This window comes from Oncorhynchus mykiss, chromosome 25 (assembly GCF_013265735.2).
Source record: "Oncorhynchus mykiss isolate Arlee chromosome 25, USDA_OmykA_1.1, whole genome shotgun sequence".
NCBI lineage: Eukaryota > Metazoa > Chordata > Actinopteri > Salmoniformes > Salmonidae > Oncorhynchus > Oncorhynchus mykiss.
This window is the reverse complement of record NC_048589.1, coordinates 644,175-714,029: the sequence shown is the minus strand read 5'-3', so window position 1 is coordinate 714,029 and position 69,855 is coordinate 644,175. Positions and strand designations below refer to the sequence as shown.

The 69,855-nt window shown below is 42.0% G+C and overlaps 2 protein-coding genes and 1 long non-coding RNA gene across 4 annotated transcripts; 1 reads left to right on the top strand and 2 right to left on the bottom strand.

Annotated features, from left to right (window-relative positions):
- Window positions 1-9,158: 9,158 nt before the first annotated feature.
- Window positions 9,159-32,596, top strand: LOC110505209 (transcriptional repressor protein YY1). 2 transcript variants are annotated; one of them, XM_021584285.2, is made up of 6 exons: window positions 9,159-9,767; window positions 10,781-10,943; window positions 11,373-11,433; window positions 15,266-15,424; window positions 31,850-32,021; window positions 32,263-32,596. In XM_021584285.2, exons 1-6 carry the CDS (start codon window positions 9,266-9,268, stop codon window positions 32,301-32,303), a joined length of 1,098 nt encoding a protein of 365 aa, XP_021439960.2. In that variant the 5' UTR covers window positions 9,159-9,265; the 3' UTR covers window positions 32,304-32,596. The 2 variants fall into 2 exon arrangements, with proteins under 2 accessions (XP_021439960.2, XP_021439961.1); XM_021584286.2 differs by lacking the exons at window positions 31,850-32,021; window positions 32,263-32,596 and adding an exon at window positions 16,284-18,394 and having other exon boundaries at window positions 9,162-9,767.
- Window positions 32,597-33,126: 530 nt separating this feature from the next.
- LOC110505208 lies at window positions 33,127-37,207 on the bottom strand. Its single transcript, XR_002470713.2, has 3 exons — window positions 36,168-37,207; window positions 33,932-34,104; window positions 33,127-33,783 (listed from the first exon to the last, which is right to left on the bottom strand). It is a non-coding gene; the product is annotated as an uncharacterized LOC110505208 (long non-coding RNA).
- Window positions 37,208-42,686: 5,479 nt separating this feature from the next.
- Window positions 42,687-52,312, bottom strand: tpp1 (tripeptidyl peptidase I). The gene is made up of 13 exons (XM_021584284.2): window positions 52,160-52,312; window positions 51,678-51,749; window positions 51,437-51,576; window positions 51,149-51,299; window positions 49,521-49,642; window positions 49,198-49,376; window positions 48,665-48,863; window positions 46,630-46,818; window positions 46,072-46,144; window positions 45,584-45,704; window positions 45,127-45,285; window positions 44,531-44,656; window positions 42,687-43,674 (listed from the first exon to the last, which is right to left on the bottom strand). The coding sequence occupies exons 1-13, from the start codon at window positions 52,168-52,170 to the stop codon at window positions 43,531-43,533; spliced, it is 1,686 nt and encodes a 561-aa protein (XP_021439959.1). The 5' UTR covers window positions 52,171-52,312; the 3' UTR covers window positions 42,687-43,530.
- Between the last annotated feature and the right edge of the window lie 17,543 nt (window positions 52,313-69,855).

Below are 69,855 nucleotides of genomic sequence, written 5' to 3'. Positions count from 1 at the left end.
CATATAACACACCATGGCTGAGGAAAGGCACTACTCCCAATGTAAGTGAACCCCAAATCAATATAGTTCTCATCGCATTTGCCTCTCTTAAATGGTCCAACATCTATGTCCGTTGTTCGGTGCTTTCCCGGGCAAAGGGGCAGTTGCTCTTCGGCTGCATCAGATTCACAACTGCCAATGTCCATGCTAGCTGGGCTAACAACTAATGTAGAATTACTGATGCCAGCATTGAACGTGCTCGTGGAAGCAGAACAACTTGTATTGTCGACAGATGCAGGTGTAGAACTGCTGGTAGTATCAGTACTACCAGTTGAGCTGGTAAGTGTCTCTATGGACGCTGGCCTTACTTTTTTAACCATTTATCCATTTTCGAGCAAACGGAATGAGCAGCAGCAGCTATGTTTGGCTACATATGGACCGTTAGTGGAATTCCCGCGAGAAAGTAACAGTTAATATGATTGGATGTTAATTATTTGACTAGCCTACCTGTATTTGACATTGTGTTGTTATTTCGCTGAACATTAGAGGGTTTAATTTTTATTTTTGGCAGTGAGACGGGGCTACTAAGGCGAGAAAAAAACCTCACCCAAATGTATAGCCCCGTTGGAAAATATAAATGGACTGTTTGAAAATGTGAAGAAAAAAAAATATATATATATATATTTTTAAATGTGAATCACATTTTTATTTGGCGTACCCCCGACGGCATTGTGCGTACCCCAGTTTGGGAATACCTGATTTAGAGGATCTGGGCTGGGTTTCCGAAAAGCCTCATAGCACTAAAATCATCTTTCGTCCATTTACTTTCAATGGAATTAAGATGATTTCAGTGCTAATGAAGCTTTTGGGAAACGCAGCCCTTGTTGATTTCGTGGTCCAGCCCAGCCAGCATCTCAAATCAGAGCGTATTAACTTTATTCATCTAGAATATGGTCAGATTTGTCATGTAATTGCTATCAAAATATGCAGTTGATGTTGGAAGTTTAAATACACTTAGGTTGGAGTCATTAAAACTCGTTTTTCAACCACTCCACAAATTTCTTGCTAACAAACTAGTTTTGGCAAGTCGGTTATGACATCTAGTTTATGCATGACACAAGTAATTTTTCCAACAATTGTTTACAGGCAGATTATTTCACTTATAATTCAACGTATGTCAATTCCAGTGGATAAGAAGTTTACATACACTAAGTTGACTGTGCCCATAAACAGCTTGGAAAATTCCAGAAAATGATGGCATGGCTTTAGAAGCTTCTGATAGGCTAATTGACATAATTTGAGTCAATTGGAGGTGTACCTGTGGATGTATTTCAAGGCCTACCTTCAAACTCAGTGCCTCTTTGCTTGACATCATGGGAAAATCAAAAGAAATCAACCAAGACCTCAGAAAAAAAATTGTAGGCCTCCCCAAGTCTGGTTCATCCTTGGGAGCAATTTCCAAATACCTGAAGGTACCATGTTCATCTGTACAAACAATAGTACGCAATTATAAACACCATGGGACCGCGCTGCTGCTCAGAAAGGAGACGCGTTCTGTCTCCTAGAGATAAACGTACTTTGGTGCGAAAAGTGCAAATCAATCCCAGAACAGCAAATGACCTTGTGAAGATGCTGGAGGAAAGTATCTATCGTGAAAAATTCTACAGTAAAAACTAGTCATATATTGACATAACCTGAAAGGCCGCTCAACAAGGAAGAAGTCACTGCTCCAAAACCGCCATAAAAAAGCCAGACTACGGTTTGCAACAGCACATGTGGACAAAGATCGTACTTTTTGGAGAAATGTCCTCTGGTCTGATAAAACAAAGATAGAACCGTTTGGCCATAATGACCATCGTTATGTTTGGAGCACAGGGGTGGCAGCATCATGTTGTGGGGGTGCTTTGCTGCAGGAGGGACTGGTGCACTTCACAAAATAGATGGCATTGAGGGACGGAAAATTATGTGGATATATTGAAGCAACAGCTCAAGACATCAGTCAGGAAGTTAAGGTTTGGTTGTAAATGGATCTTCCAAATGGACAATGACCCCAAGCATACTTCCAAAGTTGTGGCAAAATGGCTTAAGGACAACAAAGTCAAGGTATTGGAGTGGGCATCACAAAGCCCTGACCTCAATCCTATAGAAAATTTGTGGGCAGAACTGAAAAAGCGTGTGCGAGCAAGGAGGCCTACAAACCTGACTCAGTTACACCAGCTCTCAGGAGGAATGGGACAAAATTCACCCAACGTATTGTGGGAAGCTTGTGGAAGGCTACCCGAAACGTTTGACACAAGTTAAACCATTTAAAGGCAATGCTACTAAATACTAATTGAGTGCATGTAAACTTCTGACCCACTGGAAATGTGATGAAGGAAATACAAGCTGAAATAAATAATTCTCTCTACTATTATTCTGACATTTCACATTCTTAAAATAAAGTGGTGATCCTAACTGATCTAAGACAGGGAATTTACTATGATTAAATGTCAGGAATTGTGAAAAACTGAGTTGAAAGTATTTGGCTAAAGTGTATGTAAACTTCCAACTTCAACTGCATATAGCATTAGAACATACTTTTCCAGATATTTTTGTGTTTTTTTTGCAATGCGAATATTGGGACACGAGTAGCGACTGAGCCAACCGGTGTAATTTGAGTCGCAAGGCAAAACCAGTTGAGAACGACTGAATTAATAGCTATAATATAACCTAGTGCAAGGGCCACTCACCAAAAATGTATTGTTCCGTGCCCCAGAAACATGTTATTTATAGCCTACTGTGTGATTCAAAGCTTGTAAAAGTTGCACATACATTTTCGTAATCTTATTTGTGCATTCTGTGTTCGTCCTTGTATCAGCTCAACGGGTTACTGATCCATATGAACCTCGAAACGAGGAAATATGTTTCAACCATTATACAATGGTTTTCTCACTTAATATAAGACATTTGGATTAAAACTAAAGACAGGACAACAAACAGCTCTCAAAACAAGCAAGGTCCTGCTGTTATGTCATCTGAGAAAAATCTGCAGTGCCTTCAGAAAGTATTCAGACCCCTGGACTTTTTCCACATTTTGTTACATTACAGCCTTATTCTAAAATTGATTCAATCAAAAAAATACTCAGCAATCTACACACACAGGTTGACATTTTTGCAAATGTATTAAAAATAAAAAGCAGAAATACGTTATTTACATAAATATTCAGACCCTCTGCTATGAGACTCGAAATTGAGCTCAGGTGCATCCTGTTTCCATTGAATGTCCTTGAGATGTTTCTACAACTTTACTGGAGTCCACCTGTGGTAAATTCAATTGATTGAACATGATTTGGATATACAGTCCCACAGTTGACAGTGCATGTCAGAGCAAAAACCAAGCCACTCCTCAGTAAAAGGCACCTAAAGACTCTTAGATCATGAGAAACAAGATTCTCTGGTCTGATGAAACCAAGATTGAACTCTTTGGCTAGGAATGCCAAGTGTTACATCTGGAGGAAACTTAGCACCATCCCTACGGTGAAGCATGGTGGTGGCAGTATCATGCTGTGGGGATGTTTTTCAGCGGCAGGATCGAGGGAAAGATGAACGGAGTAAACTACAGAAAGATCCTTAATGAAAACCTGCTTGAGCGCTCAGGACCTCAGACTGGGGAGAAGGTTCACCTTCCAACACAACAACAACCCTAAGCACACTGTAATGAATACTCAAGGAGAAAAAGGTGTAGATTCCCACGCAGAGAACAGCAGGTGTTTATTTCTCCTTCACAGAAGGCATGAATCGTGGTCACAGGCAGGCAATGGTCATACACAGGCAGGCAAACAGGAAGGTGAAAAAAAACTAGGACTGAAGGCTATAACTGGTTCTCACAAATTAGTTAGGAAAAGGCTGAGTAGAGTCAAAATGAACAATACCTCACAAAGGCACAAACAGAATTAACTGAACTAAATAAGGAGCTGATGAGACCAGGTGAGTAACTAACACAGGTTAAATCAATGAACAAAAATGAAAGACAGGGCTACGTTCAAGAGCACAATGAAACAGAAAACAAGGTTGACTAAGAAAATAAATACAGAACCTTACACACACAGCCAAGACAACGCAGGAGTGACTTTGTGACAAGTCTCTGAATGTCCTTTTTTTTAATAAACCTTTATTTAACCTTTATCCAACCTGACAAAGCTTGAGAGGATCTGCAGACAAGAATGGGAGAAACTACCCAAATACAGGTGTGCCAAGCTTGTAGCGTCATACCCAAGAAGACTCGAGGCTGTAATCGCTGCCAAAGGTGCTTCAACAAAGTACTGGGATAAGGATCTGAATTACTTGTGTAAATGTAATATTTCCAGGTACTTTTTTAAAAATACATTTGCTAACATTTCTAAAAACTTGTTTTTGCTTTGTTATTATTGGGCATTGTGTGTAAATTGCTGAGGAGGGGGGGGGGGGGGGGCAATTTAATCGATTTTAGAATAAGGCTGTAAAATGTGGAAAAAGTAAAGCTGTCTGAATACTTTCTGAATGCACTGTATTTAGCATGTTCCAACAGCTCTTATCTTGTATTGTTTCAGGATTCCTTCAGTCCGGTAGCCTGTTGGGATGCTATAACTCTGGAAATTCCTTCTTTTTTTACTGAGTTAGGTAAATCAGTTTGTTTTATTGAACCGTAATTATGGAACAATCAAATAAATATTCTCATATTGGATGTTTTGGTGCCTCTAGGACAATTCAGAGAGCTGATCTGGGACCTTATAATGAATGTGTCTGTTTGTGTTTTCTTCTGCTTGCATTTAGTAGGCCTATTTGTATTTTGACGTTTCTATTTCTGTAATTCAGAGCTCATCTGTAAAAGAGACCTTGGTCTTAGTATGACTCCTTAAAAATATGTAACATGGCAACCTGTAACGGCTCTCGTTGGTGGTAGGAAGAGTGGACCAACGCGCATCGTGGTAAGTGTTCATGATTCCTTTTATTCAAAATAACAAACGCGAACAGTTCTGTCAGACACTAAACAGAAAACAAGATCCCACAAAACCCAAAAGGAAAATGACAACGTATATATGATTCCCAATCAGAGACAACGATAGACAGCTGCCTCTGATTGGGAATGGGAACCCCCCCCCACCACACACACACACACACACACACACACACACACACACACACACGGCCAAAACCAAAGAAATAGAAAACATAGACTTTCCCACCTGAGTCACACCCTGACCTAACCAAACATAGAAAATAATAAGGAACTCTAAGGTCAGGGTGTGACACAACCTCAATGTTGCTAAGGGAAATTACCCAAAATTCCCCAAAAATGTGCAAAATTAACTTGTAAATTTTACACGTTTTTTTACCTATACAGTATTCATATTCATAAATCATCTACATAATGATGTTGGACTGTTGCCTGTTTTGTTGGGTGGCCTGTGTGTCTAGGTCACGGCTGCAATAAGAGGTGTGTGTGTGTAAAACACAAGTCTCGCGAGACTACGTAGCCAAAGCGAGACCCATGAAATCAGCGACATTAACTGGGTCATGGCTAGAAGGGTTCCAGGGCTTCAAAATTGCTCAAAAAGCTTCAAATTAAAAGTCCTACGTTTACTTGAACAAGATCACAAATCATAGTATATTTTTCCTGTTTCAAGATACATTATATTTCTCTGATCCTATCCATTCTCTTTGATGCCATGTTAGGAGGCATTGAGGCATATTGTTGAGTTCTAGTGGTTATTTGTAGTCTGCTTCCAATAAGGGTACTGAGGATTCAGAAACCAAATAGTTTATGCTCTTGAAACATCTGTGCATTGTTAGATGTGCTGTACATTGTTATAAACAGTTATGTTACACTGTTATTGACTGTTATAGATGCGTATAACATTATACAGCACATGTACAGTGCCTTCAGAAAGTATTCACACTCCTTGACTTTTTCCACATTTTGTTGTGCCTGAATTTAAAATTAATCAAATTGAGATTTTTACAACTGAATTAAAAATGAAAAGTTGGAAAGCTGAAATGTCTTGAGTCAATAAGTATTCAACCCCTTTGTTATGGATAGACAAAATAAGTTCAGAGGTAAACGTGTTTAATAAGTCACATACTAAGTTGTATGGACTCACTCTCTGTGCAATAATAGTGTGTAACATGATTTTATCTGTAAGGTCCCTCAGCCGAGCAGTGAATTTCAAACACACATTCAACAACAAAAAGATCAGAGGAGTTTTCCAATGCCTCGCAAAGAAGGGCACCTATTGGTAGATGGGTAAAAAATGTAAAAAGCAGACATTGAATATCCCTTTGAGCATGGTGAAGTTATTAATTACACTTTGGATGGTGTATCAATACACCCAGTCACTACAAAGACTAACTCAGTTGCAGGAGAGGAAGGAAATCGCTCAGGGATTTCACCATGAGGCCAATGGTCTCTTTGTGACCTGCACTTTTGGAGCTCAGAGCTTAAGAATTTTACTGTACCTTGCAATTACATCTGCGACCCATTGCATGTGACTAATAAACAAATCAAATCTAACTTTAAAACAGTTATTTAATGGCTGTGATAGGAGAAAACAGAGGATGGTCAACAACATTGTAGTTACGCCACAATTCTAACCTAATTGATAGAGTGAAATGAAGGAAGCCTGTACAGAATAAAACATATCACAAAACATACATCCTGTTTGCAAAAAGGCATTAAAGTAACACTGCAAAAAATGTGGCAAAGCAATTAACATTTTGTCCTGATGTCACGATCGTTGTATGGAGGGGACCAAAGCGCAGCGTCGTGTGAATACATTCTTCTTTATTGAAGGAAGAACACGAAGAACACTTAAACAAAAACAACAAAATGATAAGACGAATGTGACTGCTATTTAAACACTGTGCTAACATGCAACATAACATAGACAGTACAAAAACGCATACATCACCCATGTCACACCCTGATCTAAACAAAATAATAAAGAAAACAAAGAATACTAAGGTCAGGGCGTGACACCTGAATACAAAGTGTTTGGGGCAAATCCAATACAACACATTACTGAGTACTCCTCTCCATATTTTATAGTGGTGGCTGCATCAAGTAATCATTAAGAAATCATTAAGGACTGGGGAGTATTTCAGGATAAAAACAAACGTAATGGAACTAAGAACCGTCTAAGTCATAGTGGAAAACCTGGTTCAGTCTGCTTTCCACCAGACACCGGGAGATTAATTCACCCTTCCGCAGGACAATAACCTTAAACACAAGGCCAAATCTACACTGGAGTTGCTTACCAAGAAGACAGTGAATGTTCCTGAGTGGCCAAGTTACAGTTTTGACTTAAATTTGCTTGAAAATCTATGGCAAGACCTAAAAATGTTTTTCTAGCAGCAATCAACAAGCAAAGCTCTGACTTTCTGCACATTATCACACATCCCTGCGGCTACCAGACCTATATTATACTGCTCAGTTTATACACTTGCCCTCCATCCCTCCTTCCCAATACACGTGTAAATATTGTACTATAAATTGTGCCTTCCTGTATTATACTTTTGCTAAAATATTATTACATTCTACTGTCATACTTTATATTTGTATTCTTATATTTTACTATTTCTTATTGTTCTTGTATTGTCGAGAAGGAACCTGCAAGTAACCATTTTGTTGGACAATGTATACCATGCATATCCTATACGTACAACTAATAAAACTTGAAACTTGTGATGAGGATCTGTGGTAAGAATGTCAACTTTCGTCAGCGGTGATACTGAAATTGTATGGTGACAACTTCTATAGTTTTAACAGTACAGTAGAAAACAGCTGTATAGGGCTGTAATGAGGAACTACATGTATGTTGAGAATATCCATTTTTGTCACCGGTGACAGTAGATTTTGGCTGAAAAAAAGTATCTTATGCAGTCAATCTCTATAGTATGACACTGGTGTTCTGGGACACAGTAGCACACCCATTGAATCAGGTCAGGGTTACACAGCTGCAGAACTGGGTGGACTGGGGACAGGGACAGTCAGGAGTCGTCAGGCGAGGCATGTTCCTATGGCTCAGGTCCTCTGGGAGGGGAGACAAAGAGAGAAAGGGAGAGAGAGTGAAATTAGAAAGAGCATGCCTAAGATCACACGGTACACCCGATAAGACAGACTGACCATAGCCTCGCGGCACACAGGCTATTGCAGCATAGGGGCTGTCGGGGAACACTGTGCCCCATCCAAAGTTACTCTTGGAATGGACCAATTTGAAAATGTTATCTTCAAAGTATGATTAAATCCTGTTCTGTTACGAGTTGACACCTCTGGGCAACAGTGTTGGTATTGTGTGGTTATTGTTGTTGTTTTTTACAGGGGACTATAACGACCAACATCATCATTATATACTGATCAAAAATATAAATGCAACATGCAACAAATTCTCATCATGGTATTTTTGTGCATTGAAATTGCCATCAATAAAATGCAATTGTTTTCGTTGTCCGTAGCTTATGCCTACCTATACTATAACCCCACCGCCACCATGTGGCACTCATGACATTGACATCAACATCAACAAACCGCTTGCCCACACGAGACCACAAGACATTGTTTGCGGTTGTGAGGCTGGTTGTACATACTGCCAAATTCTCTAAAACGGCATTGGCGGCGGCTTATGGTAAAGAAAATAACCTAAAATTCTCTGGCAACAGCTCTGTTGGACATTCCGGCAGTCAGCATGTCAATTGCACGCTCCCTCAAAACTTGAGACATATATGGCATTGTATTGTGTGGCAAACTACACATTTTAGAGTGGCCTTTTATCATCACCAGCACAAGGTGCACTTGTGTAATGATCTTGCTGTTTAATGAGATTCTTGAAATGCCACACCTGTCAGGTGGATGGATTATCTTGGCAATGGAGAAAGGCTCATTAACAGGGATGTAAACAAATGTGTGTACAACATTTTTAAGAAATAACCTTTTTGTGCGTATGTAAAATTTCTGGGATCTTTTATTTCAGCTCATGAAACATGGGGTCAACACTTTACATGTTGCATATATTTTCAGTGTAGTTAAATTGATTTCAAAAATATATTGTTCGTTTTTTCAATAAATGTTTAAGTAACTAAACTATATTTGTTGTGATTTTAATTTAGTAAAATTATTTCAGGGGGACTTTTACTTTGAAAAGTAGCCGTATAATCACGTGACCTTAAAGTCGCTATTTTCACAATGCTGTGGAGACGGGAGTAGAATAGAGTTGAGTAGGTTGAAGGCAGTAAAAAAAACATAACAGGTGTGAGGAATTCAGGGGTTTCCAACATGGCATCATGCGATACCCTGTACATCGAAACGGACGGCTCAGAGATGCCAGCTGAGATAGTGGAACTCCATGAAATCGAAGTGGAGACCATAGAGACAACAGTTGTTGGAGAGGACGACGATGAACAGCCCATGATCGCTTTACAGCCCCTTGACTCAGATGATCCACACTCAATGCATCACCATCATCAGGAGGTAATATTGGTGCAAACACGAGAAGAGGTGGTTGGTGAAGATGATTCGGACATGCACGGAGACGATGATTACGAGGACCAAATTCTTATACCTGTCCCAGTCCCTGCCGCCGAAGAGGAATATATCGAACAAACTCTAGTGACTGTCGCCGGGAAGAGTTCGGGGCGAATGAAGAAGGGGGGAAGCGTGAAGAGAAATAAAAAGAGTTACTTGGGTGCACCGGAGGCCAGTGGTAGAAAATGGGAACAGAAACAAGTACAGATAAAGACTTTGGAAGGAGAGTTTTCGGTGACCATGTGGGCATCGGGTAAGTTTAACGTTAGAGTTCTATTGAAAGTGTGTTCTTGCAAATTTACCAGCTGTGTTGTTCTTGCGTTGTGTGCCCTGTAAACTGGGCCTCGTACGGGCGTTGTTCTCTGGCTAATTTTAGCAGAATTCTTAACTGTTTTTCAAGTCCGAATTGCATGCTGTGTATTTGAAATGTTTTTGTTTTTATGGGAAGCCATGTTTTATGTGTTGATGGGCGCCGCCATGTTCCCCTGGAACAGTATGGCGGACCGGAAAAATGGCGTTGATTTGGCCGGGGAAAGATGGCGGCGGTTGGGAGCGAGCGCGCTGTTGCTGGCTCAGGGAGTAGGCCGCTGTGGCGCAGTTCAGCGCAGGGGCCTCTGTTCGAAACTTGTGAAAAGCGGGGGAGGGTAGATGACAGACTGGATATGCTACAGCTAGCCACTGTTCTAACCGCGGCGAAGAGTCGACAATAATGGAATCTCAATTATTTATATGTATCTTTAAAACAAAACAAAAACAACTAAATTGTGCAAAGTCTGCCTTGTTGGCTTTATGAGACCGACTGACCTGAGTGAGAAGATGTCGTTCGATTATTTGACTTTCGTCAGACAGTTCGCTAACGCTAGCTAACTTTAATTCTAGTGACAAACTAATGTGTGTTCACAAACTTGAAACGGCAGCCAGTTAGCTAGCTACGTTGATTAGAGTTTTTCCAAATCCCGATGTTAAGTCTGTCTGCATTGTTGCAAGTACTGCTATGGCTATTCACGAAGTCGTACCATTTAAAAACTAGGGTCATTTAAATGGAACTAAAATGTGCACTTGCTGTTCAACTGTGCAGACCAAATACTGCTTTCAACTGTAAAATATGAGATTGTATACCATTTACACAACTATGCTCCCCAGTTTTAAGGCTATACATTTTCCAGGTGCTGGGAATAGTGATTGGCATTTTAATTGGCCATTTGGGTCAGACATCAAATGCAAATAATATCCCTGTTTTAACTCTGCTCTTTTGCTCGGACTCAGATGACAAGAAGGAAATTGACCATGACACTATGGTGGAGGAGCATGTCATCGGGGAGAGTTCCCCTCCCGATTACTCCGAGTACATGACAGGGAAGAAGCTCCCGCCTGGAGGCATCCCAGGGATTGACCTGTCAGACCCCAAACAGCTGGCAGAGTTCGCCAGGTGAGCTGGTGACACAAGCACATGTTCATTAGGCACCTAAAGGAGGGAAACTGGGAGGGACTTGTCCATTTAGAAACCCTTGTTTTTGTTTTCTGTTGCAAAACATTACCTGTTTTTATTTACCTGTTATTTAACTAGGCAAGTCAGTTAAAGAACAAATTCTTATTTTCAATGACGCCTAGGAACAGTGGGTTAACTGCCTTGTTCAGGGGCAGTACGACAGATTTTTACCTTGTCAGCTCGGATTCGATCTTGCAACCTTACAGTTAACTAGTCCAACGCTCTAACAACTAGGCTACCTGCCGCCCCTGTTGCGTGATATAATAAATAAAACCATATGTAGGCTTATGTACTGTTACAACGTTCCCCTCTTGAACTCTCCTCAAGTGTAGTGAATACAAGTTCTTTGACCTATCATGTCTTTTACAGGATGAAGCCACGAAAAATAAAGGAGGACGACTCTCCCAGGACGATAGCCTGCCCCCACAAAGTAAGCATGCTCTACTAGTCTTAAGGACTAGATTCCATCGTTAGCGTTGTCAAATCCACAAGTGGTACCTTTGCGTTACCTTATCGCAGACACTGCCATTGGATGCAACAAAACCACACCCTACTTTATGTCTGACAAAATCCCTTGCAGCCACGTAGCGCGGTGGCATAAACGTACAAGTTCAAACATGATGAGCGTGATGTTCTATTGTCTACAGCTTGATTACACTGATAAGATATAGCCCCCCCCATCCAGATTTACATCAAAACATGTATATAAGCATATCATTATTTCTATCATTGATAGAGCCTAGACTTTCTAGCGCCGGTTTTGAACTTCTAACTTGGTAAGTATAATAGGAAGAGTGGCCTTTGACACGAGCAGACGCTCACCGATTTGTCAGCTGATGCTGCAGTTGCGCCTTCAAAACATCGCTATGCTAATGTTGGTCTAACTGGTATTGGAGAATGGTAACACAGCCACTAGAGCAGTGTTTGGGTAAATAATGTTAGTCACCTAGCCGGTATGCTCTGTGATTGCTCTATAAAAATCTGCATTTCGGACGGAATCCAGAACTAATGCATCAGTTATTTGTATTTTTATGCAACTTTCTGAAATGTAGAGGAATGTCTTTGTGGGTGTGAGGTGCTCGCGCATGTCTACATGTTGTGTAGCCATTAGCGATGATGCCAATGATAACTTTCTTCTGGTAGAGATGGAAAGGCGTTCCCAAAAACCTTCTCAGTTAACTAAAAAGTAGCTCATGGCTACCTGTCAGAATGATATGATTATTGGTATCTGTCCAGTGGCCATTTGTTTAGCAAACTGCAATCATATGAGTGCTACAGCAACACTGCTTAACCTCTCTGGGATACGTGGGGACGCTAGCGTCCCACCTGGCCAAAAGCCAGTGAAAATACAGAGCGCCAAATTCAAATAAATTACTATAAAAATTAATCCTTCATGAAATCACGCATGTAAGATACCAAATTAAATCTACACTTGTTGTGAATCCAGCCAACATGTCAGATTTCAAAAAGGCTTTTTGGCAAAAGCAAATGATGCTATTATCTGAGGATAGCACCATAGTAAACAAAGAGAGAAGCATATTTTTAACCTTGCAGGCGCTACACAACGCAGAAATAAAAATATAATTCATGCCTTACCTTTGACGAGCTTATTTTGTTGGCACTCCAATATGTCCCATAAACATCACACATGGTCCTTTTGTTCGATTAATTCTGTCTCTATCTATCCTATCTATCTATCTATCGTGCCATGCGAAAGTATTTGGCCCCCTTGAACTTTGCAACCTTTTGCCACATTTCAGGCTTCAAACATAAAGATATAAAACTGTATTTTTTTGTGAAGAATCAACAATAAGTGGGACACAATCATGAAGTGGAACGACATTTATTGGATATTTCAAACTTTTTTAACAAATCAAAAACTGAAAAATTGGGCGTGCAAAATTATTCAGCCCCTTTACTTTCAGTGCAGCAAACTCTCTCCAGAAGTTCAGTGAGGATCTCTGAAAGATCCAATGTTGACCTAAATGACTAATGATGATAAATACAATCCACCTGTGTAATCAAGTCTCCGTATAAATGCACCTGCACTGTGATAGTCTCAGAGGTCCGTTAAAAGCGCAGAGAGCATCATGAAGAACAAGGAACACACCAGGCAGGATACTGTTGTGAAGAAGTTTAAAGCCGGATTTGGATACAAAAATATTTCCCAAGCTTTAAACATCCCAAGGAGCACTGTGCAAGCGATAATATTGAAATGGAAGGAGTATCAGACCACTGCAAATCTACCAAGACCTGGCCGTCCCTCTAAACTTTCAGCTCATACAAGGAGAAGACCGATCAGAGATGCAGCCAAGAGGCCCATGATCACTCTGGATGAACTGCAGAGTTCTACAGCTGAGGTGGGAGACTCTGTCCATAGGACAACAATCAGTCGTATATTGCACAAATCTGGCCTTTATGGAAGAGTGGCAAGAAGAAAGCCATTTCTTAAAGATATCCATAAAAAGTGTCGTTTAAAGTTTGCCACAAGCCACCTGGGAGACACACCAAACATGTGGAAGAAGGTGCTCTGGTCAGATGAAACCAAAATTGAACTTTTTGGCGACAATGCAAAACGTTATGTTTGGCGTAAAAGCAACACAGCTGAACACACCATCCCCACTGTCAAACATGGTGGTGGCAGCATCATGGTTTGGGCCTGCTTTTCTTCAGCAGGGACAGGGAAGATGGTTAAAATTGATGGGAAGATGGATGGAGCCAAATACAGGACCTTTCTGCAAGAAAACCTGATGGAGTCTGCAAAAGACCTGAGACTGGGACGGAGATTTGTCTTCCAACAAGACAATGATCCAAAACATAAAGCAAAATCTACAATGGAATGGTTCAAAAATAAACATATCCAGGTGTTAGAATGGCCAAGTCAAAGTCCAGACCTGAATCCAATCGAGAATCTGTGGAAAGAACTGAAAACTGCTGTTCACAAATGCTCTCCATCCAACCTCACTGAGCTCGAGCTGTTTTGCAAGGAGGAATGGGAAAAAATGTCAGTCTCTCGATGTGCAAAACTGATAGAGACATACCCCAAGCGACTTACAGCTGTAATCGCAGCAAACTTAACTTAAGGGGGCTGAATAATTTTGCACGCCCAATTTGTCAGTTTTTGATTTGTTAAAAAAGTTTGAAATATCCAATAAATGTCGTTCCACTTCATGATTGTGTCCCACTTGTTGTTAATTCTTCACAAAAAAATACAGTTTTATATCTTTGTTCGAAGCCTGAAATGTGGCAAAAGGTTGCAAAGTTCAAGGGGGCCAAATACGTTCGCAAGGCACTATATATATATATATATATATATATATATATATATATATATATATCCATCCAAAATGTCAATTTATTTGGCGCGTTTGATCCAGAAAAACACCGGTTCCAACTTGCGCAACGTGACTACAAAATATCTCAAAAGTAAACTTTGCCAAAACATTTCAAACTACTTTTGTAATACAACTTTAGGTATTTTTTTAACGTAAATAATCAATGAAATTGAAGACCGGATGATCTGTGTTCAATACAGCAGGAAAACAAACTGTAGCTAGCTTTCTGGTCACGCGCCTCTATCTAACAGTATACTACAATTGACCCTCGTTTTGAACAGGGCTAATTCATTACACAGAGGAAAAACCTCAACCAATTTCTAAAGACTGGCGACATCCAGTGGAAACGGTAGGAACTACAAGAAGGTCCCTTAGAACTCTGGATTCCCAATGAAAACCCATTGAAAAGAGTGACCTAAAAAAAACTGAATGGTTTGTCCTCGGAGTTTCGCCTGCTAAATACGTTCTGTTATACTCGCAGACATGATTCAAACAGTTTTAGAAACTTCAGAGTGTTTTATATCAAAATCCTATCCAAATAGGATTTCTACCCAAATTATATCCAAATACTAATAATATGCATATCTTACCTTCTGGGGATGAGTAGCAGGCAGTTCAATTTGGGCATTCTTTTCATCCAGATGTGAAAATACTGCCCCCTGTCACCAAGAAGTTAACCAAACAGTCTCTTCCTGGTGAGCACTTGCGTTAAAGGGTAACACCCATAAATACAATTCTTAAATTTTTCCCAGACCTCAAGAGTAGTCTCCTGATGTGGTTTAAACATTGTTGAGGACATCTTTTTAAAATAGTGTGCTTTTGGGAAACCAGAAACCTGGAGAAAGGTTTAAGTGCTCTAATGTGGACCTTTTGATCTTGTCATTTCTGAAATTACACAATGATTAATTGCTACCTTTGCCTCTGCAGGGGTGCACTAAAATGTTCAGGGATAACTCGGCGATGAGGAAGCATTTGCACACCCACGGACCGCGTGTTCACGTCTGCGCCGAATGTGGAAAGGCCTTTGTTGAAAGCTCTAAACTGAAGAGGCATCAACTTGTTCATACCGGAGAGAAGCCTTTCCAGGTATGTTTCCCCCAGACCCTTTAAAATGGCTTCTAATTGAGAGATCTACTTCTTGTCTAACAATTACAGTTTCACAGGGATGCCATCTGCACTTTTCGGCGATATTTGCCATTTTGATCTCAATAGGTAATCCACATGAGTAGTGTAGAGCCGTAAAAATCGGGTGGTGGCGCTATAAAAGAGGGGCGTGAATATCTCCCTGGGAGAATCTCAATTGCATACTCCTCGTGTCCTCTCTCTCCTTGCCTTCTCAAAACTCAGCCAGAGGATGCGAGGGGTATGCAATTGATTCTCACCCTGTGTGATCACGCAACTGGGACATTTGGAATGCAACTCCAGGTAAGCAACCTGTGTTGGAAATAATACTGTGACTATAGTTGCATGTATGTTTTGAAAGCACAAATTATTACACACAAAGTTATTAATGTTAGCAAGCTGCTTTGCTGTCACACTGCCATAGAGGAAAAATGGAGCACAGTGACAGTCATGCTTGTGCCTTTACATCACTGAAAATGGTCAGTTTCTAGCCCAAACCACTCAAAAGTTATGCCCCATTTTACCGGAGCTACCTTCTCCGCTTTCTACTGCAATGCTACTCGGTATCTTGTTAGTAAAATGTTTGTCTTCCGAAAACCCCATTCTAGCAGTTTACACTGTTCTTCTTGTTTCCGTGTGCATTTTTGTCACTTTTTTGTGCCCTCACCAGTTTGCATCCCTGTGTATACATTTTGTTTGATTTGCAACACTTTCAACTTAACTTAAACATGGCATGTATAGCCAGCCATACACCCATAGGTGCCCAGATTGTCAACCAGCATTGTAGCCTCATAATAAAATCTACTCTCTCCTTCTCTTTAAGTGCACGTTTGAGGGCTGCGGTAAGCGGTTCTCTTTGGACTTTAACTTACGCACGCACGTGCGGATTCACACTGGAGACCGACCCTACGTCTGTCCGTTCGACGGCTGCAACAAGAAGTTTGCCCAATCTACCAACCTCAAGTCTCACATCCTCACACATGCTAAAGCTAAAAACAATCAGTGAACCAACCAACCACTGTGAGGATACGCCCCCCCCAATATCTTTGCCTAATGTACAGAGAAGAAAACAACAAACTCAAGATGCTTAACACCAACCCTGCCACCTTGGCACGATCTTGAAAGAAAAGCATAACGTTTCTTCTTGTGAAGATAGGAAGTTCTTGGACCTGCAACCGATAAGACAAGTTATTTATAATGCAGCACCCAAAGAGACATTTTAAAGTTATGTTCTCCATCAGCATAGCAAAATAATTGCTTTTAAATTTTGTACCCTTTTTTTAAGTGTGCATATTGTACACTTTCTCTGGCTTAGTGGTATTATGCATGTTTGTTTTCCCTGAGGATTGAAATCTATGATGGCTCTTGGAGGAGAATTTGCAGTTTGTATTTCCTTGCTTTTCCCCCCTGTAAAACGTTTATTTGGATGGGTAGGGGTGTTCTTTACAGATTTTCATTTTGTATAATTGTAATGTACACATATATTGGAATCATGTAAATAATGGCAATGTGATTTTAAGTAGTGGTTTTCTTTTATCCCTGAACTGCCAGAGAGCAAAAACATGTCATATCCATCAAATCCTTTCTGTTTAGTTGAACACACAATACAACCAGAACTGGTGAAACAGTTGCGTTATTTAAATATTTTTTACAGGCACAATTAACTTTCGCTAATACCTCCCCAATAAGCGGCCAATAAAAACCTGTCCATAAGCAAGCAATTATTCGTTTGTTTCAGACAATTCCTATTGTATTTTTTTTATTTAACCAGGTAAGACCCATTGAGGTTAAACTTCTTTTGCGAGGGTGACCTAGCAAGAAGGCAATATAAGGAAATGGCAGCGTGTACATGAAATTCTAAGTACAAACAAGACTGTCACAAGTTGGGGATGCAATTTAAAGATTAGAAACAACTGAAGCTATTGCAAACAGTGTTGTCGATCAGTCTTAAAGACAGGCAAGGACACTAAAATCCCTTAACTTTATATTTTAAAGCAGGTTGAAGGGGCATAATGGGAGAAAAAAAAATTCCACATCTCAGTTCTAGCCTTAGGAACAGACAAGGACAGCAGCGACTGTGAGCAAAGACTTTGAGTGACTGATCTGGTCAGTAAGGAACATAGATACAAAGGGAGTTGTCCTATCAATGTTTGTTTGTAAACAAGTGTACCAGTGGTTAAGAGAGAGGTCCATTGCACCATAGCATACAGATCACAGTGATGGGTGAGTGATCTAGCATTTGTAATAAATCTTAAAACACCATGATATACGCTGTGTCCAGAGTTTAAGGTACTTGCTGGGGCCTGCGTATAGACTATCACCATAATCCGGCACTGATAAAGTGCTTTGAACAAGATCCTTTACTAACATTGAAACGCAAGATTTGTTCCTAAAATAGAAACCCAATTTCAGTTTCTCGATCAAGTTATGTGCTGTTTAAAATTCAGGTTTTTATCTAACCACTTCCCAAGATACTTAGGAGGTGACTGTATCAATTTGCTGGCCTTAGTTAAAATCTGCAAGTGACTCCGTCTGTTTACTTTCAGGGAAGAGAATCATAAGTTTCAATTTGAAAAGCTACCTTTGACATCAAAGCCAACTAAGTCCTGAAAAGCCTCAATATTAGATGCGCTAGAATAAATTATTTTGTAATCAGCATGGAGATTTGCAGAGTCAACAGTCTTCCCTATATCATTTATATACAGTGTAAAAAGGATGGGACCTAAAATTGAGGCCTGGGGAACTCCTTTTGTAAGCCTTTGAAACTCCAATTCCATACCCTTCTGTGCTACACACTGTTTTGTCAGAAAGGTAGTTTTGGAACCAATCCATTGCATCAGTGCTTTTAAAACAACCTTTTTTAGTCTATTCAACAGCAAGGCATAGTCAAGTGTCGAAGACCTTTGATAAGTCAATAAAATGTGAAAAACAGTGTTTTTTTTTTCTTGTCATGAGTATCTAGAATATCACCTACAACGCTACTTACTGCAGTAATTGTACAATGCTTGGCTCTAAAACCTGACTGGAATTGAGAACTGAGTTATTATGAAGAAAGTGAGTTCACCAGGTTTTACATATCTTTTGCCAGTGCAGACAGTAACCAGGTAGGCCAGTTGAGAACAAGTTGTCATTTACAACTGCGACCTGGCCAAGATAAAGCAAAGCAGTGTGACACAAACAACACAGAGTTACACATAAACAAAGACAGTCAATAACACAATAGAAAAATCTGTGTACAGTGTGTGCAAATGTAGAAGAGTAGGGAGGTAGGCAATAAATAGGCCCTAGAGGTGAAAATAATTACGATTTAGCATAAATACTGGAGTAATAGATGTACAGATGATAATGTGCAAGTAGAGATACTGGGGTGCAAGAGGGTAAGTTATAATATGGGGTTGAGGTTGTCGGGTGTGCTATTTACAGTTTGGCTGTGTACAGGTACAGTGATCAATTCAAACATTTTCAAATTTTATTTGTCACTTACATATGGTTAGCAGATGTAAATGCGAGCGTAGTGAAATGCTTGTGCTTCTAGTTCCGACAATGCAGTAATAACCAACGAGTAATCTAACCTAACAATTTCACAACCGCTACCTTATACACACAAGTGTAAAGCGATGAAGAATATGTACATAAAGATATATGAATGAGTGATGGTACAGAACGGCATAGGGAAGTTGCAGTAGATGGTATTGAATACAGTGGGGAGAACAAGTATTTGATACACTGCCGATTTTGCAGGTTCTCCTACTTACAAAGCGTGTAGAGGTCTGTCATTTTTATCATAGGTACACTTCAACTGTGAGAGACGGAATCGAAAACAAAAATACAGAAAATCACATTGTATGATTTTTAAGTAATTCATTTGCATTTTATTGCATGACAAGTATTTGATCACCTACCAACCAGTAAGAATTCCGGCTCTCACAGACCTGTTAGTTTTTCTTTAAGAAGCCCTCCTGTTCTCCACTCATTACCTGTATTAACTTCTCCTATTTGAACTCGTTATCTGTATAAAAGACACCTGTCCACACACTCAATCAAACAGACTCCAACCTCTCCACAATGGCCAAGACCAGAGAGCTGTGTAAGGACATCAGGGCTAAAATTGTAGACCTGCACAAGGCTGGGATGGGCTACAGGACAATAGGCAAGCAGCTTGGTGAGAAGGCAACAACTGTTGCAACAATTATTAGAAAATGGAAGAAGTTCAAGATGACGGTCAATCACCCTCGGTCTGGGGCTCCATGCAAGATCTCACCTCGTGGGGCATCAATGATCATGAGGAAGGTGAGGGATCAGCCCAGAACTACACGTCAGGACCTGGTCAATGACCTGAAGAGAGCTGAGACCATAGTCTCAAAGAAAACCATTAGTAACACACTACACCGTCCCCCTGCTCAAGGTCCCCCTGCTCAAGCTGGCGCATGTCCAGGCCCGTCTGAAGTTTGCCAATGGCCATCTGGATGATCCAGAGGAGGAATGGGAGAAGGTCATGTGGTCTGATGAGACACAAATAGAGCTTTTTGGTCTAAACTCCACTCGCCATGTTTGGAGGCAGAAGAAGGATGAGTACAACCCCAAGCACACCATCCCAACCGTGAAGCATGGAGGTGGAAACATCATTCTTTGGGGATGCTTTTCTGCAAAGGGGACAGGACGACTGCACCATATTGAGGGGAGGATGGATGGGGACATGTATCACGAGATCTTGGCCAACAACCTCCTTCCCTTAGTAAGAGCATTGAAGATGGGTCGTGGCTGGGTCTTCCAGCATGACAACGACCCGAAACACACAGCCAAGGCAACTAAGGAGTGGCTCCATAGGAAGCATCTCAAGGTCCTGGAGTGGCCTAGCCAGTCTCCAGACCTGAACCCAATAGAAAATCTTTGGAGGGAGCTGAAAGTCCGTATAGCCCAGCAACAGCCCCAAAACCTGAAGGATCTGGTGAAGGTCTGTATGGAGGAGTGGGCCAAAATCCCTGCTGCAGTGTGTGTAAACCTGGTCAAGAACTACAGGAAACATATGATCTCTGTAATTGCAAACAAAGGTTGTTGTACCAAATATTAGGTTCTGCATTTCTGATGTTTCAAATACTTATTTCATGCAATAAAATGCAAATTAATTACTTAAAAATCATACAATGTGATTTTCTGGATTTTTGTTTTAGATTCCGTCTCTCAAGTGTACCTATGATAAAAATTACAGACCTCTACATGCTTTGTAAGTAGGAAAACCTGCAAAATCGGCAGTATATCAAATACTTGTTCTCCCCACTGTACCTATGAGATGAGTAATGTAGGGTATGCAAACATTATATTAAGTGGCATTGTTTAAAGTGGCTAGTGATATATATATATATTTTTACATGTATGGCAGCAGCCACTCAATGTTAGTGGTAGCTGTTTAACAGTCTGATTGCCTTGAGATAGAAGCTGTTTTTCAGTCTCTCGGTCCCTGCTTTGATGCACCTGCACTGACCTCGCCTTCTGGATGTTAGCGGGGTGAACAGGCAGTGGCTCGGGTGGTTGTTGTCCTTGATGATCTTTATGGCCTTCCTGTGACATCGGGGGGTGTAGGTGTCCTGGAGGGCAGGTAGTTTGCCCCCGGTGATGCGCTGTGCAGACCTCACTACCCTCGGGAGAGCCTTAAAGGTTGTGGTCGGAGCAGTTGCTGTACCAGGTGGTGATACAGCCCGACAGGATGCTCTCGATTGCCCATCTGTAAAAGTTTGTGAGTGCTTTTTGTGACAAGCCAAATGTCTTAATTCCCCTGAGGTTGAAGAGGCACTGCTGCGCCTTCTTCACCACGCTGTCTGTGTGGGTGGACCAATTCAGTTTGTCTGCGATGTGTACGCCGAGGAACTTAAAACTTCTCCCCTCTCCACTACTGTCCCGTCGAGGTGGGTGCTCCCTCTGCTGTTTCCTGAAGTCCACGATCATCTCCTTTGTTTTGTTGACATTGAGTGTGAGGTTATTTTCCTGACACCACACTCCGAGGGCCCTCACCTCCTCCCTGTAGGCCGTCTCGTCGTTGTTGGTAATCAAGCCTACCACTGTAGAGTCATCTGCAAACTTGATGATTGAGTTGGATGCGTGCATGGCCACGCATTCGTGGGTGAACAGGGAGTACAGGAGAGGGCTCAGAACGCACCCTTGTGGGGCCCCAGTGTTGAGGATCAGCGGGGTGGAGATGTTGTTACCTACCCTCACCAGCTGGGGGCGGCCCGTCAGGAAGTCCAGTACCCAGTTGCACAGGGCGGGGTCGAGACCCAGGGTCTAGAGTTTGATGACGAGTTTGGAGGGCACTATGGTGTTAAATGCTGAGCTGTAGTCGATGAACAGCATTCTCACATTGGTATTCCTCTTGTCCAGATGGGTTAGGGCAGTGTGCAGTGTGGTTGCGATTGCGTCGTCTGTGGACCTATTGGGGCGGTAAGCAAATTTGAGTGGGTCTAGGGTGTCAGGTAGGGTGGAGGTGATATGCACTTCAATGCACTTCATGATGATGAAAGTGAGTGCTACGGGGCAGTAGTTGTTTAGCTCAGTTCCCTTAGCTTTCGTGGGAACAGGAACAATGGTGGTCCTCTTGAAGCATGTGGGAACAGCAGACTGGGATAAGGATTGATTAAATATGTATGTAAACACACCAGCAAGCTGGTCTGCGCATGCTCTGAGGACGCGGCTTGGGATGCCGTCTGGGCCTGCAGCCTTGCGAGGGTTAACACGTTTAAATGTTTTACTCACTGCAGTGAAGGAGAGTCCGCAGGTTTTGGTAGCGGGTCATGTCAATGGCACTGTATTGTCCTCAAAGCGAGCAAATAAGTTGTTTAGTCTGTCTGGGAGCAAGACATCCTTTTTGTAATCCGTGATTGACAGTCGACCCTGCCACATACCTCTTGTGTCTGAGCCATTGAATTGCGACTCTACTTTGTCTCTATACTGACGCTGAGCTTGTTTGATTGCCTTGCGGAGAGGAATAGCTACACTGTTTGTATTCGGTCACCTTGCCCTGGTTAAAAGCAGGAGTTCGGAGTTTTGGTTGGGGAATGTTTTAATAGTTGCTCTGGGTACGACATCGCCAATGCACTTGCTAATGAACTCGCTCAGCGAATCAGCGTATTCGTCAATGTTGTTGTTTGCTTCGATTACGTGGATTGAGATATGTTCCGCATTACGTCAATCTTGAAGCATGGAATCAGATTGGTCGGACCAGCGTTGAACAGACCTGAGAGCGTGTGCTTCCTGTTTTAGTTTCTGTCTATAGGCTGGACGCAACAAAATGGAGTCGTGGTCATCTTTTCCGAAAGGAGGGCGGGGGAGGGCCTTATATGCGTCGCGGAAGTTAGCATAACAATGATCCAGGGTTTTACCAGCCCTGGTAGCACAATCGATATAGTCTTGTTTTCAGATTAGCCTTGTTAAAATCCCCAGCTGCAATGAATGCAGCCTCAGGATATGTGGTTTCCACATAAGCTGCTCAGACAGCTGATGCTTAAAGTTAGTGAGGGAGATATAAGACTCGCGCTTCAGAGATTTTTGCAATTCGTTCCAGTCATTGGCAGCAGAGAACTGTAAGGAAAGGCGGCCAGATGAAGTGTTGGCTTTGGGGATGACAAGTGCAATGTACCTGCTGGAGCGTGTGCTTCGGGTGAGTGTTGCTATGGTGACCAGTGAGCTGAGATAAGGCGGGGCTTTACCTAGCAATGACTTATAGATGACCTGGAGCCAGGGGGTTTAGCGACGACTATGAAGTGAGGGCCAGCCAATGAGAGCATACAGGTCGTGGTGGTGGGTAATATATGTGGCTTTGGTGATAAAACGGATGGCACTGTGATAGACTACATCCAGTTTGCTAAGTAGAGTGTTGGGGGGTATTTTGTAAATTACATCGCCGAAGTCAAGGATCAGTATGATAGTCAGTTTTACGAGGGTATGTTTGGCGGCATGAGTGAAGGAGGCTTTGTTGCAAAATAGGAAGCCGATTCTAGATATAATTTTGGATTGGAGATGCTTAATGTGAGTCTGGAAGGAGAGTTTACAGTCTAACCAGACACCTAGGTATTTGTAGTTGTCCACATATTCTAGGTCAGAACCGTCCAGAGTAGTGATGCTAGTCAGGCGGGTGGGTGCGGGCAGCAATTGGTTGAAGAGCATGCACTTCGTTTTACTAGCATTTAAGAGCAGTTGGAGGCCATGGAAGGAGTGTTGTATGGCGTTGAAGCTCGTTTGGAGGGTTTTTAGCACAGTCTCCAAGGAAGGGCTATCATTGATATATACACAGAAAAGAGTCGGCCTGAGAATTGAACCCTGTGGCACCCCCATAGAGACTGCCAGTGGTCCGGACAACAGGCCCTCCAATTTGACACACTGAACTCTATCGGAGAAGTAGTTGGTGAACCAGGCGAGGCAGTCATTTAATAAGCCAAGGCTATCAAGTCTGCCGATAAGAATGCGGTGATTGACAGTGTCGAAAGCCTTGGCCAGGTCAATGAAGACAGCTGCACAGTACTGTATTTTATCGATGGCAGTTATGATATAATTTAGAACCTTGAGCGTGGCTGAGGTGCACCCATGACCAGCTCGGAAACCAGATTGCATAGTGGAGAAGGTACGTTGGGATTCGATATGGTCGGTGATCTGTTTATTAAGTTGGCTTTCAAAGATTTTAGAAAGGCAGGGCAGGATGGATATTGGTCTATAACAGTTTGGGTCTAGAGTGTCTCCCCCTTTGAAGAGGGGGATGACCGCAGCAGCTTTCCAATCTTTGGCGATCTCAGATGATACGAAAGAGAGGTTGAACAGGCTAGTAATAGGAGTGGCAACAATTTTGGCTGATAATTTTAGAAAGAGAAGGTCCAGATTGTCTAGCCCACTGATTTGTAGGGATCCAGATTTAGCGGTTGTGGGGTGCTGCGAGGGGTGCTGCAGGGGGTGCTGAGATGTTGGCAGCCAGATGGAATGCATGGCCAGCCGTGGAAAAATGCTTATTGAAATGATCGATAATCATAGATTTATCGGTGGTGACAGTGCTTCCTGTCCTCAGTGCAGTGGGCAGCTGAGAGGAGGTGCTCTTATGCCTTATGTAAAGGCGTGACAGGCTGCTTTCCAGACTTTTGGAATGGTATTACTCACCAATTAAATATTTAATATGAAAGTGAGAGGGGCAGCAATGATCTCTGCACCAATTTTTAGAAAATAAGCGTTTAATTCATCCTGGCCAGCCGTTTTCTTAATATCAATACATGCGAGTGCCTTTTACAACTTCTGAAAGCTCAATCTCGGTAAAATTGATTTAGTGGTTTTCCATAATTTCGAAGCTAGATTTGCATTTCCGTGTTAACAAGGTGGACTTATTTCTCAGTACCCTGAATAACTGCCATTCAGCCTGGGAATTACCCTTTCTGGCTTTGGCCCATTGTGTATTTGTTTATGGATCAAATCAGATAATTCACCTGTAAACCAGGCTAACAACATTGTCTTGAATGAAGTGTCTGAGCTGTAAATTGAGGACCAATTAAATCAGATTCCCTCCCTCCCGCAAAAAAATTGAGGAAGACAACTGATTAAATATTTTTAAACAAATATTTTTTGGTTAATGTAAAAATACCTATCACATTTAGTAATGACAGAATGCATTTGAAACTTCACCCACGTTATAACTTCACACACTTCACACACTTGTTTGACTTAATATTTTTTTTATCGATAGTCGGCTGGAAAAGGTGCTTAGGTAGCGGCAGATAGCCTAGCGGTTAAGAGCGTTGGGCCAGTAACAAAAAGGTTGGTGGTTCAATTGCTGAGCCGGCAAGGTGGAAAAACTTGCCGTTCTGCCCATGAGCAACACAGTTAACCCCCCAACAACTGCCCCATGGGCCTCGATCACATCAACCGTGATTTGCATTTTGGTACACCAGAAGTACATTCATTTCCAATAGAACGCTGCATTTTCCTTGCAGCATTGCGTTGCAGATGCAGTGCGTTCTGTGGTGCATACGTTGGATTTAACGAACTATGCGTGGACGGTTTGACAGAAATGTTAGCAGAAGGTGAATGTTGGACTTTTGTTACACACAAATCCAGATGATACTGTGTACTATTTTGCGTAAGACACTGTCGGTGTGATCAAGGCATAAGGCAGCCCACACACCTCTCTGATTCCACCCCATACAATCGTATAATCGACGACTATCATCAGAAATCAAGCGATATGAATCAGACATTGGGGCGCCGCCTGACCCACTAGTTGGTCAGATAGTTCAAATCAACGTTTCATTTTGTGGTGTAGATGTACTGTGTTGACAATGACACAATAACGCGAGAACACATTTCCAGCATGGCCGACGACCAGACCTCCCTTGCCTTGCCCGCCATCGGAAGCAAAATGGTCATTAATAAATAATAAGTGCATTGCATTTGTAGCTCCGAAATTAATACAAAATATTTAAAACATTGTTTTAAACTTCCTCTAAACGAGCTCCGGCAACTCGTGACCCAGCTGGCTAGCTTAACTGACATTGCAAATCCGACCACGACTCCATCTTGCTTGTGCCGTCCTATAGGCAGAAACTCAAACAGGATGTACCCGTGACAAGAACCATTCAACACTGGTCTGACCAATCGGAGTCCACGCTTCAAGATTGTTTTGATCGCGTGGACTGGAAAATGTTCTGGGAAGCCTCAGACAATAACATTGATTTATACACTGACTCGGTGAGTGAGTTTATTAGGAAGTGCATTGGAGATGTTGTACCCACTGTGACTACTAAAGCCTATCCCAACCAGAAACCTTGGATAGAAGGCGACATTCGCGCAAAACTGAAAGCACGAACCACGAACCACCTCATTCAAACATGGAAAGAGGTTGGGGGAATGTGGCCGATTAAAAACTGTAGTTATTCCCTCCGCAAGGCAATCAAACAAGCGAAATGTCGGTATAGGGACAAAAGGGAGTCGCAATTCAACGGCCCAGACACGAGACGTATGTGGCAGGGTGGACAGGCAATTATGGACTACAAAAAGAAAACCAGCCACGTCACGGACACCGATGTCTTGCTCCCAGACAAGCTAAACACCGTCTTTGCCCGCTTTGAGGATAATACAGTGCCACTGACGCGGCCCGCTATGAAGGACAGCGGGCTCTCCTTCTCCATGGCCGAAGTGAGTAAAACATTTAAATGTGTTAACACTCGCAAGGCTGCTGGCCCAGACAGCATCCCTAGCCGCATCCGCATGCGCAGACCAGCTGGCTGGTGTGTTTACGGACATATTCAATCGCTCCCATATCCCAGTCTGCTGTCCCCACATGCTTCAAGATGGCCACCATTGTTCCTGTACCAAAGAAGGCAAAGATAACTGAACTAAATGACTATTGCCCTGAAGCACTCACTTCTGTCATCATGAAGTGCTTTGAGAGACTTGTTAAGGATCATTTCACCTCCACCTTACCTGCCCACCCTACACCCACTTCAGTTTGCATACTGCCCCAACAGGTCCACAGACGATGCAATCTCCATCACACTGCACACTGCCCTACCCCATCTGGACAAGAGGAATACCTATGTAAGAATGCTGTTCATTGACTAGAGCTCAGCATTCAACACCATAGTACCCCCCCCCCCCCCCCCCCCCCAAGCTCATCATTAAGCTTAAGGCCCTGGGTCTCAACGCTGACCTGTGTAATTGGGTAACAGTAACTTTCTGATGGGCCGCCCCCAGGTGGTGAAGGTAGGAAACAACATCTCCACTTCGCTGATCCTCAACACTGGGGCCCCACAAGGATGCGTGTTCTTTCCTGTACTCCTTGTTCACCTATGATTGCGTGGCCATGCATGCCTCCAACTCAATCATCAAGTTTGCAGACGACACAACAGTACTGGGCTTGATTACCAACAATGACGAGACAGCCTACAGGGAGGAGGTGAGGGCACTCGAAGTGTGGTGTCAGGAAAACAACCTCTCACTCAATGTCATCAAAACAAAGGGGATGATTGTGGACTTCAGGAAACAGCAGAGGGAGCACCCCCCCCCCCCTATCCACATCGACGGGGCAGTAGTGGAGAAGGTGGAACGTTTCAAGTTCCTCGGCGTACACATCACAGACAAACTGAAATGGTCCACCCACACAGACAGCGTGGTGAAGAAGGCTGAAGAAATTTGTCTTGTCACCTAAATCCCTCACACACTTTTACAGATGCACAATCGAGAGCATCCTGTCGGGCTGTATCACCCACCGCCTGGGACGGCAACTACACCACAAGCCTCTCCCGAGGGTAGTGCGTGGTCTGCACAACTTATCACCGGGGGCAAAATACCTGCCCTCCGGCACACCTACAGCACCCGATGTCACAGGAAGGCCAAAAATATCATCAAGGACAACAACCACCCGAGCTACCGCCTGTTCACCCCGCTATCATCCAGAAGTTGAGGTCAGTACAGGTGCATCAAAGCTGGGACCGAGAGACTGAATAACAGCTTCTATCTTAAGGCCATCAGACTGCTAAACAGCCATCACTAACATAGAGAGGCTGCTGCCAACATACAGATCCATATCACTGTCCACTTTAATTAATGGATTTAATAAAGGTATCACTAGTCACTTTAAATAATGCCACTTTAATAATGTTTACATATCCTACATTACTCATCTCATATGTACAGTATATACTGTATTTCATACCATCTATTGCATCTTGCCTATGCCGCACAGCCATCTCTCATCCATATATTTATATGTACATATTCTTATCCCTTTACATTTGTGTGTATAAGGTAGTTGTTGTGAATTTGTTAGATTACTTGTTAGATATTACTGCACTGTCAGAACTAGCAGCACAAGCATTTCGCTACGCTCGCATTAACATCTGCTAACCATGTGTATGTGACAAATAAAATGTGATGTTCTGATTTTACAGCCCATTGTTACAAAATTATTTACAAACAGAAGAAAAATCACCATTACAATAACAACACAGTAACATAACAATACTGGTTCAGACAACATATAATGGCAACAACCTCACTAGTGTTCTGACTTTACTTTCATTAATCTGATGACTGTTATTTATTTAATCCACTAACTATGTTTAATTGTTACCCGATTAAATAACGGAAGAGGTTGTTTAAAGAGTTACCATCTCCTGAATTAAACTCTAAGGTATATCTAGTTCATCGATAAATAGTCATCTTATTAATCAAATCAAATCAAATGTATTTATATAGCCCTTCGTACATCAGCTGATATCTCAAAGTGCTGTACAGAAACCCAGCCTAAAACCCCAAACAGCAAGCAATGCAGGTGTAGAAGCACGGTGGCTAGGAAAAACTCCCTAGAAAGGCCAAAACCTAGGAAGAAACCTAGTGAGGAACCAGGCTATGTGGGGTGGCCAGTCCTCTTCTGGTTGTGCCGGGTGGAGATTATAACAGAACATGGCCAAGATGTTCAAATGTTCATAAATGACCAGCATGGTAGAATAATAATGAGGCAGAACAGTTGAAACTGGAGCAGCAGCACGGCCAGATGGACTGGGGACAGCAAGGAGTCATCATGTCAGGTAGTCCTGAGGCATGGTCCTAGGGCTCAGGTCCTCCGAGAGAGAGAAAGAAAGAGAGAATTAGAGAGAGCACACTTAAATTCACACAGGACACCGAATAGGACAGGAGAAGTACTCCAGATATAACAAACTGACCCTAGCCCCCCGACACATAAACTACTGAAACATAAATACTGGAGGCTGAGACAGGAGGGGTCAGGAGACACTGTGGCCCCATCCGAGGACACCCCCGGACAGGGCCAAACAGGAAGGATATAACCCCACCCACTTTTCCAAAGCATAGCCCCCACACCACTAGAGGGATATCTTCAACCACCAACCTACCATCCTGAGACAAGGCCGAGTATAGCCCACAAAGATCTCCGCTACGGCACAACCCTCCGCCACAGCACAACCCTCTTATCATATCATCATTCTGAACATTCGTAACCTCATGCATCTGCAAAAACCCCAGCTGTGCTCATGATTGCACACTGAATGGCGCCGAAGGGGATGGCTGCCGCCTTATCGTCTCTTAACCAACCATGCTATTTTGTTTGTTTTTTCGCGTTGTTCGTAACTTGTTTTGTACATAATGTTGCTGCTACCATCTCTTATGACCGAAAAGAGCTTCTGGACATCAGAACTGACATTACTCACCTCAGATTTGACGAAGAGTTTTTCTTCAATCAGTCGGACGGGGGGGATATACTACTACAGACACCCGACCAGGACCAGATCCCTGATCCCTGTCAGATCCCTGTCATTCGCTGGAGAAGGAAAATTAGATTTTGCTGAAAAATATCAGGGTGCCTTGTGAGGATCAGGCAATGAGTGGCTAATCTGCCTTTGCCTTCCATCCTGCTAGCTAACCATCAATCGCTGGAAAATAAATGGGACCAACTGAATTAACGTATATACTACCAACGGGACATTAAAAACTGAAATATCTAATGTTTCACCAAGTCGTGACTGAACGACGACATTAACAACATACAACTGGTGGGTTATACACTCTATCAGCAGGATAGAACAGCAGCCTCTGGTAAGACACGGGGCGGAGGCCTATGCATATATGTAAACAACAGCTGGTGCACGATATCTAAGGAAGTCTCAAGGGTTTGCTCGCCTGAGGTAGAATATCTCATGATAAGCTGTGGACCACACTATCTACCTAGAGAGTTTTCATCTGTATTTTTTTGTAGCTGTCAACATACCACCACAGACCGATGCTGGCACTAAAACCGCACTCAGTGAGCTGTATACCGCAATAAGCAAACAGGAAAACACTCATCCAGAGGCGCCGGCCCTAGTGGGCGGGGACTTTAATGCAGGGAAACTTAAATCAGTTTTACCTAAATTCTATCAGCATGTTAAATGTGCAACCAGAGGGTAAAATATTCTTAACCACCTTTACTCCACACACAGAGACGCGTACAATGCTCTCCCTCGCCCTCCAGTTGGCAAATCTGATTACAGGCTCAAAATGGCCAGAAACAAAGACCTTTCTTCTAAAACTCGTCAGTCTATTATTGTTCTGAGAAATGAAGGCTATTCCATGCGAGAAATTGCCAAGAAACTGAAGATCTCGTATAACGCTGTGTACTACTCCCGTCACAGAACAGCGTAAACAGGCTCTAACCAAAATAGAAAGAGGAGTGGGAGGCCCCAGTGCATAACTGAGTAAGAGGACAAGTACATTAGTGTCTAGTTTGAGAAACAGATGCCTCAAGTCCTCAACTGGCAGCTTCATTAAATAGTACCTGCAAAATACCAGTCTCAACGTCAACAGTGAAGAGGCGACTCCGGAATGCTGTCCTTCTAGGCAGAGTTCCTCTGTCCGGTGTCTGTGTTATTTTGCCCATCTTAATCTTTTATTTTTATTGGCCAGTCTGTGATATGGATTTTTCTGTGCAACTCTGCTTAGAAGGCCAGCATCCCAGAGTTGCCTCACCAGAATTGTACTGTCAGAGAGAGTGGTGGAGGTGAGGGTCATTAATGTTCTGTTTTATATTCTGTGAACATAATAAATGGTTTTGTCTTTTTGTAATATCTCTGTGGGTTCTGGGCAAAACAATTGGCTTAGAACTTCTTCCTTTGGCCTCACCTTTTAAATAAGACATTCATTGAAAGAATCCTAACCTTCTGCTTCCTTGGGTGGTATGGTTTGGCAGTGCCAAGTCTCAAAGCATCCCATCACTCTACAAATCAAGAACCATCCATAAATCCAGACAATTTTACTAAGACTATGTGACCAGTACCAACTGCTGCTGTCAGGTCTTACCCCTGCCCCATGGCTAGCTATCAGAGGGTTATGACTGAAAAAATTACATTAAAATCCTGGATCCTATCCTCTGCTGTTGTGATAATAATGGTAATTCCTAAGTTATTTAAACTTTTCCCATAGCGATTTGTGTTTTGCCTCTAGTTTATATCAGGGCTCCTTTTTCAATCATCTTAATAAAATACTATGTGCAATTGCTCTGATTTGAAAATGTGATTCAGTATTATTTACTATTGTGTTATCTTCCTATTGTTTCCTCTAGAATTGGTTTGGGAATGAAAGAAGAAAATTGGCCCAGAGTCAAGCTGTCCCTCAAATAAAACTAAGCTCTACAAATGTAACATGTCAGCTTACAACCTGTTTATGAGGGATCACCGTAAAGCAAAAGGTGTACCCACTAAAATTCTCAGGCAGAGGGCTGGCATTTGATTTATAAAAACATCTGTGGTAGCTGTGCCTTGTTGGTTTACATTGTTGATATTCAAGTAAGCAGATTTCTGGATCACTGGTAGAAGCGTGGAATGTGTACACCTGATTTTCCTTTACTAATGCCTTATTTCTGTTTCTGTTTAGATGAAGCAAGTGGACATGGCAGAATTCCAAATGGCTGTGGCTGCCAAGAAGGTGGTCATTGAAGTAGAGGGCATGCCAGGTGGAATAGAGTTTTTTAAAAAGCCTTCCCACTATGGCATGGACCAACTATCTACCATTTTGGAGGCAGGCCATGGCATCAAGTTCACAATAAGTAAGATGCAACACTCTACAATGTTTCAATTCAGAATTGTAATGTCTTGGTCATTGAGATGAACAACATTGACATGTACAGTACAGGCAGTGGCTTGACCCATTACTTTAGACAATCATGACATTCCCTTTGAACAGATACCCATTGTGGCCACTGCTCTCGCTAAAGGGCAACGGTGGGCTTGTCTGCTGATTATGAAAATATGGAGCAAATGTTTGATTTTTTGAATATCTGTTTTCAGCTGGGGGTGGTGCTGGGCCTAGAGGTGGCGGTAGGAGTTGAGATGGGAGTGGAGCTGGGCCTGGAACAGGGAAAATTACATCCAGCCAACTTGACACAAATGTGGGAAGCATTGGAGTCGACATAGGCCAGCATCCCTGGTGAACGCTTCCAACACATTGTAGAGTTAAATCAAATTGTATTTTTCACATGCGCCGAACACAATAGGTAGACCTGTCGTGGAAGAATCAGAATTTGTTGGTAACATATGTAAGATGTTTTTCATATTCATCATATGTTTGTACTTCTCATCAAGAATGTTATTTTTGTATAATACTGTGGCAGGGTTGCAGTATCTGTTCTATGTCAAGACTAAGTTGCATGGGCCGCAGAGAGGGGAGAGGTCAAAGTATCATCATGTGTAAACATATCTCTTGACTCCACAATGTCTGTGTGCCAGTCAGTGTGTCTCTGTGATCTTGTCAATATAGGATGGATTTGATATATGCCTGTTGATATGGAGGGTTGGTTTATGGTTCTGGGGTTTGAGAAAGGAGACAAGGCTGAACGATGAATTATGCCGATGCTGTCTTATCCTGTGTGTATCTTTGCTATAAAGGACCTCATTTGAAATGTGGAAGGGGCTCTCAGGGAATTCATGGTTAGACACTGAATTGCCTGAGAGTCACAGGATTGTGATAGAGCTCATATAATTAAAAGATGGACTTTGATAACTAACTCTGACTTGTGTTGTGGTTTGCTCCCATGAAGGTAAATAGAGGAAATTTCCACGACAGACCTTACCGTGAAATGCTTACTGACAAGCCCTTAACCAACAATGCTGTTAAGAAAATATTTACTAAGTAAAGTAAAAAAAGTAGCAATAAAAGAACGAGGCTATATACAGGAGGTACTGGTATCGAGTCAATGTGCAGTGGTACAGGTCCATGCCCTGATGAATTGAGGCTGTTCTGAGGGCAGGTGTTCCTAATGTTTGGAATACTCAGTGTATAGTTTGTCTGTGTAGAACTCACACGCAAACACAGACAGACATTAATTTCTCAATCTTCTGAATCACTGTCCTCCTCTACATCTGTGCTGACTAGTCAACATTGAAAATGCTTGCTGGAGCTTTAATATGTTCTGCATTTTATTTCGGAGCAGCACAGAGTCACCCAGGGGAAAGCGTGTTGGCTCAGCCTCACACTGCCCAAGAGAAGCAAGGGCCTCCTCAAAAAGCCCCAACTCTCTGGCAATAAAAAAAAGGCAATTTTGTACGTCTGCTTCTATAAGGTGCTTCTCCTTTGCTGCCCTAAGGCACATGTTATGCAGCATCACTGCACGCTGCTTTGCCCAGAGCAGACTGTCCCCCAAATTGTTGGACAACTAGGACCAGACTATATGGTCTTTCTGGAGAACATCCACGTACTCCAGTCTTGGGTGGAATTGAGGTTCCTTCAATTGTAGGCGTTGATCTGCTGTTTTATTCGCTCTCGTGTCCACTTGATTTTTCTGGAGAGCCGCACAGCAACGGTTTGTCCATCTGAAATTTTTTTTTAAGAAATGTTAATAAAAAATCTTGAATTATGATAGAAATCTTTGATATAGTTCAAAGCACCTGGGTGAATGAGATTTAGCAGTGATATGCCAGTGTGATGCAGTGTTCAACAACACTGAATTGGCTGCAGTACCTGCATGCTTTCTGCCACGCTAGAAAGAGCGCTACAGGATCAGCCAATGGATTGTAGCCAGCAGACAGAGAGTAATCTTAGTCTGCAGACTTTCCATAATTGCTGCACAGTGTTGAAGAAACCAGCATACAATCCAGTTTCTCTTCTCCATGGCCTTCAACCTTTTCTCCAGGCTGAAAGGTGAACATTTATGTTTAAAACCTCCATTGACTAACCCCAATACAGTGGGACAAATATGATGGAGACGCACTAAAAAAAGCGATTTACTATTCAAGGCGAGTAGTCAACTGAGCATTCCTATCATCAGTGATTGAAGGGGACATCATGTCAGACCTAGAAAATATTATACAAATATATAAGCAAAAATATAACCGAATCAACATGAAACTATCCAGTTTGAGTGGATTATGCAGTGTGAAGTGTTGGCACACAGGTCAGAAGATTTCATGTACAGTTGTGGCCCAAGATTTTGAGAATATTAATTTTCACAAAGTCTGCTGCCTCAGTTTGTATGATGGCAATTTGCATATACTCCAGAATGTTATGAAGAGTGAGAAGATGAATTGCAATTAATTGCAAAGTCCCTCTTTGCCATGCAAATGAATTGAATCCCCAAAAAAACATTTCCACTGCATTTCAGCCCTGCCACAAAAGGACCAGCTGACATGTCAGTGATTCTCTTGTTAACACAGGTGTGAGTGTTGACGAGGACACGGCTGGAGATCACTCTGTCATGCTGATTGAGTTCAAATAACAGACTGGAAGCTTCAAAAGGAGGGTGGTGCTTGGAATCATTGTTCTTCCTCTGTCAACCATGGTTACCTGCAAGGAAACATGTGCTGTCATCATTGCTTTGCACAAAAAGGGCTTCACAGGCAAGGATATTGCTGCCATTAAGATTGCATCTAAAAATCAACCATTTATCGGATCATCAAGAACTTCAAGGAGAGCGGTTCAATTGTTGTGAAGAAGGCTTCAGGGTGCCCAAGAAAGTCCAGCAAGCGCCAGGACCATCTTCTAAAGTTGATTAAGTTGCTGGATTGGGGCACCACCAGTACAGCGCTTGCTCAGGAATGGCAGCAGGCAGGTGTGAGTGCATCTGCATGCAAAGTGAGGTGAAGACTTTTGGAGGATGGCCTGGTGTCAAGAAGGGCAGCAAAGAAGCCACTTCTGTCCAGGAAAAACATCAGGGACAGGCTGGTATTCTGCAAAATGTACAGGGATTGGACTGCTGAGGACTGGGGTAAAGTCATTTTCTCTGATGAATCCCCTTTCCGATTGTTTGGGACATCCGGAAAAAAGCTTGTCCGGAGAAGACAAGGTGAGCGCTACCATCAGTCCTGTGTCATGCCAACAGTAAAGCATCCTGAGACCATTCATGTGTGGGGTTGCTTCTCAACCAAGAGAGTGGGCTCACTCACAATTTTGCCTAAGAACACAGCCATGAATAAAGAATGGTACCAACACATTCTCCGAGAGCAACTTCTGCCAACCTTCCAGGAACAGTTTGGTCACGCACAATGCCTTTTCCAGCATGATGGAGCACTTTGCCATAAGGCAAAAGGGATAACTAAGTGGCTCGGGGAACAAAATATCATTATTTTGTGTCCATGGCCAGGAAACTCCCAATACCTTAATCCCATTGAGAACTTGTCGTCAATCCTCAAGAGGCGGGTGGACAAAAAAAAAATCCACAAATTCTGACAAACTCCAAGCATTGATTTTGCAAGAATGGGCTGCCATCAGTGTGGCCCATAAGTTAATTGACAGCATGCAAAAAAAAAGGGTCAACACTGCAAATATTGACTCTTTGCATCAACTTCATGTAATTGTCAATAAAAGCCTTTGACACTCATGAAATGCTTGTAATTATACTGCAGTATTCCAAAGTAACATCTGACAAAAAATATCTAAAGACACCGACGCAGCAAACTTTGTGGAAATTAATATTTGTGTCGTTCTCAAAACCTTTGGCCACGACTGTAGAATAGATTAAGCAGGGGAGGGGGGAACTCATGTTTCTCGGATATGTAGTGGACAGGGTGAGGTGACAGCATGAGGTGGTGATAACAGTATAAAGTAACTGGAATTAGCTATGCAGAGCCAAGAGATTGTGGGACCAGGACACAGCAAGGTATAGGAACGTGGCAGTCATTACTGGTAGAGCTAAGCCAGACAGAAAGGGGTGTTTAGAGGTGGGATAAAACCTTAGGTCAGAGGTGTAGCAACTACTTACGCGACTTACTGTTGTTCTGCGAGAGTTTCCACGTATCTCTAACAGGTAAGGAACAACATTCTCTGGCCTGTGAGGTTCTCCTTTATCTGACGGGTCCAAACTTCCACATCCGACTGTGCTGCCTACAACATAATCAAGGACCTAATTACATCTATTGCAGAACAAAATAAACCACACTGGCAGTTGTGCTGAGTTCTACAATTGCAATGCTCACAAGTTAGAGAAAAAATATCTTAGGGACAATGTTAGGAATTTTACAAAAATATCTAATTGTTAGTGAAAGCACAGCAAGGATATCATCAAATCAAAATGTATTTTATAAGGTCCTTTTTACATCAGCAGTTGTAAAACAGCATCACAAAGAGCTTTACAGATACACTGCCTAAAACCCCAAAGAGCAAGGAACCCAGAGACAGAAGCACAATAAAAGCGGTTCATGGTGGGCATGCTTGTCAGGCCGATGGATACATCAGAACAGGATAGAGCACAGAAAAACACTTTCAAACGTTCATGGATTTGATTTTTAAAGACCATAATGGCTATAGAGGGTGCAAACATTTCATGAAGCTAGGGTCAGATGGCTTTCATGTTTAAGGGTGGGGTGGGTTGTCGGGGCTAGTACCTTTCCGTTCACCTTCCCACCCATGGGCCAGACTACACTCAGTCATCTGACTGACAGAAGAGAGAAGTCTTCAGTCTAGACTTTAAGGTTGAGAGTCTGATTCTCTCACGTCACGTCAGCAAACCATTCCATAAAGAGGAGCTCTGTAGGAGAAGCCTTGCCTCCAGCTACTGAAGCCCTACATCAAATTCATCAGATTTAATTAGCAGAAAAGGATCATTACATATTAGCAAAAATTATGAAAAAAAACTTATAGAATCTAATCTGGAATGCTGTTTAGCAGCACCATCAACTCCCTTTGCCTCAGTTTCCTCCTTCAGGCCAACTGAGTTGTATTGCTGGAAGAAATATACACAGGCAGTTAGAAAAGCTAAGGCTAGCTTTTTCAAACAGAAATTTGCATCCTGTAGTACTAACTCCAAAAAGGTTCTGGGACACTGTAAAGTGCATGGAGAATAAGAGCACCTCCTCCCAGCTGCCCACTGCTCTGAGGCTAGGAAACACTGTTACCACTGATAAATCCACTATAATTGAGAATTTCAATAAGCATTTCTCTGTTGCTCTTGCTGCTGGTGATTCTCTGATCCACCTCTACGTAGAACCTCCAGACGAGCTTCAATGCCATACAACTCTCCTTCCGTGGTCTCCAACTGCTCTTAAACACAAGTGAAACTAACTGCATGCTTTTCAATCGATCACTGCCCGCACCTGCTCGCCCGTCCAGCATCACTACTCTGGACGGCTCTGACTTAGAATACGTGGACAACTACAAATACCTGGGTGTCTGGTTAGACTGTAAACTCTCCTTCCAGACTCACATTAAGCATCTCCAATCCAAAATTAAATCTAGAATCGGCTTCCTATATCGCAACAAAGCATTCTTCACTCATGCTGCAAAACATACCCTCGTAAAACTGACCATCCTACTGATCCTCGACTTCGGTGATGTCATCTATAAAATAGCCTCCAACACTCTACTCAACAAATTGGATGCAGTCTATCACAGTGCCATACGTTTTGTCACCCAAGCCCCATACACTACCCACCATTGCGACCTGTACGCTCTCGTTGGTTGGCCCTCGCGTCATACTCGTCGCCAAACCCACTGGCTACAGGTTATCAACAAGTCTCTGCTAGGTAAAGCACCGCCTTATCTCAGCTCACTGATCACCAAAGCAGCACCCACTTGTAGCACGCGCTCCAGCAGGTATATCTCACTGGTCACCCCCAAAGCCAATTACTCCTTTGGTCATCTTTCCTTCCAGTTCTCTGCTGCCCATGACTGGAACGAACTGCAAAAATCTCTGAAGCTGGAGACTCACATCTCCCTCACTAGCTTTAAGCACCAGCTGTCAGAGCAGCTCACAGATCACTGTACCTGTACATAGCCCATCTGTAAACAGCCCATCTACCTACCTCATCCCCATACTGTTTTTATTTATCTTGCTCCTTTGCACCCCAGTATCTCTACTTACACATTCATCTTCTGCCGATCTACCATTCCAGTGTTTAATTGCTATATTGTAATTACTTAAGCCACCATGGCCTATTTATTTCCTTAACTTACCTCATTTGCACTCACTGTATATAGATTTTTTGTTTTCTTTTGTTCTACTGTATTATTGACTGTATGTTTGGTTTATTCCATGTGGAACACTGTGTTGTTGTTTGTATCGAATTGCTTTGCTTTATCTTGGCCAGGTCGCAGTTGCAAATGAGAACTCAACTAGCCTACCTTTTTAAATAAAGGTGAAATACAGTGGGGCAAAAAAGTATTTAGTCAGCCACCAATTGTGCAAGTTCTCCCACTTAAAAAGATGAGAGAGGCCTGTAATTTTCATTATAGGTACACTTCAACTATGACAGACAAAATGAGAGAAAAAAAATCCAGAAAATCACATTGTAGGATTTTTTATTAATTTATTTGCAAATTATGGTGGAAAATAAGTATTTGGTCAATAACAAAAGTTTATCTCAATACTTTGTTATATACCCTTTGTTGGCAATGACAGAAGTCAAACGTTTTCTGTAAGTCTTCACAAGGTTTTCACACACTGTTGCTGGTATTTTGGCCCATTCCTCCATGCAGATCTCCTCTAGAGCAGTGATGTTTTGGGGCTGTTGCTGAGCAACACGGACGTTCAACTCCCTCCAAAGATTTTCTATGGGGTTGAGATCTGGAGACTGGCTAGGCCACTCCAGGACCTTGAAATGCTTATTTCGAAGCCACTCCTTTGTTGCCTGGGCGGTGTGTTTGGGATCATTGTCATGCTGAAAGACCCAGCCACGTTTCATCTTCAATGCCCTTGCTGATGGAAGGAGGTTTTCACTCAAAATCTCACGATACATGGCCCCATTTATTCTTTCCTTTACACGGATCAATCTTCTTCTGGGTCATCCAAATGCTCTCCAGCAAACTTCAGACGGACCTGGACATGTACTGGCTTAAGCAGGGGGACACGTCTGGCACTGCAGGATTTGAGTCCCTGGCGGCATATTGTGTTACTGATGGTAGGCTTTGTTACTTTGGTCCCAGCTCTCTGCAGGTCATTCACTAGGTCCCCCCGTGTGGTTCTGGGATTTTTGCTCACCGTTCTTGTGATCATTTTGACCCCACAGGGTGAGATCTTGCGTGGAGCCCCAGATCGAGGGAGATTATCAGTGGTCTTGTATGTCTTCCATTTCCTAATAATTGCTCCCACGGTTGATTTCTTCAAACCAAGCTGCTTACCTATTGCAGATTCAGTCTTCCCAGCCTGGTGCAGGTCTACAATTTTGTTTCTGGTGTCCTTTGACAGCTCTTTGGTCTTGGCCATAGTGGAGTTTGCAGTGTGACTGTTTGAGGTTGTGGACAGGTGTCTTTCATACTGATAAGTTCAAACAGGTGCCATTAATACAGGTAACGAGTGGAGGACAGAGGAGCCTCTTAAAGAAGTTACAGGTCAGTGAGAGCCAGAAATCTTGCTTGTTTGTAGGTTACCAAATACTTTTTTTCCACCATAATTTGCAAAATAAATTAATTAAAAATCCTACAATGTGATTTTCTGGATATTTTTCCCTCATTTTGTCTGTCATAGGTACACTTCAACTATGATGAAGATTACAGGCCTCATCTTTTTAATTGGGAGAACTTGCACAATTGGTGGCTGACTAAATACTTTTTCCCCACTATATATACACTGCTCAAAAAAATTAAGGGAACACTAAAATAACACATCCTAGATCTGAATGAATGAAATATTCTTATGAAATACTTTTTTCTTTACATAGTTGAATGTGCAGAAAACAAAATCACACAAAAATCATCAATGGAAATCAAATTTATCAACCCATGAAGGTCTGGATTTGGAGTCACACTCAAAATTAAAGTGGAAATCCACACTACAGGCTGATCCAACTTTGATGTAATGTCCATAAAACAAGTCAAAATGAGGCTCAGTAGTATGTGTGGCCTCCACGTGCCTGTATGACCTCCCTACAACGCCTGGGCATGCTCCTGATGAGGTGGGGGATGGTTTCCTGAGGGGTCTCCTCCCAGACCTGGACTAAAGTATCCGCCAACTTCTGGACAGTCTGTGGTGCAATGTGGCGTTGGTGGATGGAGCGAGACATGATGTCCCAGATGTGCTCAATTGGATTCAGGTCTGGGGAACGGGCGGGCCAGTCCATAGCATCAATGCCTTCCTCTTGCAGGAACTGCTGACACACTCCAGCCACATGAGGTCTAGCATTGTCTTGCATTAGGAGGAACCCAGGGCCAACCGCACCAGCATATGGTCTGACAAGGGGTCTGAGGATCTCATCTCGGTACCTAATGGCAGTCAGGCTACCTCTGGCGAGCACATGGAGGGCTGTGCGTCCCACCAAAGAAATGCCACCCCACACCATGACTGACCCACTGCCAAACCGGTCATGCTGGAGGATGTTGCAGGCAGCAGAACATTCTCCACGGCGTCTCCAGACTCTGTCATGTCTGTCACGTGCTCAGTGTGAACCTGCTTTCATCTGTGAAGAGCACAGGGCGCCAGTGGCGAATTTGCCAATCTTGGTGTTCTCTGGCAAATGCCAAACAGCCTGTTTGAGCAGACACATGCACATTTGTGGCCTGCTGGAGGTCATTTTGCAGGGCTCTGGCAGTGTTCCTCCTGCTCCTCCTTGCACAAAGGCGGAGGTAGCGGTCCTCCCGCTGGATTGTTGCCCTCCTACGGCCTCCTCCACGTCTCCTGATGTACTGGCCTGTCTCCTGGTAGTGCCTCCATGCTCTGGACACTACGCTGACAGACACAGCTCGCATTGATGTGCCATCCTGGATGAGCTGCACTATCTGAGCCACTTGTGTGGGTTGTAGACTCAGTCTCATGCTACCACTAGAGTGAAAGCACCACCAGCATTCAAAAGTGACCAAAACATTAGCCAGGAAGCATAGGAACTGAGAAGTGGTCTGTGGTCCCCACCTGCAGAACCACTCCTTTATTGGGGTGTCTTCCTAATTGCCTATAATTTCCACCTGTTTTCTATTCCATTTGCACAACAGCATGTGACATTTATTGTCAATCAGTGTTGCTTCCTAAGTGGACAGTTTGATTTCACAGAGGTGTGATTGACTTGGAGTTACATTGTGTTCCCTTCATTTTTTTGAGCAGTGTATTTACCCCAAAAATATGTGGGGGATTGGAAATGATGCAGACAATTACATTGATGGAAGTAATATTCTTTCCGCAATATTAAGCTGATCCACCCCTTAAAAAAAAAAAAAAAAATAGGGATGTTAACCCTGGTGTCCTGGCTAAATTCCCAATCTGGCCCTCAAACCATCACAGTCACCTAATACACCACAGTTTATGATTGGCTCATTCCTCTCCCCTGTAACTATCCATTGCTGGATGTTTCAGCATTGCCTCAGAGTTTGGCGTTTGACTAGACACATGCACGCGCAGTTACGAGCCTGCTAGAGTCAGCAGCAGGCGGACGAGCAAGATCTACCACCGTAGTACAGATGAAGCCTGAGCTAGAATGTGAAGCTGGCTAGCTTTAGAAAACCCTGAGTAGATCTAGCTTCAAATCATAGTATACCCCTCTGAGTGTAAGACAGATGAACTAAGCACATTTAAGTTACATTGAGTACACCAAACATTACGAATACCTTTTTCCCTCAGAACAGCGTCAATTCGTTGGGGCATGGACTCTACAAGCTGTCGAAAGCATTCCAGAGATGCTGATGTCCTTTGGATGGTGGACAATTATTGAAACACATGAGAAACTTGAGCATGAGAAACCAAGCAGCGTTGCAGTTCTTGAAACAAACTGTTGCACCTACCACCATAGCCTGCTCAAAGGCACTTAGTCTTTCCCAATTTCCCTCTGAATGGCCCACATACACAATCCATGTCTCAAGGCTTAAAAATCCTTCTTTAACTTGTCTCCTCCCCTTCATCTACACTGATTGAAGTAGATTTAACAAATTACATCAATTAAGGATCATAGCGTGCACCTGGCCAGCCTGTCATGTAAAGAGGTGTCCTTGATGTTTTGTACACAGTGAATATTCAAGAATCAAATGGATGAATATCATTAATATGTCCAAACATTTATGTAGCACCTGCAAGAGCACCCCTTTAAGGTTGTACAGATAAAATATAAAAAATATTTAATCTGTTGTGACATTTCCTATTGGTAAGGACTGTTCCCAATAGGTACCAACATGGTGTACCAACATGGTGTACAATGTCTTTTCAATAAGTGGTCAGAATGCCACATTTTCTATTTTTTTTCCCTTTCTCTGCCACACATCTGATTTTGCTCTGCAGTTTGATACTCAGACAGTGACCCATGGATAGTCATCCTGTTCTTATATCCATTTGTGGTTGGTTATTCAGTCTAATTACAGATACACAGAATTAAATACAATTTCACGTACACAGTTTAATTCCTAAAGGCAAAGACTTAAGTTAACAAGCATGTTTACAATCAATGTGACATATGTAGTCTTTAATATATTGCATGGACCATTTCCCCCAAAATCGATTAAAAAGTAAAAACAAGTGCAACAATTCTGGTGGATAGAGATTAGCAGAATTATTTTGCTCAATGAGCACATCAAGAGTAAATCGGTAAGTATTTGGTTAGGCCTCTGCGTGCAACCACAGCAGAACATATTTTAAATCAGTAACGCGATGGTAAATGTTGCTTCTCTCCTCATACAAAACTCTGGCCAAGATTCAGATAAATTTATAGCATGGGCCTAACTTTAACCTCCTTTGAGCAGAAATATTTATCAGAACACGCATGCAAAAACAAGATACAGGTTTTTTTTGTCGACCTACGTACCTTGTCATTGATTACCCCACCTGATCTGGTTGCAAACATATGGCTGACTGATGAACTTGTAAAATGTACATTCATTTTCACATCACTGACCACATTAAATGAGTCCATCCTTCAAAAAGTATCAAACAACCTGAGACGAAGGAAATGCCAAAATTGCATTTTCCATTTAAAAATAAAGTATCTGTCCAGTGTAATTTACAATGGAAAGGGACATTGCTAGACACCATATAAGCAGGCAGCTGAAATACTTCAAATGTGTCAGGGGTGTATTCTGAGGTGAAACGTTCAGAATGTTGCAGCTAGAAATGTAACAAATATAGAGCTGACACAATCCCTACTCTACACCGCAGACAAAGGTTTGTTCCACATACTACCTTTGTTACATTTCCACTTTCTGAACAGAGCCCCAGGAGTTCATTTCTCCAACACCAGGGCAGCCAGCAGAGCAGGGTAGTTGGGCGTTCCCCATCCGGTGACTGGGTCCCATGACGGTGCCGCGCAGAATCCCTGCCCCTGGACCTGCTCGTCCAGACAGCTCAGGTGACAACCATCAGTCACCTGGGGGTAGGAACAGAAAGCAGTCAGTAAATGCAATGACTCTTCTCTACTGCCATCTTTTGGTGGTGTTCAGAATAGAAAACTGGGAAACACTAAATCAGGGGTTCTCAAACTTTTAGTTTAATCTGTTTTAGGTAACATTAAAAAATTATATACATTAATCTGGCTGCAGATCCCCTGCAGTACTCTAGGACCCCGACACAAGATGCTCCATTGCTGTGAATCAGATGGTGTAAAGTACTTAAGTAAAAATACTTTAAAGTACTACTTAAGTAGTTTTTGGGGGCATCTGTACTTTACCATTTATGTTTGACAACTTTTCCTTTACTTACATTTCTCAAGAAAATAATGTACTTTTTACTCTATACATTATCCCTGACACCCAAAAGTACTCGTTACATTTTGAATGCGTAGTAGGACAGGAAAATGGTTAAATTCAACCACGTATCAAAACATCCTAGGTCATCCCTACTGCGTCTGAGCTGGTGGACTCACTAAACACAATTGCTTCATTTGTAAATATGTCTAAGTGTTACAGTGTGCCGCTAGCTATCAATAAGTAAATGCTGTGTGGTTGGAGTTTGAAGTGATTAATACGTAAAGATATTTTAGAAATTACATTTATTTTTTGATACTTAAGTATATTTTAAACCAAATACTTTTACTCTAGTATTTTACCAGGTGACTTTCACTTGAGTCATTTTTGATTAGAGTATATTTACTTTAACTCAAGTATGACTATTGGATAGTTTTTCCACCACTGCTGTGAATATACACAAAAGATAAATACATGACACTACCATACACAACAAGAAACTAGTCTTATTTTCTCCATATCTAATGATCAGTGACTTACATCAAAGAGTCCCTGGCCCTGCAGCTGATACAGGCGGGGATTGAGGAAGCCCAGAGAAGGCAGGCCTTTCAGAAAGCGCTGGTCATTGATCAGAGAGAGGATTCCTCCAACCACAGGGGTGGAGGCCTAAAGAACACGAGTAAATATTAATTGTTAATGCATTATATGATCCAAGAGTCGACAGGTAGCTTAATGGTTAAGAGCATTGGGCCAGTAACCGAAAGGTCGCTGGTTCGAATCCCCGATCCGACTAGGTGAAACATGTGTCGATGTGCCCTTGAGCAAGGCACAACCCTAATTGCTCCTGTACGTCGCTCTGGATAAGAGCGTCTAAAATAACTAAAATGTAAATATAATATTTCTCTCAGATAATTGAAAACATTTTATATATTTGGGAGATAAGCAGGTGAGAGAAGAAAAAATCTATAGGTGAATCTAAAAAGTCTTGAGTTTATTCTTTGCCTCCTTCTCAAAGTATATTGGAGGTTTGAGAGAAGGAACCTCAGTACTTCTCCAATCTGTTGAGGTTGTGAGAGGACATGAGGAATCAACAAAATATACTTTGAGATTCACCCTATGAGATACTATTTTCTTACCGAAGTACCAGACACCCAGGGGATGGGTACCCTGTCGGTGACCACCCAGTAGTTGTCTGAGAGAGCAGCTATGTCTGGGTAGGCCCTTCCACTGGTGTTGAAGTACGTCTTTGGAGGGAGACCCGGCACTGCTTTCAGATAACCCTCCACAGCACCGACCTGTGGCAAAAAGTGACAGGCTATCAAATGATTGAATAAGTATATCCAAATAAACCATACGGAAATAAATACTTCACACATTTACTATGCATCAGTGATGGCTAATTCTACCAGTAGACAGGACCTCATTTGTTGAGAGAACCTTTGTGTACCTAATCTGATAGTTAGTGAATACATGTTAGTCTTTTCACTCAGTTACGTAAAGCATATCGTTTTTCAAATTCTAAAGATCAAATTTAAAAAAGCACAGATCTGGGAAAACCTGTGGGTTTATGTCCTGTATAGACACTCTTAATACCTGGTAGTCCGGCATCTTAAAAACATTGCTGAAGCCGCCGCCACTGATGTAGTCAGTGACCTCATAGGTGACCTTGAATGGATTCTTGAATGAAGTTCCCCCCACTGTCGTCACGTATGGGCTGAAAGCATATAAACTTAACTTCAGAGAACAGATGATTTGGGTATGGACAGGAAAACAGACCCCACGAAGACACTGGTTTTCTTATTCTATTGATTTCAGATTACAAAACAGACTATTGTTGACTAGTTTAGAGACTAAGTATTTAGCCTCAGATGCGCACACATTGCACTGCTGCATTTAAATGCTGTTGCCACGTTAAACACTGCACATGTGAAATCAATCGAGAAATTCCCTTTAAAAACCGCAATGCCTATAACCCGCACCTGGATTTAACACTTTTCATACTTCATGGATTCAAATGAAACAACGAACACCCCAAAAAACACAAGTGCCATTAGTTTATTTCGACAGTGGCAATGACTCACCTTGATGCAGGAAAGCTTGGTCGGAAAGAATTCTCTCCTTTAGTCAAGTGTCTGCAGCCAGCTCCACTATCACCTGAGGCAAGACAGTTCAAGTATGAAAGCGAACGCCAAGGAAATTCTTACTCATGATTTATGGATTATAAAAAAAAAAAAACTGTTGTCCACAATTTTAGTCATCAATTTACTCAACTATACATGGTGACTTGTTCATGTTTCATAGGCCTGCCTGACTCATCTGATATTACGCACACATTTCTAGAGTAACTAAATGGCAGCCCCACAAAAAGAAAGGCCACCTCACCTCTTACAACATCCACAACACCTGCTTGAGTTTGAACTATTCAAATAGTCTATATCATATTAAATCTGCTGTCACTGACTACTCGATCAAGATCGTAAACACTTCCAAGTAAGAGGTCAAAAAACACTGACTTAGCCTGGTTCCAGAACTAGTTGTGTGCTTTTGCCAACACCATTGGTCATCGTCACATGAAATGCGTGACAATGACAATTGGTGTTGGCATGAACAGATTTGGGCCCAGGCTAGCACAGACTAACCTGAGGCAAACAGTATAGAAATGCCCCGTACGCCAGCCTTCATGAACTCAGTGTTGATGCGCATCATGTAGGCGGAGGACAAGCTGTCCTCATCGTCCCCGTAGCTGATGGTGTGGACCCAAGGGATGTCTGTCATGTTGCTGAGCAGCAACATCCACTGGAGGAATGGCTCCTGGGTCTCATGCCGACCTGAGGAGCAGTCAAGCAGTGTCCCATTATCAAACCACTATCAGAAAAAGGCTGTTTCAACATCATACTACCTACCTGTACTAAGAGTGCAACCCCAATGCATTGCTTCATTCTAAAGTGGTATATTAGTATGAACATATGGTACCAGTCAAAAGTTTGGACACACCTGCTCATTCCAGGGTTCTTCCTTTATTTTTTACTATTTTCTACAATGTAGAATAATAGTGTAGACATCAAAACTATGAAATAATGTAAAAAATAAAATTGAAGTGTTAAATCAAAATAGTTTATATTTGAATTTCTAGTAGCCACACCATGCCTGGATGGCAGCTTTGCGCACTCTTCTTTCAACCAGCTTCAGGAGGTCGTCACCTGGAATACATTTCAAATAACAGGTGTGCCTTGTTAAAAGTTACTTTGTGGAATTTCTTTCCTTCTTAATGCGTTTGAGCCAATCAGTTGTTCTGACAAGGTAGGGGTGGTATACAGAAGATAGCCCTATTTGGTAAAAGACCAAGTCCATATTATGGCAAGAACAGCGCAAATAAGTAAAAGAGAAACGACAGTTCATCATTACTTTAAGACACGGTCGGTCAATTCTGAAAATTTCTTAAAGTGCAGTTGCCAAAACCATCAAGCACTATGATGAAACTGGCTCTCATGAGGACCGCCACAGGAAAGAAAGACGCGGAGTTACCTCTGCTGCAAAGGAAAATTCATTAGAGTTACCAGCCTCAGAAATTGCAGCCCAAAAAAATGCTTCATAGAGTTCAAGTAACAGACACATTTCAACATCAACTGTTCAGAGGACACAGTGCGAGTTAGGCCTTCATGGTCAAATTGATGAAAAGAAGCCACTAACGAACACCAATAAGAAGAAGAGACTTGCTTGGGCCAAGAAACACGAGCAATGGACATTAGACCAGTGGAAATCTGTCCTTTGGTCCAAATTTTAGATTTTTGTTTTCGACCACCATGTCTTTGTGAGATGCAGAGTAGGTGAACAGATGATCTCTGCATGTGTGGTTCCCCCCCGTGAAGCATGGAAGAGGTGTGACGGTGCTTTGCTGGTGACACTGATTCATTTAGAATAAGGCACACAACCAGCATGGCTACCACAGCAATCTGCAACGATACGCCATCCCATCTGGTTTGCGCTTAGTGGGACTATCATTTGTTTTTCAACAGGACAATGACCCAACACACCTCCAGGCTGTGGAAGGGCTAATTGACCAAGAATGGTGGCCTGGCCTCCACAATCACCTGACTTCAACCCAATTAAGATAGACTGCAGAATGAAGGTAAAGCAGCCAAGAAGTACTAAGCATATTTGGGAAATCCTTCAAGACTGTTGGAAAAGACTTCCAGGTGAAGCTGGTTGAGAGAATGCCAAGAGTGTGCAAAGCCATCAAGGCAAAGGGTAGCAAATGTGGAGAATCTAAAACACTTTTTGGTTACTACATGATTCCATGTGTGTCGTCTCATAGTTTTGATGTCTTCCGTATTATTCTACAATATAGTAAAAATAAAGAAAAACCCTTGAAATAGTAGGTGTCCAAACTTTGGATTGGTACAATATGAGACATAGCTAAAGATAGTTGGAAGAGGCTAAATATATACCACTTGGTATTTGATCTCACTAGCATTGTGGCCGTTGCTAGCTTTTCTGGAAAGTTTTTAGCCTACTTACTACAATGATATGTGGTCGTCTCAAATTCCTTAGTTCAATTAACTTATTATAAGTCACGTCTGCCAAAGGATTAACATACAAATTAAAATAAACCTCTCTGCACTTGCCATGTGACTAAGGCTACATGCACACTCTGGTTTGTCATTGTTAGTATACCTGGATTGGTGAAGACCCATGTAGGTATGTTGGCCCCTGTGCTCATGATGTACTCTACATCCAAGCTGGCCTCCAGACCGGCCTTCCCTGCTCCCTGAACACCAACCACCCGGTCAATCTTAGACAGGTGCTGGAAGCTCCGTCCGAACAGCGTCATGAACTCAGCCAGGTCAGCAGGGTGGTAGAACTGCTCCAAGAACTGGACAGATGATAAGATGATAGCTATGCTGGAATTCAAACAAACCATATCCACCATACAAATTTCACCCTTTATCTGTGGGGGGGGGGGGGGGGTCTACCTGGCAGTAGTTGTAGGTTTATATACAGTACCAAAGATCAGTTTATTTGACCATGGGAAAAAGAGCTACTGAGCAAAGTGTGCTAATTTAATTGAGCCTTTAGATTCCCATTATGCCAGACAGGCAAGTTCATTGTTAGAATGAGGCAAAGCGTTTGCCCCCTGTATTTTCTATCAACTGTTCTCGTCTGACACAGCTGTCCCATTGGTATTGACGTAAAAAGTGGCCAAATACCTGAGCCACGGCTTGACTGTTGTTCTGAGCTGAACCCACGTCCGCTGCGGTCAGGTTGTAGCGAGACCTGAGGGTGGCGGGTGTGTTTCCAAGATGAAACTTCGCTCTAGACCGTCTCCTCTTTGTCAAGACTTCATTGAGGTCCTGCCCCTTGGGTGGAAAGCGGTGAACACCGCCAACTATGGGTGGGAAAACAAATCACATCCATAACATTGTTTGTCATACTCTTAACTTATGTTGTTATACTACTACCAGATGAGCTATAAGATAATAGCATTTCTGTCGATAACCTCAGAAATGGTCAAGATGAAATTGCTGCTCACCAAAGTCAAGATGTTGGAGAACATCCTCATGCACGTGGTATGCAGATGATGACCTCACCAGGGAGATGCCATCTCTTACGTAGCGGTGAAACTCAATGCCTGGAAGCAGGGCCTCTGCCACTCTGAAACAGGAGAAGTAGAAAGCCTCACTCTCTGTGGCATCTGTATGGAGTGCAGGGCCTGTGTACTGGCTCGTCGGCTCTCGGACCAACAGGTTTCAAGACAGCTTCTACCCCAAGCCATAAGACTGCTAAATAGTTCATTAAATGGTTACCCGGACTGACTATGCACACTCACAAGATATACACACTTTTCCACTCATTATGTTGCTGCTACTCTATTTATTATTATTAATCCTGATACCTAGTCACTTTTTCACTCTGCCTTCATGTACATACACTATATATACACACACCGCTTTAAAATGAGTGGATTCAGCCATTTCAGCCACACTGTTGCTGACAGGTGTATAAAATCGAGCACACAGCCATGCAATCTCCATAAACAAACATTGGCAGTGGAATGTCCTTAATGAAGAGCTCAGTTACTCAACTTGGCACCGTCACAGGATGCCACCTTTCGAACAAGCCAGCGTGTCAAATTTCTGCACAAGCTCACAGAACAGGACCGCCGAGTGCTTTAGTGTGTAGCGCGTAAAATCGTCTGCCTCTGGAAGCAACGTCAGCACAAAAACGGTTTGTCGGGTGCTTCATGAAATGGGTTTCCGTGGCCGAGCAGCCGGACACAAGCCTAAGATCACCATGCGAATGCCAAGCGTGGGCTGGAGTGGTGTAAAGCTCACCGCAGTGGAAACACGTTCTCTGAAGTGATGAATCACGCTTCACCATCTGGCAGTCTGACAGACAAATCTGGGTTTGGTGGATGCCAGGAGAATGCTACCTGCCCAAATTCAGTGAAAACTGTCAAGTTTGGTGGAGGAGGAATAATAGTCTGGGGCTGTTTATCGTGGTTCGGGCTAGGCCCCTTAGTTCCAGTGAAGGGAAATCTTAATGCTACACCATACAATGACAATAATTTGTTCTTAACTGACTTGCCTAGTTAAATAAAGGTAAAAAAAAATATATATATATATATATATAAATAATTCTTCCAACTTGGTGGCAACAGTTTGGAGAAGGCCCTTTCCTGTTTCAGCATGTTTTGTCAAGATCAGTGTAGAAGAACTTGACTGGCCTGCACAGAGCCCTGAACCTCAATCCCATCAAAAACCTTTGGGATGATTTGGAATGCCGACTGCAAACCAGGCCTAATCACCCAACCTCACTAATGGTCGTGGATGAATGGAAACAAGTCCACGCAGCAATGTTCCAACATCTAACATCATTCTTCCCAGAAGAATGGAAGCTGTTATAGTAGCAAACGGGGGGGACGCAATGTTAATGTCCATGACTTTGGAATTAGATGTTCAACAAGCAGGTGACTACCTCAAATCCACATTGATCAGGTACTCCCTGTATATAGCTTTATTCTTGTATACTTCATTCCTCGTGTTACTATTATATATTTTTTTACTTTGCATCGTTGGGAAGGGCTTGTAAGCAAGAATTTCACAACAGAGTCTACACCTGTTGTAGTCGGTGCATGTGATTTGAGAGAGAGGCCCTTACTGCGTGTTCATGGTGCATTGGAGGAAGTCCTGAGTGAGGATGGTCTGGCAGTCTGTGACCCCGTGACTCTGCAGCCAGTGACGAACCACTTTCTGGGTCAGCTGGGATGGACGTACTAAAGCGGCCACTTCCTCTAGAGTCAGATGCTTGCCTAAGACAGAATTGACAGTGCTGTAAAGGAGTACATGGTAATGCAAAATCCATTATCAGAGGGGATAAAAGTCAGGAAGTTCAACATCTAATGGCCTAAAATGGTTTGCCGTTGTAAGCATGAAAAATTATTTCTACCATATTGTGCCGACTCAGGGTCCGAAACCAGTAGCAGCAGGTGTTCCAGTTGATCCACATTCTGCTGCCTCAAAGCAAAGGTCAGCTCCAACTTCTCTGTGGGGTCAATCCTGCCTATACGAGTCCAGTCTTCTGGTATCCTGAAATTACATTATGTGAAGTAGCTTCAAATGATGGTAAAAATCACACATTGTAGTAGTTCATTTACAAAAGCTGTACAATGTTAAGGTTGTTTGCTCACAAGATGTCTTGATCAGCCTCAAGATGTTCACACAAATTCAATGAGCTGCATATGAGGACACAGAAGGCCAACCTAAAATTAAAATTCAAAAAAAAAAAGAGTGTTTAAAAACAAAATATCAGAGAAAAACATTCATAAATGTCTTCTTAAATTGCGCGAGAGCATTAACGTTATACATCTGGTAAATTAAAGTACAACATTCTGAAAACGTTTGAACTCTGGGCTAAACAAAGGATCTGCGCTACTGCTTGTGCAAGGCTGCAGAGATTCTCGACAACTCCCTTAGTGGAAATCGTCCACAAAACAAAAATCTCTAGAATAGCTTAGTTAAGAAGGAAGTAACGTTATAGCTCAAAGGTCTTCATGTAAAATAGGTCAACAATGTATCATTTTAGCTAGAAGCAAAAACCACAAGGACTTCGGGTGTTATTGTCCCATTCTAAACAATCAAACGTGGAGAATGATATAATGGAAATACTTACAGAACCCTCATTTTGGTGACATTCGTTGACTCTCAACGCAAGGAACGACTTTGTTTTCGAATTGTTGTTTGCTGGATAATATTAGTGTCGGTTCCTCATCACATGACCATATGAGCTGTAGCCTGTCACGTGACTAGTTAACGGCATGAAGGACAAAATGCTGTAAACTCAAGGTCCCATGATGTTGCCGTCAGCTTTTTGCGGTGCTTATTCTTACTTTAGAATTTCAGAAATAAATTATTCATTAGAATCCACATTTGTATGAGTGGTGCAATGAACAAGATTTGTGAAACTCATGCTTTAAAAAAACTTTTAAGGATCCGCCCCATTCTTTCAATTTTCGCCTAAAATGACATACCCAAATCTAACTGCCTGTAGCTCAGGACCTGAAGCAAGGATATGTATTCTTGATACCATTTGAAAGGAAACACTTTGAAGTTTGTGGAATTGTGAAATTAATAATTTTTTTGTACCATCATCTTTGAAATACGAGAACGGCCATAATGTATTATTCCAACCCAGGCTCAATTTATATTTTTGCCACTAGATGGGAGCAGTGTATTAAAAGTTTAAGACTGATCCAATGAACCATTGCATTCATAACTGTGCACTCTCAAACAATAGCATGGTATTCTTTCACTGTAATAGCTACTGTAAATTGGACAGTGCAGTTAGATTAACAAGAATTTAAACGTTCTGCCAATATCAGATATGTCTATGTCCTGGGAAATGTTCTTGTTACTTACAACCTCATGCTATTCGCATTAGCCTACTTTAGCTCAACTGTCCCGAGACGGGGACACGGATCCTGTAGAGGTTTTAAATAAAAACACTTTAAAGTACTACTTAAGTAGTTTTGGGGGGTATCTGTACTTTTCTATTCTACTTCACTACATTCCTAACAAAAATAATGTCCCTGACACCAAAAAGTACTCGTTACATTTTCAATGGTTAACAGGTCAGGAAAATAGTCCAATTCACACAATTAACAAGAGAACATCCCTGGTCATGGCGGACTCACCAACCACAAATGTTTTGTTTGTAAATGATGTCTGAGTGTTGGAAAGTGCCCCTGGCTTTCTGTAAATGGTGCTTAATAACATTAGGAATTTGAAATGATTTATACTATTACTTATTAAGTATATTACTTAAGTATAAGCTTCAGAGAAGCAAGTGAAGCTATCGGCTGTATTGAAATATACATTTTGCACATACAAGCTTTTAGAAATGGAAGATAATTAAGTATATGTATCAGTCATTGTTAAATATACATTTTGCACATGCAAGCAAGATGACAATCTATATCTATATGGGCTTAAGGACACACGTGGGAAGAATACAAGACTTGTGTGTGGAGTCTTCTTTGAATTTTTCTGAATGTTTTCTGAATATTTTCCTAAAGAACCCAAAAACGGCAACATTGTTGAGACGTTTGCACCCCAGGTGGAAAAACAACACACCTTGACCCACTTGTTGTTCTGCATGGGCGAGCTGTTAAAGATGTCATTGTGGTCATCCTTGGGCATGTGGTCCAGGAGGTTCCTCACCTGCTGCTTCCGCTTCAGTGTGCCCTTTCTCGCGGTTACCCAGGGTGGTCTAATCACTACAATTCAAATATAATATGACATTGTCACATAAATTCTCTGTAATTCTTATTGACGTACAGAGTGTATAGATAGTGATTGAATAAAACAAACAATTGTTCAACATTAAAATAAAATTTCAATCAGTGAGAGCTCAATGTGTTCAGTCACATCAGGTTCCTTGATGCATATCTTATGGATAAAAATGCTACATAAGGCAGATCCATTTAGGCTTTTTCTTATGGATAAAAATGCTAGATAAAGTAACTTGCATAGCTCCTTCTTTTGGGGCACTTCATTTTTCTTCGTGGACTTGGTGGGAGCATGGGCGTTGTACTGCTCCTGGCACTCCTCGGCTGAACGGGTGCCCACCACCATGGCAACGTTCACCCAGAAGTTATTAATGTGTTTAGGAAATGACGTAACAGCCCTGAAAGCCAAACACACACACAGGACGTTCACATACACTAATACAGTCATGTTTCTATATAAACAAAGCAATTTGCACACATTTAGGCCTATGTATGCTAGCTTGCTTGAAACTTTTCTTCAACATCTCTTGATGCGTTATTAGGAGGCCATTGATTAACCTGAGATTAGTAAACTGAGCAATGCACGCAATGCATTGGATGACATACTTTCTCATCTATTTGAAATATTATTTTGCTACTCACTGCCATTTTCTTGTGCAAAATGACACACTGTGGATAAAAAAAATGTAGACTGGACAACTGTAGGCACTCACTCATGTAGTCTCTGAAGTTCCATCTCTGTCCATTGATCTGCATTTTCTTCCTTTTTTCCCTGCTGAAACCTGGTGAATTTGCGCCCTTTTTCTCCTGGTCTCTGTGGGCCAGCCCTTTTCGTGGGCCCACGACTCCGTGTGTCTTTCCCCTCCATCTCAATGTCCTCATGGAGCTTTGCTGGGAGCTTCTTCTGACAACTAACCCTTTTCTTTGGCATTTCAAGCACTTTCCGGTTTGCTTTATCTGAAACCTTAATCGGTTTCCCTGGCAACAGCTCTGAGGATGTTTTGGTGTTGTCCGAGTTGTCTTGGCGCCCTAGAGGGCGCGACATGGAGGGGTCAGGGATTGTGGGGCAGGGTCTGCATATGCGGCCAGGCGCTGCTGCACTCAGAGATCTTAGGCTTGTATTCTTGGGCTCTCCCAGGTGCTTAGACTTCAGACTTGGACCTCAGAGATGCTGGGCTGGCCCTCTTGGGTTTTCCAGGGCCTCTGGTGGAGAGGTTCTCAGGCTTAGACCACTGAAAGTTTGGACTAGTCTTCTTGGGTATTCTGTGGCCCCTGTGAAAGGGGTTGTCCTCAGCTTTACACCTCTGAGGCTTGGGGGCCCCGGGAGAGGGGTTCTTCTCTGGCTTCGACCTCTGATAGGCTGTCACTTTTCTCAGTGGCAATGCCTCCTCCTCACTGGTGTCAGCTTGCAGTTGTTCTGTAGAACACAACGTAACACTGTCAAATAAACTGCAGTCACCATCTTTGTTGGAGCTGGGATACGAGGATAAAGGCATTCCCAAGCTTATGTATAGAAAAAAACATACCTTCTGCTGGAGGTAAAAAAACATTGGGTGGTTTTGGTGGTAGCAGTGACAATACTCTGGCTACAGGTGTACTTATTTGCTGAGAAAGAAGGAAAATAACATAGTTTAATGCAGCAACGCAACAACTCAATCTACAACAGTTTCCCAAACATCTCAGCAACCCCCAGTCATTCCACGTATTGGATGTATTCCAGAACCAGCACACCTAATTCAACAAATGAATGGCTTGGTGATTAGTTGATTCAGGTGTGTTGAAAGTGGAATACATTACATAAGTGGAATGGCTTGGGGTACACTGCTCTACAATATACAGGACAAAAATGGACCAGAAGCTTACCAATTGAAGGATAGATGACTCGTCATAACCCCCATGAATGGTGACGTTTATGTCACAATCCAAGATGACTCTGGCCCCTTTCCAGTACTCCAGAGGGGTCTTGAGAAGGCGGCCACTCCGGGAAACCTTAAAACTGGTAGCCTCAGTGGTGGCACCCCAAGGAGCAGCTGTTGGAGGATAAATATTTAATTAACATATAATTCTAATTAAAACAAGAGACATGAGTGAACATACAGTGAGCATGTGGACCCAACTTTTGGACGTACATCTCTTAGTGGCCTTTAGCTTCAGGGATGTGGAAGACTGCATTTTGGTGGAGAGGTGGTTATGGTTCTGAGGCGTTACCAGGTCCTTACTCCCCTCTGGACCTTTACTGTTGTCAGCTTCTGAACTGCATTTGTCATTACAAACAATTGACAAAACCGAAGCACTAGATTTTAACACAAACAGATATGACTACAACACTTGTTAAACCTGAATAGCCGAAGAGACAGATAAAGACCTATTGAAATCAGAGGATTTTATATGTTGCCTTTATTCATCAGTCATTAAAAATGACACATTATATTTTAACGAGCTGACCTGGGACAGTATGCATCAAGCCTTTCAGAATAAGAGTGCTGATTTCGAATCAGTTTTGCCTTTTCGATCACTATGGCTGCGTTTACACAGACAGCCAAATTATGATCTATTGCACAGTTATTGGCAAAAGAGCTGATCTTATTGGTTTAAAAAAATGGGAATTGGGCTGCCTGTGTAAACACAGGCTATGAATAACAACACAGACACCGGGGACTTGATTCTAGATCAGCATAGCACTCCTACGCAGACGCTTGACACAAATTGCCCGACCTCAGAAACAACTTACCCTTTCGGCTCAAGACAAAAAGCACTCAAGGTATTCCTTCCAATTCTTTGAGAACCCAAAGAGAAACTTCTTCAACAGCCATGTTGGGAGTTCTTGTCGAGGAGAAAGGCACAAAAACAAGAAGAAAGCATTTATTATGTCTGTGCATAATTAACACATTCCAAAATGGCAGATCATTTCTGACTTACGAGTTCCGCTGAGATCCGGCGCCATTTTCCCCACCAGGATGTAAGTGCAGCCAGTTGTGGTCTTCAGGATGTTTTTGACATTCGCTCTGCGATGATGTTGCTATGCCAGAGCATTTTGTTGTCCCTTGGTGGACAATCATAGCGATAAGTGAATCAACGTTTGCGTTTACCGAAAGAATGACGTGCTATTGAACCTATGGTACAACTTTAGAATAGGATTCCAAGAAACAATAAATTCTACTTACACACGGGAACCTTCCGCATACAAGCTGCCGCTCCTACTCTTCAGGATCCAGTGCCTAAGGTGAATCCCTGTAGCCTATGAAGCAATAGACATAAATAGTTATATAGGTAGATATCGATCACAAACACTGAACAAATATATAAACGCAACATGTAAAGTGTTAGTCCCATGTTTCATGAGCTGAAATAAAATATAGAAAATAAAAAGGAAAATGCTGTACACTGCTGCTCATGGTCCCTGGTGATATTATAATAACAACTTTGACCCTTGGGTCTTCATCAGGCCTAACGGTCCGAGGTGTGGGTGGAAGGTCCTATATATAGACATCACTTCCTGAAACAGGAGGTAAAAATATAACACAATATCAACATTCAATGTATCAAAATATATGACCATACACAAGGAATGTGATCAATATCTACACACAATATTCAAATTAGGATGAAAAAAAAATAATACTTTGGAACTATAAAAACGTTAAGCAGAACTCCTCATTAAGGCCAAGAAAAGACAGTGTTGAGCCTGTGGGTCCAGAAAGATTCCCTTTGAAGAAGTTTCCTCTCATTGTCCCATTCCCTGCATGACATCTTGACCATATCTATTCCAATGTATTTCAGGGAACTAATAGGATCTCCATCTTGTACAAAATGAACAGCAACTGTTTTTTTTGTCTCACCTGTCCGTATATTGAGACCAGCCACCTGGACAACTGATGAAACTGTGGGTTTACACAACCAAATAATTTTTGCACAAACTGTCAGAAACCGTCACAGGGAATCTCATCTGCGTGCTCGTCATCCTCACCAGAGTCTTGTCCTGACTGCAGTCCGGCATCGTAAACGACTTTAGTCGGCAAATGCTCAGCTTCGATGGCCACTGGCATGCTGGAGAAGTGTGCTCTTCACAAATGAATCCCGGTTTCAACTGTGCCGAGCAGTATGAACTCGTGTAGGCGAGTGGTTTGCTGATGTCAACATTGTGAACAGAGTGCCCCATGGTGGCGGTGGGGTCCTGGTATGGGAATTCATAAGCTACGGACAACGAACACAATTGCATTTTATCGGTGGCAATTTGAATGCACAGAGACACCGTGACAAGATCCTGAGGTCCATTGTCGTGCCATTCATCCGCCGCCATCACCTCATGTTTCAGCATAATAATACACGGCCCCATGTCGCAATGATCTGTACACAATTCCTGGAAGCTGAAATTGTCCCAGTTCTTCCATGGCCTGCATATTCACCAGACATGTCACCCATTGAGCATGTTTGGGATGCTCTGGATCCGACAGAATGTTCCAGTTCCCGCCAATAACTTCGTACAGCCATTGAAGAGGAGTGGGACAACATTCCACTACTCTATATGAATGAGATGTGTCACACTGCATGAGGCAAATGTTGGTGGTCACACCAGACACCATAGAAGAGAACTTAATTTCCCTGCAAAAATACAAAGCTAACAGCAACTCAGAGGAAAGAGCACCAGTCATCAGCCTATAAATCCAAAGGAAGCAGCATCATCAAGACCATCTACTTACATTGTATCCATTGGACCCGGCTATCTGCTTGGATTGGAATACAGCCACTTGCTTCTTAGGGATGAAGATCTTTGGTGAGGCCTGCAGGAGGGGGTTGAGCACCAGGTCTGGGAAGGGCCTAGGGAGAGGCTTGTCACAGTAGTACCCACACTGGCTGGGGTTGGGCTCTGGACTAGACGGAATGCTGGTCTCTGATGGGCTAGTGGTCACTGTGGTGACACCACAGGTCACTTTCACACTGGCGTCCGCTTCGTTACCCCCGGTGACATGTGCAGGGGTCGAAAAGCTGCGCACACGGGCACATCCTGTGAAGAGCAGAGAAAGGTGTTTTGTTGTGAAAGATTTCTTTATTTGTTGAGTCGAAATCAGACGCTCTACATTTCTAGTTCTAAATTTGTCTCTCACCTCCATTCATGGGATCCTGCGGTCTGCTCACTTGATAACCGTTTTTTTGGTCCCTTTTTTGCCTTCTCTCTAACAAGAGAGAAAACATATTGGCTGGAGATTCCAGAGAGGGCAGTCTATCCAAAGCAACATGACACACTGTGCAGAAAACATTTTTTTTTCTTCAAACACTTAAAAAATTGAATTAAAGTATTTCTGATAACCTAGCAACCTTAGCTGATAAGATAAACATCACAACTTACTGAAAACTGATGGATCTTGTACAATGTCATGTGCCCCAAATGCAGTTTTTCCATTGCAATCTTCAGTTGACTTCGACCTTTGCGTTGACCTTTTCACTGGTGTAGTTCTGTCAGGTATGTAAGGCCCCTTTGAAGTCTTGGGGGGGGGGGGGGGGGGGGGGTGTTGGTTGTTGGATGTCATTTGAGCTGAGTTGAGTGTACAGGTATGACAAAGCTTTCCTTGGGGATTGTGTTGAGAAAGCATCCAGAGTTAAGCCTTTCTTTTGTGTATTTCTGTTGGTTGGCTTAAATGCACTACGCATGTCTTTCAAGGGAAAGGTATTTGAAGGTCTTGTGTGTGTACCAAGTGCATATGTGTCAAACTCTTCCTTGGTGATTGAACTGGTGAAAGGGTCAGAGCCTCAGCCTCATCAGTGAAGTCAAAGGTCTGGCTTTCCTTGGGATGAGACAACGCTTTCGTTGGAGACCGTGCTACTCAGATAATATCCAGTGGGCCTTTAATTGGTGTATTTCTGTTGGTTGGCTTGAACGCACTACCCATGTCTTTCTGGGGTGATGGTCGTTGAAGGTCTTGTTTGTGGACAACAAAGTAGGGATGAGTCAAGCCCTTCCTTGGTGATTGACCTGGAGAAAGGGTCTGAGCCTCTGCCTCATTAGTGAATTCAAGGTCCTCGTCTTCCTTTTGTTCATAGTTCACCCAAGGCTGATGGCTTTTTCTTGGCGAGCTCTGCCATGTTTTTCTTCAACTCGTTTTTCTTGGACAAGTTTAGGTGTTTTGGTCCCCTTATTCTCAACCGGTATTCTCTCTGTCTGAACTCTAGCTTTCAACCTCGCAAAAACCTTGGCTGGGATTTCAATTAGTCGCCTGGGTATTGGGTCGCTTGTCCTCAAAGCCTTCAACGTGGGGAAAATAATTGACTCTCCACCAAATGGATTTTCTTCATAAAAATAAGCAGATTTTCTGCTTTGTCTTGACGGAGTGAACATGTTTTTCACGATTTTGGACGAGACGTAGTGGAATGTCAATTGTAGCTACTCACGTCAACGTTAGTTAGCTAGGTATATGCAAAGTGATGCTCCTTATCTCTATGGTTATTGCTTGCTGGGTTCTCAGAGGCGAATTATTAGATGGAATCTGGTTAGATTGGGCTAGATCGTAGCGTTGATTTAGCTAGTAGCTGCGTGGTAGCAAAGTGACCAGACGGCTAGCTAACCAAATCATTGTTATTGTAATCACTCGATATCTAATGTTATAAGTTAGTCCAGCAAGCTGCTAAATTAACGTTAGCTAAAAACACGAAGGAAACGACCGGATAGCCAGCTATAGTAGCTGCTACATGCAATGGCATCTGCCGATTTAAAGGTAAAGCATTTGCGCTTATTCCTGGTTTAAATAGTAAATCTATATTCCATACTATTGTGAATGCAAGCATTAATTATACACCTTTAAATGGCAAAATAGCAAACAATTAGCTACATTTCCTCACCGAGAGATCCGCTGTATTTATAACTTAGAAAGTCGCGTGATTGGACCGCGATGTCAAAATTATCAAGCAATTTCCTAATTTGAAGAGGCTGGCTATTCGCAGGTGTCTCTGTGGCCATGGACTGTCTGATTCCATTGTGCCTCTGCAGCAATAACTCATTTTAGTATGTGGAAGATGCACTGTGCTCCAAGAGCAGATATTGTTAGTGCTGTCTCAAAGCTCTCCCATCTGGCAGCTCTCTTTTATCACGGAGGCAATCATCCTAACCCAAGAGAGACATTCCACATAAGGCTAAACCGCTTGCCACATTTGAAGCGTCAGTCTTTGAAAATGGGAACAGAACATGGCTCTCTCACATATTATTATTTTTATCTTTCTAAAACAATAAATGGCTTTCCAGGTAAGGCACACAGTTACAACGCAAGACAACAGCAATTGATTGTACCATAGTTTATTTTTACTGATCATACAAAGCATTGGTGGTAAAAATGAATGATAGGCCTAAACCTACCACTTGGTTTCCACTAGCTGATCACTTCATAGGCCTATGTTTGGTTTAGTGTCCATTTCGAAATATTGGTATGTATGTCATTGTCTGTAGTAACCTATATCATCATAAATTGCATGTTATTCAATTCTGCGATAATGTCAATGTCTTCAGAAGAGCCGCATGTCAGGCAACCTTGCTTGACCAGTCTGGAGCTTCTTGACTACATGGACTAGAGGTCGACCGATTAGTCGGTATGGCCGATTTAATTAGGACCGATTTCAAGTTTTCATAACAATCGGAAATCTTTTTTTTTGACACCGATTTGGACAATTTTTTTTTACACCTTTATTTAATCTTTATTTAACTAGGCAAGTCAGTTAAGAACACATTCTTATTTTCAATGACGGCCTAGGAACGGTGGGTTAACTGCCATGTTCAGGGGCAGAACGACAGATTTGTACCTTGTCAGCTCGGGGATTCAATCTTGCAACCTTACAGTTAACTAGTCCAACGCTCTAACAACCTGATTACATTGCACTCCATGAGGAGCCTGCCTGTTACGCGAATGCAGTAAGAAGCCAAGGTAAGTTTCTAGCTAGCATTAAAAACGTATCTTATAAAAAACAATAAATCAATCATAATCACTAGTTAACTACACGTGGTTGATGATATTACTAGTTTATCTAGTGTGTCCTGCGTTGCATATAATCGATGCGGTGCGTATTCATGAAAAAGGACTGTCGTTGCTCCAACGTGTACCTAACCATAAACATCAATGCCTTTCTTAAAATCAATACACAGAAGTATATATTTTTAAACCTGCATAGTTAGCTAAAATAAATTCAGGTTAGCAGGCAATATTAACCAGGTGAAATTGTGTCTCTTGCGTTCATTGCACGCAGAGTCAGTGTATATGTAACAGTTTGGGCCGCCTAATTTGCCAGAATTTTACGTAATTATGACATAACATTGAAGGTTGTGCAATGTAACAGGAATATTTAGCCTTATGGATGCCACCCGTTAGATAAAATACGGAACGGTTCCGTATTTCACTGAAAGAATAAACATCTTGTTTTCGAGATAATAGTTTCCGGATTCGACCATATTAATGACCTAAGGCTCATATTTCTGTATGTTATTATGTTATAATTAAGTCTATGATTTGATAGAGCAGTCTGACTGAGTGGTGGTAGGCACCAGGAGGCTCGTAAGCATTCATTCAAACAGCACTTTCGTGTGTTTGCCAGCAGCTCTTCAAAGCTTCAAGCATCGAGCTGTTTATGACTTCAAGCCTACCAGATTAGGCTGGTGTAACTAATGTGAAATGGCTAGCTAGTTAGCGTTTCAAACGTCACTCGCTCTGAGACTTGGAGTGGTTGTTCCCCTTGCTCTGCAAGGGCGGCGGCTTTTGTGGAGCGATGGGTAACGCTGCTTCGAGGGTGGCTGTTGTCGATGTGTTTCTGGTTCGAGCCCATGTAGGAGTGAGGAGAGGGACGGAAGCTATACTGTTACACTGGCAATACTAAAGTGCCTATAAGAACATTCAATAGTCAAAGGTTAATGAAATACAAATGGTAAAGAGAGAAATAATCCTATAATTCGTATTATAACTACAACCTAAAACTTCTTACCTGGGAATATTGAAGACTCATGTTAAAAGGAACCACCAGCTTTCATATGTTCTCATGTTCTGAGCAAGGAACTTAAACGTTAGCTTTCTTACATGGCACATATTGCACTTTTACTTTCTTCTCCAACACCTTGTTTTTGCATTATTTAAACCAAATTGAGCATGTTTCATTATTTATTTGAGGATAAATTGGTTTTATTGATGTATTAAATTAAGTTAAAATAAGTGTTCATTCAGTATTGTTGTAATTGTCATTATTACAAATAAAATAAAAAAATCATAATCGGTCAACCTCTAACATGGACCCCACCTTATCAAATCAAATCAAATGTTATTTGTCACATACACATGGTTAGCAGATGTTAATGCGAGTGTATCGAAATGCTTGTGCTTCTAGTTCCGACAATGCAGTAATAACCAACAAGTAATCTAGCTAACAATTCCAAAACTACTACCTTATAGACACAAGTGTAAGGGGATAAAGAATATGTACATAAATATATATGAATGAGTGATGGTACAGAGCGGCATAGGCAAGATACAGTAGATGGTATTGAGTACAGTATATACATATGAGATGAGTATGTAAACAAAGTGGCATAGTTAAAGTGGCTAGTGATACATGTATTACATAAAGATGCAGTAGATGATATAGAGTACAGTATATGCGTATACATATGAGATGAATAATGTAGGGTATGTAAACATTATATTAGGTAGCATTGTTGGAATCTGAAGAGACAGGCAGGCTGTGCAGAGACAATCAATAAAAGCATTGTTGTAAACTATTTTTTCCCCCTTCAATTCAATTTAACAGCATAATTACGTAATGTTTTATAATTCTGTTAATCAATTTCCAATTTTGACTTTGCTGCTAAGACTTTTGACATCTTTCTTTGAGAAAAAGCCTTGCCCAGTTCATCATCAATCCATGGAGATGGACGAGCACCAACTGTACTCTTTCTTATAGGGGCATGATGGTCCACTACCTCAGTGAGCAAATCAATAAAACATTCTGTAGCGTGATTTAAATCATCCTCTAGATAAATCAGCTCCCAGGGTACAGCAGCCAAATAATTTATAAATAGCTCATGATTAAATGTTTTAACATTTCTCTTGACCACAATCCTAGGGGGTTTCTTTGGAACCTTGGTGTTCATGGTTATGGTAACAATATTATGGTCTGTCCAGCCCACTGGCATTGATCTGGCTTGTAAGCATTGCAATGGTATATTACAGAAAATCAGATCAATGCATGTGTCTGACCGATGACCCAACTGAATTGATGAGTAGTATTATTAACCATTTGTTTCAAACCACAGTTCTTGGCATATCTCATCAATTGTGTTCTATTCAAATTATTGTGATCCTTCCAATTTATATTAAAATCATCCAAGATAAATACATCTCTGTTGCTATCTGTGGCCTGGTCAAACCCAGTGCATAGGTCATCCAGATAGGACACCTTAGAGCTAGGAGGTCTATACACACATCCCACCAATATGGCTGCCTGGTGAGGCAGATGTACTTGAGCCCATAGTGCCTCTACTTGACATACATTAAGGTCATCCCTCTTAAAAGGTATACGATTCTGAATGTACAGAGCTACACACCCACCATTCCTATTCCTGTCCCTTCTCAATAGACTATATCCTTGAATGTTAATTTGCCCATCATTTACAGATGCATCTACCGGAAAATGCGTTTCGGTCAAGGCCAAGATATGAATATGATTTATGTTGACCAAGTTAAAAACATAATGTATTTTGTTAGGAAGGTTACATACATTAACCCGAGCTATATGCAACCCTTTCCTTGTCAAGTGAAGATCAATAGAGCATGTATTCGTTATAGTTGAAGTTGTCATGATACACTACAACACACAAACTCAGATTTGAACATTGGATTAAAATAGCCAGGGAGTTACTCTAGAGCCCCGATACAGTTGCCAGATGTAAAGTTTATCCATCACCATGGAGACTAGTTGATTCAGGCAACGCTTTTCCTTCATGATGGGATATTGTTTTTTTCTCCTTTCATTGATCTCAGTGGGGAAGAGATCATTCATTCCAAATTCAGTGTTTCTGAATTCTCTCCCCATGTTCTTCATTATTTCCTTTTGCTTAAATTTGTCAAAATATGCAATAATAGCCCGTGGCCTATTTCTAGAGGCCTTGCCTATTCTATGGACTCTGGAGAAAGTGGCATTACGCACAACATCAGTGGGCAGTTTTTAGTTGAGTTGACATAAAGTCTCGGACTGTGTCCTCACAGCCCCTGCTGTTGTCATTGTCCGGTATCCCTGAAAATAAAAGATTGTTCCGCATTGATCGACACCGTACATCAAGCAAGGTTTCTTTAAGTTGTTTGTTCTCCCTTTGCACCACCTCCACCTTGCTATGAATAGAGTCTACAGTACCTTTCAGCGCCATGTTCTCTTTCCTTGAATTCAGCCAACGTCAGATTGATGATCTTAGTCTAGCACATAATGCATTGATGTCCTCTCGTAATCTATCCAAGATATCATGTTTGGCAAGCCTTTCATTGATGGATTTTAACAAGTCAACATCCATATCAGTAAACCTCTCCCCACTCGCCCTCTATTGGCCAACCTGGTTTTGGTTTGTTTTGTTGATTGGGTTAGTTGTCCTTAACAATGCTTGGAGGAACACCCAATTGTGTATATCAGCCGAAAGCTGTCCCCCAGGGAGCGAAACTATGCTACTATGGAGAGAGAGGCGCTGGCGATTAAATGGGCGCTAGGGTATCTGAGGTACTACCTCCTGGGGAGAAGTTTCTGCCAGGTCACCGACCATGCCCCCCTCAAGTGGATGGTGTGACAGAGGGACAACAATAGCCGGATAACAAGGTGGTTCCTAGCACTGCAGCCGTTTAAATTCAAGGAAAGCCCGGAAAACTACACGGTAACACGGATGCGCTTTCTTGCCGAGACCTAGTAGGTCTGGCTGACGTGAGCCCCAATGGGTCTGGCTTGAGGGGGGATGTGTGAGGGATCAGCCGGATCAAGTGGTCCGTTGCCTACCCTCACTACACAGGTTGGAATAATGTGAAATTGTGATTATGATAATACTCTTTTAGTGTCAGAACTGTTTGAAAAGACAGGCTGAAACTTCAGCCTGTTGGTGGGATGGAGTTGTGACCTGCCTGGTGACTTCACCAGGTGGTGAATTAGTTATTATACCAATGAGAAAGATCCAAACCTCTCTGCTAATAAGAACTAAGAGCTAGGTTTCAGTTTTCAGTCTTAACAAAATTCTTGCTTAAGAAATTGCTTTTGCTAAGAAGCTATTTTTGTTTATTTATGACCATTTTGACTGAAAACAATCCTACTTTGATAGAGATAATTGACAAAACCATAACTGATGTACTGTTGTGGTACCAACGCAGAGGTAAGAATAAACTGAGTTTCTAGTATAATCCTAATTAAGTGTTTAGTGTGTAATGTACACCTTTTCCAAAGGTTTGACACATGAATCTAAGCCAGGCAGATATACTGATATGCTTTTCTATTCCACTCTTTCAGATACTACAATGTACCAGAGATGGAGTTATTGTGCCTCCAACAGTTGAAGCATTTGGAGGGTTTGGCGATCCTGGATGCACACAGTCCTTGTCCTCACCTTCTGCAGCCGATCCACAAGCTGCAGGTCCTGACCAATCATAGAGCCCAAATCAACCATTCTCTAGGCCCTATAGATCCCACAGCCTGCTACTGTACTCACAACTAATCAGAGGAAGTGAACCTGTGACTGTGGCCAACGTTTTCAACAGCATGTGTTATGATAAATCAAATCAAATTTTATTTGTCACATACACATGGTTAGCAGATGTTAATGCGAGTGTAGCGAAATGCTTGTGCTTCTAGTTCCGACAATGCAGTAATAACCTACGAGTAATCTAACCTAACAATTCCACAACTACTACCTTATACACACAAGTGTAAAGGGATAAAGAATATGTACATAAAGATATATGAATGAGTGATGGTACAGAACGGCATAGGCAAGATGCAGTAGATGGTATCGAGTACAGTATATACATACGAGATGAGTAATGTAGGGTATGTAAACATAATAGTGACATAGTTTAAAGTGGCTAGTGATACATGTATTCCATAAAGATGGCAAGATGCAGTAGATGATATAGAGTACAGTATATACTGTCGTGTCTTTACTGTCATTAACTGAAGACTGATAGTTTTTATCAAAGATTCTCTGTAATTAGTATTACGTGATCAACTGATTAATCACGTAACTGTAATTAACTAGATACAAAGTTATAATTTCCTAAAATAACTTTTCAGATATTTTATCTGATCAATTAGTCTTCGAATTAAGTAATTATTTTCTTTACCTCACATTAGTCTCATTCCAAACGTCGTAAATTGTTGGTTATTTGCACGAACCCAGTCTTCACTATGAGTCATCCATACATCAATTGTCTTAAATCATTTATTTATTACTAACTAAGTAATTCACAGAAATGCATAAACAAACAATGTAAATGTGGTTACATGAAATGAACCGGCATGGTGGCTTGTTAGACAAAAGGGGAAGTGGGGGTCGACTAAGAAGTCACTACAGAGTGATAATTATAACAATTGAAATGCTAATCCTTTGCACATGAACGCTCACTCATTCGGGAACAATTGCAATCAATATATATATTTACGCTCAGTGTGTCGTCTTGATCGCTGGTGAAAAGTTTGTTTCTTTTGTAGAATTGTCCGTCTCTCTCCTTCTCTCTTGTCGTGGTTATAGTGGATAGTTGGGAGGGCTGGGGAGGGCCTTGTAGCCATCCCAGAAGGGAGAGTAACAATGGTTGAGAGTTTTTGAATCACAAGTACAACAGGCAATGTCTTGATAGAACTTGGGTAGCATTTTCCTCAGATTTGCTTTGTTAAACTCCCCGGCTACAATAAATGCCGCCCCAGGATATGTGATTTCCAGTTTGCACAAAGTTCAATGTAGTTCTTTGAGGATTGTCATGGTATAGGTTATATTCACCGCTGTGACTATAACCGAAGAGAATTCTCTTGAGAGGTAATATGGTCAGCATTTGATTGTGAGGTATTCTAGATCGGGTGAACAAAAGGACTTGAGTCCCTATACGTTATCACAATCACACCATGAGTAGTTAATCATGAAACATACACCTCCGCCTTTCTTCTTCCCTGGGAGTTCTGTATTCTTGTCTGTGCAATGTACTGAGAACCCAGCTGGGTGTATAGATGGGGACAGTATATCCGGAGAGGGCCATGATTCTGTGAAACAGAGTAGGTTACAGACCCTGATGTCTCTCTGGAAGGAGATCCTCGCCCTGAGCTCTTCTACTTGATTGACCAAGGACTGAACATTAGCGAGTAATATACTCGGAACCGGTGAGTTACCGTCTCTCTAATATCCAAGAAGATATTTCCGGCTGTATGTAATAACTCAAACATTCTGGGCTAATAATTTCAGAAATAACAAACATTTAAATAAAAATAGGAGCTAGAAGCAGTGCTGCCATGTCTGTCGGCAAACCTGTCGGTAACCTCCTTCACTATGGCAGTCTGCTTGTGTGATGCTAGCATTTTATCCAGGGCCAATGGTTGCATGCTCTCTCCCTGTAAAAGTCTTCCAGACTTTTATCAAAACTAACATGTGTCCATCCCCCTTTCCTCTAGGTGAGTCTGCTGGGCTATGGAACTTTAGAGCAGCACATCAACAAACCTGTCAGCTGTTCGTACACCTTCAATGGCCACATTATGGGGATGACCAAATACAATAAAGTTTTGTATAAACATTTCATAAAAAACATGTTATTGTAAGTTAACAAAAAGGTCTAAAATAAATGCAAGTATCATGTCCAGAGTGAATGCATTTTTATTAATGTATATCATACTGGTATTTCAATAAAAATATATTAAAGAATGAGTCAAAGTGAATATACAGTTGAAGTCGGAAGTTTACATACACTTAAGTTGGAGTCATTAAAACTTGTTTTTCAACCACACCACAATTTTTTTGTCAACAAACTATAGTTTTAGCAAGTCGGTTAGGAAATCTACTTTGTGCATGACAAGTAATTTTTCCAACAATTGTTTAGACAGATTATTTCACTTATAATTCACTGTATCACAATTCCAGTGGGTCAGAAGTTTACATATTCTAAGTTGACTGTGCCTTTAAACAGCTTGGAAAATTCCAGAAAATTATGTCATGGCTACGGAAGCTTCTGATAGGCTAATTGGCATAATTTGATTCAATTGGAGGTGTACCTGTGGATGTATTTCAAGGCCTACCTTCAAACTCAGGGCCTCTTTGCTTGACATTATGGGAAAACAGCCAAGACCTCAGAAAACAAATTGTAGACCTCCACAAGTCTGGATCATCGTTGGGAGCAATTTCCAAACGCCTGAAGGTACCACGTTCATCTGTACGAACAATAGTACGCAAGTATTAACACCATGGGACCACGCAGCCGTCATACCGCTCAGGAAGGAAATGTGTTCTGTCTCCTAGAGATGAACGTACTTTGGTGTGAAAAGTGCAAATCAATCCCAGAACAACAGCAAATGACCTTGTGAAGATGCTGGAGCAAACAGGTACAAAAGTATCTATATCCACAGTAAAACAAGTCCTATATCCACATAACTTGAAAGGCCTCACAGCAAGGAAGAAGCCACTGCTCCAAAACCACCATTTAATAAAACAGACTATGGTTTGCAACTGCACATTCTCTCTATTATTCTGACATTTTACATTCTTAAAAAAAAGTGGATCCTTACTGACCTAAGACAGAGAATTTTTACTCTGATTAAATGTATTTGGCTAAGGTGTATGTAAACTTCCCACTTCAACTGTAAGTTGGTGCTTGAGTAAGTAGTAGTTTTGAATTAATTTGACTGGTTACATATAATAAATACATGTTGACAGAACGGCTGCGAGACAGAGAGACTGTTACTATACTCCCAGGTAAGGCCCTTGCTTCCATCCGGAACCACTGAATACCCCCAGTATTCATTCAGGAAGCTTGAAGAAGATGCATATCACCATCCAAGCCCATGTCACAACATGCAGTGACAAATGCATTATGTACCTTTCATCACTAAAGCCATGTTC

Bases quoted from the DNA above. Each gene is read 5' to 3' on its own strand.
- LOC110505209 (XM_021584285.2), top strand. From the start codon at position 9,266: ATGGCATCATGCGATACCCTGTACATCGAAACGGACGGCTCAGAGATG. The intron at 10,944-11,372 runs GTGAGCTGGTGA...TGTCTTTTACAG, and splicing joins CAGCTGGCAGAGTTCGCCAG to GATGAAGCCACGAAAAATAA. The intron at 11,434-15,265 runs GTAAGCATGCTC...TTGCCTCTGCAG, and splicing joins CGATAGCCTGCCCCCACAAA to GGGTGCACTAAAATGTTCAG.
- tpp1 (XM_021584284.2), bottom strand. The intron at 49,377-49,520 runs GTGAGCAGCAAT...TCCCACCCATAG, and splicing joins TCTCCAACATCTTGACTTTG to TTGGCGGTGTTCACCGCTTT. The intron at 45,286-45,583 runs GTATTAAGAGTG...TTTTTGCCACAG, and splicing joins TTAAGATGCCGGACTACCAG to GTCGGTGCTGTGGAGGGTTA.